The sequence below is a fragment of the Bos mutus genome, chromosome 17 (genome assembly GCF_027580195.1).
Source record: "Bos mutus isolate GX-2022 chromosome 17, NWIPB_WYAK_1.1, whole genome shotgun sequence".
Classification (NCBI taxonomy): Eukaryota; Metazoa; Chordata; class Mammalia; order Artiodactyla; family Bovidae; genus Bos; species Bos mutus.
Window position 1 is genome coordinate 7,609,894 of NC_091633.1, and position 72,089 is coordinate 7,681,982.

General features: G+C 44.7%; 1 protein-coding gene across 1 annotated transcript; it reads left to right on the forward strand.

The window, feature by feature from the left end:
• Window positions 1-8,817: 8,817 nt before the first annotated feature.
• Window positions 8,818-34,713, forward strand: PIWIL3 (piwi like RNA-mediated gene silencing 3). The gene is made up of 20 exons (XM_070385585.1): window positions 8,818-9,026; window positions 11,285-11,393; window positions 11,811-11,939; window positions 12,552-12,766; window positions 13,553-13,671; window positions 14,375-14,455; window positions 15,431-15,628; window positions 17,591-17,702; window positions 21,665-21,791; window positions 22,007-22,124; window positions 22,610-22,724; window positions 23,801-23,982; window positions 24,399-24,471; window positions 28,721-28,921; window positions 29,053-29,156; window positions 30,099-30,169; window positions 30,603-30,756; window positions 31,554-31,682; window positions 32,529-32,682; window positions 33,355-34,713. The coding sequence occupies exons 1-20, from the start codon at window positions 8,868-8,870 to the stop codon at window positions 33,469-33,471; spliced, it is 2,667 nt and encodes an 888-aa protein (XP_070241686.1). The 5' UTR covers window positions 8,818-8,867; the 3' UTR covers window positions 33,472-34,713.
• The last annotated feature ends 37,376 nt before the right edge of the window (window positions 34,714-72,089 follow it).

Consider the following 72,089-nt stretch of genomic DNA (forward strand, 5'->3'; position numbering starts at 1 on the left):
GGTGTCACTGGCTGTCTACTGGCAACAAGGGGGCTCTGCTTGGATGCACCTCTGGGTCCTGACTTAAGGGAGGGGCAATCGTGCCTGCAAACACAGGGGTACTGTTGGTCCCCAGTCACTGTGGGGGTGTTCTGGCGGGGGAGGGGGTGTTCCAGGTGTTCAGGTCCCTCTTCCCCCACAGCAGCTTGTGGTTCTCGGGGACCCACTCGCTTCTGCTGTAGTGTTGAGAGCTGCGAAGGGGCAGGTCGGCAAAAAAAAAAAACAAAAAAAACACAAAAGAAGAACCACTTACCAGGGGACTCACATCCCTGATACCTGGATGCACCTCTTTCATGGCTTATTTTTCAATGAGTCCACCTCCCATTATCTCATAGGAACTAGGGAGTTCTTAAGACTTTTTGGGCCGGAAGCATTCTCTCAACAACTAAATTTTGAAGTGCAAGAGACAGTCTGGGGAAGCTACATGGGCCTTAAAAGATCCAATTAATGTGATTTTGGGAGGCTTAAAGAGGTGACTCTGACCCTATGAAATCAGGAAAGCAAAATGTATGGAAATTAAACTCAGACTGCGCAATTATTCCTGGGAAGATGGTCTTACATTTGTACATGTGGGTGGTGTTGTACAAAAACAATTTTACTTTTATTTAGAAGAGGAATCCTATAGTGTATTGTGGAGGCCACAAATATCTACCTACAGGGGTAGTTAATTTAAGTAATTAATTAATTTAGGCTGTGCACTGTCCATGCGGTATCCTAGTTCCCTGACCAGGAATCGAACCTGTGCCCCCTAGAGTGGAAGCACAGAACTCCAGCCACGGGCACATATTTTAATTTTTTTTAATGTCCTAATGCCATGCAAGCACCTTGCTGTGGTTTGTCACAAACTCCTGATTCAAAAAGGCCTGTTTTCTTTAAACATAGATGGAAAAGAATCTGAAAAAAAAAAAACCAGATTACATATGTATGTATAACTCAATCACCATGCTATACACTTGAAACTAATATCATATTGTAAATAAACTATAATTTAAATTTTTAAAAATAAATATCTAAATAAATGCTAATAATCTATAATGAAAGAGGTTCTGAAAAAGTACATGTGTGTATATACTTATATTAAATCACTTTATCCCTGTGCTGTACTTTTACTGTACCGCTGGAACTCTAGAGAATTTCCAGGAATTTTTAATTTTGGTTACTAAGGACACAAAAAGCCACCACGAATCTACTCTCTCCATATTTCATAGAAGAAAAACCATCTTAACACCTAAAGGGTAGGAAGCATCTAAAAAAAAAAAAAAAAAAAATAGCCTTTCCCCAGGCAGGGACAGCTGGTGTTACAATTTCACTACAGAAATCTTCTGCCTCTAGCTTATGGAATCAAATCTTGTCTCTGATACTTCCTAGCTCTGTGACTTTGGGTAAGCAACTTTGCCTCTCTGTGACTCACTACCTCCTCCTGCGGGTCACTGAGAGGATCAAGTGATGAGAAGGCCTATGGAAAGGCCTTGTCTGTGCTTGTCGCTCGGTCTCAGTCGTTGCCTGACTTTTTGCAACCCCATGAACTGTAGCTCGCCAGGCTCCTCTGTCCATGGAATTCTCCAGGCAAAAATACTGGAGTAGGTAGCCATTCCTTTCTCCAGGGGATCTTCCTGATCCAATCGAACTTGGGTCTCCTGCATTGCAGCACATTCCATAATTGTAAGTGAAAGTTGCTCTGTCGTGTCCAACTCTTTGCGACCCAATACAGTCCCTGGAATTCTCAGGCCAGAACAATGGAGTGGGTAGCCTTTCCCTTCTCCAGGGGATCGTCCCAATCCAGGTATTGAACCCAAGTCTCCTGCACTGCTGGCAGATTCTTTATCAGCTGAGCCACAAGGGAAGCCCAAGAACACTGGAGTGGGTAGCCTATCCTTTCTCCAGCGGATGTTCCAGAGCCAGAAATAGAACCGGGATCTCCTGCGTTGCAGGCAGATTCTTTACCAACTGAGCTATCACTGAAGCCCCACGGAAGCCCACTCCATAATTATGCTGATGTAGATTTAGCGTCACCAATATTCACAAGAGACAACAGCGCCACCTCATGGCTGTCTACTCCAGGTGCAGACAGCTGCTTCGGTGGAGGCATCCACATGGGAAGAGAGTGGGAAGCTTGTGTAATGGCCAAGGTTGGGGGAGAAACAGGAAGAAATGCCATAAATATTCATAGAATTATAAAGTTGGATCCTCACTTTATGCCATATACAAAGATTAATTCAAAACTGATCAAATATGTAAACATATGAGCAAAATCTATAAAACTTGAACAAAACAGGGCAAAAGCTACATGACATTGGGTTTGGCAATGCTTTCTTTTTTTATGTATTTATTTATTTTTATTGAAATTTTTACTCATATTAGGGGTATAGCCGATTTACAAACAATGTTGTGACAGTTTCAGGTGAACAGCAAAGGGACTCAGTCATACCTGTACCTGGATCCATCCTCCCCCAGACTCCCCCCAACCCAGACTGCCACACAACATTAAACACAGTCTCCCATCAATAAAGTAGGTCCTCAAAGGTCAGCAGTGATTTCCTGGATGTGACACCAGAATCACCGGCGACAAAATAAAAATATGTAAGTGGATTGCATCAAAATTAAAAGTCATCAAAGGACACAATACACAGAGTTAAAAAAAAAACAGGCATCTGAGGGAATGAGAGAATATATTTGAAAATTATTCATAAGGGGTTGGGCTTCCCTGGTGGCTCAGTGGCAAAGAATCTGGCTGCCAATGCAGGAGACTCGAGTTCAACATTTGGGTTGGGAAGATTTCCTGGAGAAGGAAATGGCAACTCGGTTCAGGTATTCTTGCCTGGAGAACCCTTTGGACTGAGGAGCCTGGAGAATTACTGTCCATAGGGTTGCAAAGAGTTGGACACGACTTAGCGGCTAAACAACAACATGAGGAGTTAATATTCAGGATATACAGAAACAATGTAAGGATATATAAGGAACTCATAATCCAATAACAGAAAACTAACGTTACAATAAAAAACGTGCAAAGGAGTTGGATAGACATGATTTCCAAAGTATATACAAGTGGCCAACAAACGTGAAAAGATGCTCGGCGTTACTAATCGTTGGCAAACACAAACGGAGAACTACAAGCAGGTGCCACCTCACATCCATCGCAAGGGCTGCTATCAAAGAGACAAAGACAAGTGTTGGGGAGGGTGTGGAGGAATTGTTACCTTTGTACACAGTTGGTGGGAGTTTAAAATGCTGCAGCCACTAAGGAACACTGTGAAGTGAAGTCGCTCAGTCCGACTCTTTGCGACCCCAGGGACTGTAGCCTATCAGGCTCCTCCGTCCATGGGATTTTCCAGGCAAGGGTGCTGGAGTGGATTGCCATTTCCTTCTCCAGGGGATCTTCCCAATCCAGGAATCGAACCCGGGTCTCCTGCATTGCAGGCAGACGCTTTACCATCTGAGCCACCAGGGAAGCCCTAAGGAACACTGTGGTGGTTACCAAAAAACTTAGAATTACCAGCAACTACACTTTTAGGTGTATACCTAAAGGAATTCAAAGCAAGATCTCAAAGATATTTGTACACCCATTTTCATAGCAGCATCAATTACTACAGCTGATCCATGGAAGCACTTTATGTCTCCATCGGCAGAATAAATAAATGAGAATGCTGATATATGTATATTAGTTTTTCCAACATTCTCGGTCATAGCTTCTTTAAACTTATTGTTTTATTTTAGTATAGCTGACTTACAATGCATTAATTTGTGCTGTACAGCAAAGTGATTCAGTTATCCATACATATTCTTTTTGCTATTCTTTTCCATTATGGTTTATCACAGGATATTGAATATAGCTCCCTGGGCTGTACAGTAGGACCCTGTTGTTTTTCCTCTCTCTATTTAATAGTTTGCATCTGCTAATCCCAAACTTCCCGTCTGTCCTTCCCCCGCCTCCTTACCCCTTGGCAACCACAAGTCTTCTCTATTGCCTGTGAGTCTGTTTCTGTTATGTATAGATGGCTCAGTGGTAAGGAATCCACCTGCCAATGCAGGAGAGGCAGGAGACATGGGTTCGATCCCTGGGTCGGGAAGATCCCCTGGAGAAAGAAACGGCAACCCACTCCAGTATTCTTGCCTGGGAAATCCCATGGACAGAGGAGCCTGGCGGGCTACAGTCCATGGGGTCGCAAAAGAGTGGGACACAACTGAGCGACTGACACTTTCACTTTCTTTCGTGTCCTGTTTTAGATTTAACATATAAGTGATACCATGTCATATTTGTCTTTCTCTTTCTGATTTACTTCACATAGTATGGTAATCTCTAGGGCTGCCATCTATGGGGTCGCACAGAGTCGGACACGACTGAGGCGACTAGCAGCAGCAGGGCCATCCATGTAGCTGTAAATGGCATCATTCATTTTTTTGTGGCTGAGTAGCATTTCAGTGTATATCAGTTCAGTTCAGTTGCTCAATTGTGTCTTTGCGACCCCATGAATTGCAGCACGCCAGGCTCGTTGGAAAAGACTCTGATGCTGGGAGGGATTGGGGGCAGGAGGAGAAGGGGACGACAGAGGATGAGATGGCTGGATGGCATTACCGACTCGATGGACGTGAGTCTGAGTGAACTCCGGAAGTTGGTGATGGACAGGGAGGCCTGGAGTGTTGCGATTCATGGGGTCGCAAAGAGTCGGACACAACTGAGCGACTGATCTGATCTGAGGCCTCCCTGTCCATCACCAACTCCCGGAGTCCACCCAAACCCACATCCATCGAGTTGGTGATGCCATCCAGCCATCTCATCCTCTGTCATCCCTTTCTCCTCCTGCCCTCAATCCCTCCCAGCATCAGGGTCTTTTCCAATGAGTCAACTCTTCACATGAGGTGGCCAAAGTACTGGAGTTTCAGCCTCAGCATCAGTCCTTCCAATGAACACCCAGGACTGATCTCCTTTAGGATGGACTGGTTGGATCTCCTTGCAGTCCAAGGGACTGCAAGAGTCTTCTCCAACACCACAGTTCAAAAGCATCAATTCTTCGGCACTCAGCTTTCTTCACAGTCCAACTCTCACATCCATACATGACCACTGGAAAAACCATAGCCTTGACTAGATGGACCTTTGTTGGCAAAGTAATGTCTCTGCTTTTCAATATGCTGTCTAGGTTGGTCATAACTTTCCTTCCAAGGATTAAGCGGCTTTTAATTTCATGGCTGCAGTCACCATGTGCAGTGATCTCAGTGCATATATATATATATATCTCCATTTTCTTTATCCATTTAGCTGTCAGTGGACGTTTAGGCTGTTTCCATGTCATGCCTATTGTGAATGGTGCTGTTACGAACATAGGGTGCATGCATCTTTTTGAGTTATAGTTTTGTTGGGTCAGGCTTCATCTTGATGTCCAGCTCCAGTTGGTTGGTTCTGGAATTCTGGAGCTCTGTTTAAGAAAATCTGAGGCCACATCCAGGTCTGGCTGGGAAGAGTACAGTAATCAATTAGTAACGACTGCCCTGGCTTTCTCATCCCACTCCTCCAACAAAAGTCCATCCCGTTGGGCTAGGAGGCTTAGGGGCTGCTTCCAGCTCTGTCCCACTTGTTTCAGGAACTGGCAGATCCTAGTGTGGATCTAATTTGTATCTCAAGTCCCACGCTCCTTGGTATCTGTTTCTGATTGATCTTTAGTCTTCATGAATCTAAACTCCAGGAGTTCGTGATGGACAGGGAGGCCTGGCGTGCTGCAGTCCATGGGGTCGAACTGAACTGAACTGAATATTCTAGTTAAGGCTAAATGATTTCTTGGGACTTCCCTGGGAGTGCAGTGGTTAAGGCTCCGCACTTCCACTGCTGTGTCAATCTCAGCTTCGGTCTCCTTATTTTCCTTGTGGATGAAAATCCTTTACTGCCATATCAGTAAACAAAAGATGTTGCTACCATAGTCGCGGCAGCTGCCCTCTCCTGCCATGAGCCACGAGAGGACTCAGGATGGAAACAGATGGCTCATTGCCAAGCCCTCAGCCACTGCAGCCACCCCCATCTGTGCACCCAGATGGGGACTCAGGATGGGAAAGAACAGGATACCAGCCCTAGACAGCAAAGGTGCTTATCAAAGGAGTGATGTCAACAAGCCCAGACTCTTGCATCTTCCTATGCGTAGAAAAGAGCTAAATTCATTAACCTGAGATGCCTGGAAAAAGTGAAAGTGTTAGTTGCTCAGGCGTGTCCGACTCTTTTACAACCCCTTGGACTACAGCTCGCCAGGGTTCTCTGTCCATGGAATTTCCCAGGCAAGAATTTTGGAGTGAGTTGCCATTTCCTTCTCCAGGGGATCTTCCCGACCCAGGGATTGAACCCGAGTCTCCTGCATCCCCTACATTGGGGAGCTGATTCTTTACCACTGAGCCATGTGGGAAGCCTGAACACACGGATATTCCAGGGAAATCTTAGTGAGGACTCTGCAACTTTGGAGAACTAAATCAACATCTAGATTCAAAAGAACCTCAAATTAACAGGATGACAGAATTTGTTATAGTCTAGAACTCATTGCAAGGATTCTCAAGTTCATTTGAAAAAATATATTTAAAAGAACAGGCAGAAATTTTTGAGCACCTTTAGGCTTTTTTAATCTTTAGGATCATTTCAAGATACGGCAAACAAAATGTTGTTACTGGAGCACCCTGGACAGTGAAGAATTGAGTTTAGGTTTAGAGCTGAGTGTGCACACAGGTTTCTGTTGGATAACAATGAATTTCAAAGCAGTGAGTAAGGTGAGGGTTATTCAAGTGTCAGTAACTTTCTCGTAATTAAAATGGGTGTTCAGTGTGTACATCAAGGAATTAAATGCAGAACAATGCAACTATGAAAATATTAAAGAATTCACGATTAAAAAAAATGTGTTCCCTTGTGGCTCAGCTGGTAAAGAATCTGCCTGCAATGCAGGAGACCTGGGTTCAATCCCTGGGTTGGGAAGATCCCCTGGAGAAGGGAAAGGCTATCCACTCCAGTATTCTGGCCTGGAGAATTCCATAGACTGTATAGTCCATGGGGTCGCAAAGAGATGGACACGACTGAGTGACTTTCACTTTACTTTTACTTTTTTACTTTAAGTGGCAAAGCCAGAGAATGACAAAACCTGGAAACAATTGACACATATGCTCAGTCGTGTCCTATTCTGCAACCCCATGGACTGTAGCCTGCCAGACTGTCTATGGGATTTCCTAGGCAAGAATAGGAGTGGGTTGCTGTTTCCTCCTCTGGGGGGATCTTCCCAACCCAGGGACAGAACCTGCGTCTCCTGTGTTGCAGGCAGAATACGACAAATATCATCTGCAAAAACGACCTCCAATACTTGGCTTACAAATCACTGCAAATCCTCTTGTAGGGATGTGTGTGCCAGGAGACGATTAGGGAGGAGCCAATGTTAGAGTCCAAAGACAGTCACAGCAGCTACAACTTGGCTACATTGGCAACAGCAGGGATTTAGTTCAAGTATTAAGTGCTAAGGGCTTCCCAGGTGGCTCAGGGGTAAAGAATCCGCCTGCCAAGCAGGAGATGTGGGTTCAATCCCTGGATTGGGGATATTCTCTGAAGAAGGAAAGGGCAACCCACTCCAGTATTCTTGCATGGGAATCCCATGGACAGAGGATTGGGCTGTAATGGGCCAGGCTGCAGTCCATGGGGTTGTCACAGAAGAGTCAGACATGACTTAGCACCTTAACGACAACAACAATTACTGTGCCAAGGACATCAGTTTCTGGAGTTTCAAGTGCACCTCATTTGGTAAAATCACCTGGCGGGTTAATCGGTGAATGGCTGAGAGGCAGGATCAGGTGGGCCTGAGGGCAGGCAGAGCAGCCCCTCAACCCCTCCCACCAACACTGGGAGCATCGCTCAACTTCGCCAGGTGCGACTCAGAGTCGGCTGCACTTGGGCCGGGATGGAGGCGGCGCCGGAAGAGGCGGGGCAGCAGGGTTGAAATTGAAATTGGGGTGGGCCCTGCTGGCGGGGGCGGTGAGGTACATCCCGCAAGGCAGTCGGGCTTGTCCTCTCTCCAGTCCCACCTCTGCTTGGTGACTGCTTTGGGGGCACAGGACTGTGTCCTGAGGAGGGATAACTCTTTTGGAAAGGAGGTCTGCACCTCTAACCCCGCAGAAATTGGTGTTCAGACACCGTGGGGCTAGAGGAGAGGGACCCGAGGGCACACAACTGTGGGCGCATCACACACAGATCTTCCTAATCTCAGAGGAGGAAAGACGGAAGGTGAGCCGTGTGGGCCGAGTCCAGAGGACCAAGACCGGAGACGGGTGGAGTCGCGGTTTAAGGGTGTGTGTGGGTGTGTGTGTGTGGTAGCAGTTTGGGTATGTGTATGTTGTAGCAGTTTAAGGGTGTGTGTGTGTGTGGGGGTGGTAGCAGTTTAAGGGTGTGTGTGTGTATGTGTGGCAGCAGTTTAAGGGTGTGTGTGTGTTTGTGAGTGTGTTAAAGTCTAGGGGACATTGGGCTCCTCACTGTGCTCTGGGGATGCCTCGTAGGTGAGATCTCAGGACACACCTGAGTAGTCCCAGCAAGCACTTTGACCATAGTGTCTTGTGAATCCACGTGAGGAAAAAAATCACAATCAACAATCTTCTTAAACTCCAATGAGTATCTTCCCAGGTCCCCTGTCTTTTATTACGGGACACTCCTCTAACTAATTTAGCAGCAATCCCTTTTGTTGGTGTGGTTGGCAATCATGTGTAGTTAGTAACCTGATGCTTACAGTTAAAAAAAAAAAAATCCCAGGCAACAGTGCAGAGATGTCTAACATGACTGTGTTCTTTAAAGGCCTCTCCCCTTCAGGGCCATCGGATTCAGGACAGCAATGACTGGCAGGGCCAGAGTTCACGCCCGAGGCAGACGGCGGGATACACCACCCTCGGAGCCCGCTCAGCCCGAGGCAGCGAGGGGACACCCAATGCCTCCAGTGCCCAGGACAGACCCACCACTGAGCTTCGCTGACTTAGTGAGACGCGGCACAGCGGTGAGCTCCCTCACGTTGTTCTCTTTATGCAAAAGATGCTGCCTTTCCAGAAAAGAGGGAGATTGGTGGCTCAGCCGTACAGCTCCTCTCCTGCTATGGAGTTCGCTCCTGCTGAGAGAGAGCAGACAGAAACTCATGAGAAAAGTTGGACTCGATGGCTGGGCTGCCCGTGTGGGTAGGCTTTGTCTCCACTGCTTGCTTCCCTTTCTCGTGTGTATCTTCACAGGTGCACACAGGCTTTCTTCCAACCCTGAGTGGATGGAAAGGCACCCAGATCCCTTGGCCTCAGCCAGTGACTCCTCTTTGGGGAGTGACCTCAACGCGGGCGATTTTATTCAAGCGTGTGAACAGACTGAGTTGGACAGAATTTCCTGTTTTGTTTAAAACTTGGTATCCCTGCTGTTCCGAGGCATTTCGGTCTTCTCTTATCCCCTGTCCTCTTTGTGTGCTGAGGAGAGGCGGGGTGGGTCTGGCTTTTACAACCTCTGATTGAATCTGGGGCTGGCCCAGCAGTCCCATGACCCCAGTAGTCCCATTCTTTCTCCTCCAGGACTGTTGATCCCCTATCCTCTCCCCCTGCTGCCTGCTCTGTCCCTCCTCTGGCTCCTCCTCCGTCTTCATTTTCAGCCTCCAACATCAGCTTCTATGTCACTAAGACAAATACAGCACCCAAGCAGAACTTCAGCGCTGTCTTCACTGAATCTCCGCATCCTGGCCTTGGCCCCTTACCCGAGACCCCAGGGCACGGGCTCTGCTCCTGCCTGAGGTCCCTTAGCCAACTCTCCATCCCCTGAATCTCTCTTTCTTATCTCCTGAGTCCTAGGTCATTCCCATCTGCCTACAGCCGGCTGAGCTGACTCCCACCAACAATCCTCTCCTGGGTTCCGCTTTCCCCATAGTTAACTTTCTTTCTCTTCTCATCAGAGAAGTCTGGTGTCTACTCCGAACACCAGCCCTTATTTCCGCCTTGTCTCTTTGCTCCAGCCAGGGGTCTCCCCATCCCTCTGCTGAAAAGGCTCTGGTCAGGCCTTCCTAGTATCCTCTACTTTGTCACTTCTCCAGGTCAGTCCTCCGCGGTCTTGCCTATGGCTCATACTTGGAACCGTCGAGCCCTCTTCTCTCCTTGGCCATCTCCTTCTCGTGTGGTGGTCCTGTCACTGCACACCCTTGGCTCTCTGCTGACTTCATTAGCCACTGCTGTAAGCTTCCCTTGGCTGGGTTCTCCTCCCGTGCTGTTGAAATGCCCAGGACCTAATCCTTGGGCCTCTTCTCTGTGATCCGTGCGCTCACACCCTTGGTCATCTTATCCGTATCATGGCTGTAAGTGGGATCTGGCAAGTGGACAGGTTCCCATGTTTATGTCTCCAGCCAGACCCTTCTCCTACACAAAGGAACATCCCCGTGGATGTCTCACATTCTTGATTTGCCCTCCCAGACAATCCCTAACTACTTCACTTGGTGAAATCCCCTTCTTCCGGTTGTCGAGGCCGAAACCTTCGATGTGTCCTCTCTTGACCTCAAACCCTTCACAGAAACCACCAGGAAGTACTGCCGTCCCCTCTGGACTTGCAAAAAAAAAATCCAGTCTTTGATAATTTCTCACCCCCTCTCTATTTCTACCCCACCAGCGTCCCTGGCTGGACCCCACGAATGGCCTCCTAACTCATCTTGCTTTTGCCCTGGTCTCACCCTCAGCCTGTTCCCAGCATCGAACCAGATATCTTGGGTTCACGTTCAGCCCACGCCCTGTAAGGGCTCCTGTCTCCTCAGAGTCGGAGGCGAATCCCTTCAGTTGGCCGCCCTTCCACTGCCCCTCTGAGTCCTCCTGCTTCTCCTTCCCCAGTTCGTCTCGCTCTTCCCTGAGCTTTTCTTCCTTAGGAGGTTTGCTCTTTCTTCCACCTGAGGTTTGTGTAGTCTGTTAACTCGCTGCCTCCGAGTCTTTGTTGCAGGGTCAACTTCTCGCTGAGGCTCTGTCCCCCATGAGTCAAGGCAACCAGCCTCCTTCACACCCCACCTTTCCAGGATTTTTCATACTTGGCTTCCTCCTACTTTTTTTTAATTTCCCCAGCAATTATCATAGTCATGCTTTGTAAGTTAATTGTTGGTTTATTTTCTGTCACTGGAATATGAGCTTTTCAAGGATGTTCCTTTGCTTTATGCCCTGGTACATGCATTATGGTACATGGCAGGCATATGACAGCTTTTGGATGATAGTTGAACATATGGATAACATTACTCTATCTCCCCAAAACATGCAGGCTCAGCAGCCTCGTCAAATCCAGCCTAGACTCCAGTCATTGACAGGTGTTAGACACGTGGCTGAGGCTGGACCACCAGCAGGAGCAGAAGCAACGTCTCAGCCTTCAGGTAAAAAGAGGGAGGAAGAAAGATTCGGTGAAGGGCAGAGAATGTTTAGTACATGACGGGGTTAGTCGCTCAGTCATGTCTGACTCTTTGTGATCCCATGAACTATAACCCACCAGGCCCCTCTCTCCATGGGATCCTCCAGGCAAGAATATTAGACCAGGTTGCCATTTCCTTCTCCAGGGAATCTTCCTGACCCAGGGATCGAACCTGGGTCTCCTGCATTGGCAGGTGGATTCTTTACCACTGCGCCACCAGGGAAGCCCTCTTTTCTGGTGACCCATTGCTAAGTAATGTTTGGTTCCTTTGCTATCTTTTCTACCTCAAAAAAATCTTAGTAGCTGGGGTATAATATTGTCCTTTCTAGTTACATTTCCCTTTTTGTGTAAATTAACAACTGTTACGCTTGTTTGTACATAGAAGAACTTAAACCGGCATCTGAATCACAGGAATCCTTGCTGAGGAAGAAGAGGGATGTTGGTAGAGATTATCGAGACTTTGTGGTAAATACTCGGCAGAATTTGGTCCACGTTAGAGAGTCGACGAAGGGTATGCTGGCGATTAACAATACAATGTTATGGAGTTGTTTAAGTGTCTATGATGCTTTTATACCGTCATTTTAAGTGGAGGTACCCTCTCACCTTCTTACATTTTATAATAACATTCACTTTTGCAGAAATTAAGACTTACTTTAGAGTCCTGGAGGTACTCATTTTCCTCTCTTCCTTTTATAGACACTAAGATAGAATGACCCAGTTCTTTGGTTGTGCTGAGACATACTGATTAATAAACTGCACCCCCCCAAAAAATAAACATTATTACATATAGTGGCTCCCCTCCCCCAATCCCCAGCTTTTGGGACATTTGTGCTGCAGAGGTTTTCTTTTCATATTTCTGTTACATAATGAAATATATCTGTTAAATACCTGTATTTAAATACCTCTGTCCTTGAACTTCTTAAGTGTGGGCTTGCATAAGGACTTACCTAAACTCATGTGAGGGATTCTGGATGCCAGGGATATATAACTGCTTATGTCTTTTGCTGACCACCTCCCTTGTTGGATCTAACTCTGGCTCTCAGTATCGTGGTGTCCAGATCATCTGTTTGGGGTCTGATCAGCCGGACTATCTCATGACTGCCACGTGATTCCATTTTCCCAGGCACGCAAGGTAGCCCGGTAATGCTATTTTCGAATCATGTCCGGCTCAAGTCTTGCTCTCAGAGGCATTTATACAAGTACAACGTCATCTACACGCCAGACATAGAGGATGGACGCAAACGGGAAGCTTTACTCTCTGAACTTGAGAAGTTACTGGGAAACCGTTGTATATACGATGGAAACTCTTTGCTGTTACCTCACTCGCTAGGGGAAACGGTTAAGTAGTATTCTACGTCTTCCTACATTCTTCTGCTACATCTGTAGTAGTATTCTACATTGTTCTTCTTTCCCATTTTTCACTCTAGAATAGCCAAACTCTCACCATTCCTGCGCAAACAGTTTGTGGAGAAATCCTAAACACTCCTTGCCCACAGGACTTGTAACTAACCCACGTACCATGTTTAATTTTCACTGACACGCTCTAGTGTCTTATCTTACTGCTTAAACTGAGTTTATTTGATATAAAGGTAAAATAAAACTTTTACCTTTTCTGATGGCACAGTATGTTTCAAATGTTGATACTGAAGCTGGATAATGGCAACCCACTCCAGTATTCTTTCCTGGGAAACCCCATCGACAGAGGAGCCCTCGAGGGCTGGAGTCCGTGGGCTCGCAAAAGAGTCAGATAAAACTGAGCAACTGAACAGCAACAACAACAATTTTTAAAATTCCTTGTTCCCTCCTCTTTTTTTTAAGCAGGAAAAAAAAAAAAAACCATTAGGAGAAGAATTTACTGTTTTGTCCTATAAACTTCTCCGGTAAAGGGTCAACTAATTCATAGGAACTTGCTTAAATGAAAGTTTTGACTTGAACATTTAATTCTGACTCTTCTCTTTGGTCTTGCCCATCCCACTTTTTGCCTGCGTCTGCCTATCTGTGGGAGAGACTGATCCTTGCACTTGTGCTGTGCTGGGCAGCCAAGTGACAATTTGATCTGTCACATGGTGGAGCTTAGTTTCCTTGGAAGAACTAAAGGAATTTTTTTTTTTTTCTTCCTCTCAGAAAAAGGAAGTGGTCAGCAAGTTGAAAAATGAACCTGTGAAGATAACCTTTGAGCTCTCCAGAGAACTCCAGACCACTTCTCCAGACTGCCTCCGCTATTACAACATTCTCTTTAGAAAGTATGTAAGCGTGTTTCCTTCGGATTCAGTTGACGCACACTACTCTGTGTCAGCGACGCTGCACACAGCCAGTTGCTTCTAGCATTTTGAGTTCTTGACAAGTCCCACATTCTGAGAGGGTGAAGGATCTTCGAGATGAAATGACACTGCAGGTTTAGCAAGGCATGTGCAAATGCCATGGGTTTCTTCAATATTCCACTTCCCGCCCACCTCCACTTTCCCTTTCGGGGACCTATCTAGAAGAAGTAATAGACATCAACTATGCATATCCCTGCTTATTTCTTTCTAGAGAAAACATACTTGTTTTCTGTTCTAGACTCACTATAATGAACAATTAGTCAAAACTTGGAACACATAGACTACAAAAGATGTTTCGATTCATTTCTAGGAATGAAGGACATGCTGATGGCCTTTCCATGTTATACTGTTTTATATTACGAAAGAGAAAATTTGAGGTTAAATTAACTTCAGGATTCACCTCAGTAATGTATTAATAACTTACTTGTTATTAAGTTTTATGTTGTTAGTATAAAGAAAACCACGGACAGGTCGTTTCCCTCTCTAATGCACCCTTACGTGTGTTAACAAAGGCTTACTGATACTTCACTTTCAGCAAAAGCTACGCTTCCAAGTCTTACGTGTGTTAACGAATGCTTACTAATATTCACTGCACTTTCAACAAAGCCTATTCTTCCATTTCTAGAATGTTGGAGAAGATGGATTTGAACCAAATTGGTCGCAACTATTACAATAAAAATAAGAAGACTGAGTTCAACGAGTATAGGTATGTATGAAGTGATCTATGAAGTGCAAAGTTCCACATTCTGTAGACCTAATCATAGAAACTTTTGAGAAAGTTGCTCATCTGAACTGGTGTATGATTTCCAAGTGATCTTTTAAATACTCTCCAATGACTGTGAACAACTAAGTTACACCTGAATTTATAATTTAAACTTAAAAATTTATTTACCCTAAAAACTCCTAGCATGATAAGCATAAACTTTTAAGATGGTCAGTTATTGTATAAACTTTAGGAAATCAATCATCTGAAACTTGGATAATTTCTCTGAAATTACAGTCAATCCAACACTTGCCTCTATGTGCATCTATTACTTATTGGTATATGTGTGTATAATTTACATATTATAATCGTATGTATTCTCACATGAGTATGCTGCTGCTGCTAAGTCGCTTCAGTCGTGTCTGACTCTCTGCGACCCCATAGACGGCAGCCCACCAGGCTCCGCCGTCCCTGGGATTCTCCAGGCAAGAACACTGGAGTGGGTTGCCATTTCCTTCTCCAGTGCATGAAAGTGAAAAGTGAAAGTGAAGTCACTCAGTCGTATCCGACTCGTAGCGACCCCATGGACTGCAGCCTACCAGGCTCCTCCGTCCATGGGATTTTCCAGGCAAGAGTACTGGAGTGGGGTGCCATTGCCTTCTCCAGTGCATGAAAGTGAAAACGGAAAGTGAAGTCACTCAGTCATGTCCGACTCTTCACGACCCCATGGACCTATATATAATAGTTTAAGGCTGCAAGTGGTAATAAAAATGATTTAACAAAGACGTATTACTTCTAACTAGCACATCTGGTAAAAGTCTGTATTTGAAAGTCCTTCAAAAGATCAGTGATTATTAAAAATAAGAGACTAAAACTGACAGCAACAGTGTGCATTTTAGACGGCGAGTTTAGGTCCCCTACCGCTTGGCTTTATGTCCAGAGCTGGGATCTTGACACCCACACCTAACTTGTTTGCAGGTTGGAAATATGGCCTGGCTATGTTACTTCTATTCTTCCGTATGAAACTGGTCTTACTCTCTGTGCTGATGTGAGCCACAAACTGCTCCGAATGGAAACTGCTTATGACTTAATATCACACACTCGTGAAAAAGCCAGAGGAGAAGATGCCAAAGAGAAAATTCTTAGAAAATTAGTTGGGTCATCTGTTCTTACAAAGTAAGTCTGCTTTTTGAAAACCTATGCCATCACTTTTACTTTTTTTCATTAGAGATGTTCCTAGGATTTTAAAATGATTAAATGTTGACATTCAGAAGCAGAAATAGCATGAAAATGGTAAGAATCGTTAGATACTTTTTCTCACCGAGTTACACAGCATAGAAGTATGTAAGAACGTAAGAAGTCAATTGTAATACTGTGCAGTCCCTGCATGTCCTCCTGTTAATTCGGTCGTTGGCTCTGAATCCTTATTGCACATGAGGGTGTGTATGCTTCTTCCAAATTTATTTTCCTTTCTCTTTGTCTATAGCTATTTTTAAAAATTTGTGCTCAATTATAGTCTAGCAAATTTCCATTTGAAGGAAGTTTTTGTTTTTAATCTCCCTCTACACCAGAAATCTTAAGTTGATAAGAGGACATTTTGACTAAGTAAGTTTAAAACCAATCTTAAGAAGACCAGAGCTGGAAGACCGTACTTCCTAATTTCAAACCTTATTATGAAGCTACAGTAATCAAGACAGTGTGATGCTGGTGTAAGGATAGACATAAATGTCAGTGAAACAGAATAAGGAATCCATGCGTTTAACCCTCACTATTAAAGTCAGTTGACTTTTTGACAAGGGTATGGGGACAATTCAGTCAAGGAAAGAATAGTCTTCTTTTCAACACCTGTTGCTGGGGTAGCTGTATATTTACCTGCCTCTTCATCATAGGATATACAAAATCAATTCAAATTTACTAAAAAATTAACTCAAAATAGACCTAAATAAAAACTTTAAAAGAAAACATGAGTAAATGATTTGAGTTATGCAAAAACCTAATTAGAAAAGTCACCAAAAGCACAAGTGATGCCAAAAAAAAAACACCCAAATTGGACTTAACCAAATACAAAATGTCCTTAAAGAACACTGTCATGAAGGTGAACAGACAGCTGGCAGAATGGGGGAAATATCTGCAAATCTATGTGGTAAACAATTTGTGTCTAGAAGCGTAAAGAATATTTACAACTCAATATTGAAAGAAACTTGACTTTAAAAAATGAGCAAAGAGTCTGAATAGACATTTCTCCACCTAGAATATACAAATGGCCAATAATCACGTGAAAAGATGCTCAGCATCATTAGCTATCAGGGAAATGCAAATTCAAACCACAATGAAATGCTACTTCCTGTCTAACTAGGTTAGCTAAAATTGAAAAAGAAAGATGTTAACAAGTGTTGGCAAGGATGTGGAAGAATTGGAACCAACCATCATGCACTTGGTATGGCCTCGCTGAAGAGCCTGTCATTTCCTCAGTATGTGAAATATAGCATTACCATATGACCCAGCAGTTCTAGTCCTAGAGTAGAAATAAAACCATGTCCACCAAAATTGGTATATGAATATCTACCACACCACTATTCACAACAGACTGAGTGTAAACGACCCAAATGTTCATCACCTGGTAAATGGATAAACACAAGTGTGGTATGTCTATACAAGGGTATATTATTTGTCAGTAAAAAGGAAGGAAGTAGCAATACATGCTGCAGTGTGACTGAACCCTGAAGAAACCCAGTCAGGGTGTCTCATATAATTCAATTTATATGAAATGTGATGAGTAGGCCAACACATAGGGGCAGGAGGTAAGCTCGTAGTGGTTTAAGGTCTGGGTGGAACAAGGGGGTGACTTAGAGTTAAGTATAACTTATAGTAAAGTATAGTTAAGCTCATAGTTAAGGTGTTTCTTCTTTGGTTGATGAAAATATTCTAAATGTATCTAAAATGGATGCATGACTCTGTGAATATACTAAAAACCACTAGATTTCACACTTACATGAGTGAATTGCATGTTATATGAATTAATCTTAACAAAGCTGATATATCCTACAATTAGAGTAGGATTTTAAACCACTTCCTTTTTATATGGTTCCATGCACTAAAGTCAGGAATAATACCATATGTTCCATGATTATTCTGCAGGTATAACAACAGAACCTACAGAGTGGATGATATTATTTGGGAGATGTCTCCCAGCTCTACATTTACCAAATCAGATGGCAGTGAAATCTCCTTTGTAGACTACTACAAGGAGGTATGAAATTTTCTTTAAATGCATTCATCTTAAAAATTTTTCCTATTATATAGTTAAGTATAAGTCTCAAGTCTTATTTAGATGTACTGCTACTGCTACTGCTAAGTCACTTCAGTCGTGTCCGACTCTGTGTGACCCCAGAGATGGCAGCCCACCAGGCTCCCCCGACCCTGGGATTCTCCAGGCAAGAACACTGGGGTGGGTTGCCATTTCCTTCTCCAATGCATGAAAGTGAAAAGTGAAAGTGAAGTCGCTCAGTCATGTCCGACCCTCAGTGACCCCATGGACCGCAGCCTACCAGGCTCCTCCGTCCATGGGATTTTCCAGGCAGGATACTGGAGTGGGGTGCCATTGCCTTCTCCGATTTAGATGTACATTTGTATATATTTGTGTATAAGCTTGCTCCCTTTGGGTCTTTGTAGCTTGGCTCATAGCAATTATCCATGTATTCCAGTGCCTTGTCTTTGGGTAAAGTCACATAATTAGAATGGCTCCAAGATGGCCCTCCCGGTCAGTTTTAGATGTGGCTGTGGTGGTTTTAAATACGTAGATGAGCTGTTAGGTAGAAAATAAAATATAGTAGAACTTCAGAAATGAGAACGTTACGGAGGAGCTTCAGCCCTACACGACTTGGTCCAAAAAGAATGACCAACTGCAATCTGAAATGATTATCTGCCTGTTATGTGTTAACTCTCTTAATTCATGGGTTCCTCTATTTTTAATTTAAGTGCTCACAAAGACATAAACTGAGGCCAGTTGGTGAGGTTGGTTTTCTAGTTTTGGCTCATAAAAGAAAGATAATTAAAGGCATGGTAGATACATGTGACAAATGGAAAGAATTTATAAATGGATGATTTTTTAAAAGTTATAAATTGACACTTAAAGAGCCTGTATTATACTGGGACCCAAAGGTACTTGGAATTTGTATGTACATAGCCCTCTGACGTCCCTTCAAGGGTTGGTTATTATGACATCCTCATTTGTGTTTCACACTTATTGCTTGTTCATTTTGATCCCTAAAGCATTTAGTGAATGCCTATTATATATCTTGGGTATATATTAGTAAGACAATTGAGTTCTCACTCTCAAGGGACTTGCATTCATTCTCAGACAGAGAGGTGATGAAAGAAGAAAACTATTCTAATAGTTACAAGGGATATGGAGACAATTAAAATTGGGTGGCATTGTGGAGAGCGTCTGGTGGCTACTTGGTTTGCATATTCTTCAAAAACTCCTCGGAGAAGCTGATACCTAATGTCAGCAAGGAGCAAGCTGGGTGTGGATGAAGGAAAAGAGATGGTATAAAGACACTATTTTCAGGATGGGCATGGTGTATCCAGAGCCCAAACAAGGGTGCAGTGTTCTCGAGAGAACCTGGATGTTATCGTCCAGTCAACGTATGCAGATATTTGTAAGATATCTCGTCTAATGTACAGAGAATGGGCTGCTGCTGCTGCTAAGTCACTTCAGTCGTGTCCAACTCTGTGCAACCCCATAGACGGCAGCCCACTAGGCTCCCCTGTCCCTGGGATTCTCCAGGCAAGAACGCTGGAGTGGGTTGCCATTTCCTTCTCCAATGCATGAAAGTGAACAGTGAAAGTGAAGTCACTCAGTCGTGTCCAACTCTTCGTGACCCCATGGACTGCAGCCTACCAGGCTCCTCTGTCCATGGGATTTTCCAGGCAAGAGTACCGGAGTGGGGTGCCATTGCCTTCTCCAAGAGAATGGGCTGCGTGGGGGTAAAAATGGAGGAAGAGAAGCCCGTGAGAAGGTTATTAAGTCAGTTAACTTACATGGTGCTTGGTCTGGAGTACGGTGGGAGAAGTATGGAGAGGACATAGTGAAGGCTTGGATGTGATAAGCGGTGGAAAGGGATGACCGAAACGTAACCCTTTGGGCTTTATCTGAGGAAGTGAGTGGAGGGTGGCATTATTGACTGAAATGGGGGACTCTGTGGGAGGAGCTGGTTTGGAGACTGTTCTGGGATAAGATAGGCACTGATGGAGTTGCAAACTGAAATATCACTGAGTTCATTTTAAAAGGTTTGCTTCTGGCTTGAATACTTCTGGCTCTTAAAGGCTCGGAGATCCCATCTGTTACCACTTTGTGGCTCTACCATCTTAACAAGTGGACTCCAAGGTTTGGATGTTAGAAGAGAGCTAGAAGCAGCTTACTGGCTCTTAGGTCCCTTAGGCTGAAAGTTGTAGGCTGACGCGCTACTTCCAGTCATACTTGTGAAAATTCAGTCCTATAGCCTGAACCTAACTCAATGAACAGTTCTCTTCCATGCACAGATGTGGTGAGCTCAATATCATTTCTCTGCCAAATTAAAGCATGCTCTCTGGGCCTGTTGATAAGTTTGGAGTCACAGGGTGTACAGCCTGGAGTTTTCATTTTGGAAACAAGCTCCTTTTGAAGTTCCCAGAAGCTTAAACGCCAGTGAGTGAAAGTGAAAGTCGCTTGGTTGTGTCCGACTCTTTGCAACCCCATGGACTATACAGTCTATGGAATTCTCCAGGCCAGAATACTGGAGTGGGTAGCCTTTCCCTTCTCCAGGGGATCTTCCCAACGCAGGGATCAAACCCAGGTCTCCTGCACTGCAGGCAGATTCTGTACCAGCTGAGCCACAAGGGAAGCCCAAGAACACTGGAGTGGGTAGCCTATCCCTTCTCCAGCGGATCTTTCCGACCCAGGATCGAACTGGGGTCTCCTGCATTGCAGGTGGATGCTTTACCAACTGAGCTACCAAGGAAGCCTTTAAATGCCAGATGGTACCACAATTCATGTGGCTAACTCATTACTGATGAGGACCTTGCTAACAAGCAGCTTAAGAACAAAATCTATGAAGAACCTCCACTTTGGGTTGGGAATACAGGCACCCTGTTGTACAAGAATTTTCTGCCTTCAGGATAGGAACTTCTGTATGTGATGTCTTAGAAGATGCCTTTCCTTACTGGCCATGAAATTAAAAGACGCTTACTCCTTGGAAGGAAAGTTATGACCAACCTAGATAGCATATTCAAAAGCAGAGACATTACTTTGCCAACAAAGGTTCATCTAGTCAAGGCTATGGTTTTTCCTGTGGTCATGTATGGATGTGAGAGTTGGACTGTGAAGAAAGCTGAGTGCCAAAGAATTGATGCTTTTGAACTGTGGTGTTGGAGAAGACTCTTGAGAGTCCCTTGGACTGCAAGGAGAGCCAACCAGTCCATTCTAAAGAAGATCAGTTCTGGGTGTTCATTGGAAGGACTGATGCTGAAGCTGAAACTCCAGTACTTTGGCCACCTCATGCAAAGAGTTGACTCATTGGAAAAGACTCTGATGCTGGGAGGGATTGGGGGCAGGAGGAGAAGGGGATGACAGAGGATGAGATGGCTGGATAGCATCTCTGACTCGATGGACTTGAGTTTGAGTGAACTCTGGGAGCTGGTGATGGACAAGGAGGCCTGGAGTGTTGCGATTCATGGGGTCGCAAAGAGTCGGACACAACTGAGCTACTGAACTGAACTGAACTTCCTTACTGGAAGCAGGGCTAAGGATTTAGGGCTAATAAACAAGGAGGAATTCTGGGAATAGATGTATAACTGCCACTCTAAAAAGTGGCCAGGGCTTTTTTGTTCCCTGTTAGGATCCTCTTAAAAGTTCTCAGTGTGTTTTAGAAAGTTTCAAGGCATGACTGTGGTGAGAAATACATACTCCAAGAGCCTCTCACCAAAAAGGGTAGCACGATGATTCCATTGTTTGGTGGGTGTCCTGCTGTCCTTGGCCATCAGTGATCCCTGGGACATCAAATCAAGAGAACATTTAGAATATTTTTGGTGCTTTCTTGAACTTGGGGAAACTGTATCACCACACCTCTGGGCCTCCAATTGTGACCTGAAAATATACCTTTGCACCTATTTACGTGACATTACTGAGGTTTTGCTAACGGTCATGCCAGTGTTCGTTCTTCTGTTCAACAGCGGTATGGTACAGTGGTCACTACCTTAAATCAACCACTTTTGATCACCAAAGGCAAATGGAAAAAGAGCCGACAGGACACACCTCATCAGCCTATCATGCTGGTTCCTGAGCTGTGCCACCTGACAGGTACTGCGGATTTATCCCATCTTCGTAAAAGACACCCTTTCTTTAAAGTCACCAATATTACTTTACAGCCTTTTTAATAAGATTCCACATGACCCAGACCTGTGTTCTCTCTGATTTCCTCCTCCTTCCGGACACAATAGTTAAGTCTCTTCTAATACAAATCTATTCTTGCTCGTTCAGCATGTTATCGTTCAGATTTTTTTTTTTTTTTAAAGGCTTAACGGATGACATGCGTAAAGACTACAGAATGATGAGAGACTTGTCCACCCACACGAGGATGGATCCTGATAGAAGGCAGCATAAACTGCTCACATTTATGGATGCTTTAAGAAAGTAAGTGCTTGGGAATTCCATGGCGATCCAGTGGTTAGGACTCTGCTTTCACTGCTGAGGACGCAGGTTCAACCCCTGGTTGGAGAACTAAGATCCCACAAGCCGTGTGGAGTAAGTGCTACTTTTCTGTGTGGGAGTATGAAGTAAAGACCTGTGTGGGTCACTTGGCATCTCAGATTTCTTCAATTAAACAGTGATGATGGGGAAGAAAATTATATGTGGGAGGAGACGGGGGAGGGAAGGGCAACTATTTTTTTCTGTCATTGTGAGGGTGAGACTGAAATAGATTCTAAGTGCCCGCACAAATGTGAGAACAAAGACAGGACTGTTGCAGAGTTTAGGGAGTTTATTGGCGGCATCTTGACACAAAGGACAGGCAATGAGGATCTTTAGATGAGAGCAACACTGACTTGTGTTTTGCAAATGGATAATTATCTTTGCTTATTTTCTTGGGTTTGGTCATGTGGAAATGTCTTTTCTTTCAGAAATAATACTGTGCAGAAGGAGCTTCGAGACTGGAATTTGGAACTCGAGGAGGGGTTTTTGTCCTTTTCTGGAAGAACTCTGCAAGATGTAAGAATTCACCAAGGAAGAAGGATGGTAAGAGCTTCATAATTGTCATGTCAGAATTGGGTCAGATTACTAACAACCCAAAGAGGGACTAACTTGGTCGTGTCAATAACTCTTTCCAGACTACCTGTCCTTTCTCTATGAGAGGACAAGTCAGCATTCGATAAAAATGCATGTAACATGCTTGGCATATAGTAAACTCATATGTGTTATATATTATATCTTTGTTATTAATAGTATTGTGTACATTCTCTTGTGGCACAATAATCTATCAAATGTATCCTTAGAGAGTCACAATATCCTTAAAAGTCAAATATCTAAAATCAAAATAACCCAGAATTGCTCATGGTAGAACTCCAGTGTTACTAACCTATATCTTGAAAAATAGCTAATACATTAGATCAGCTGCTGAAGTCTACAATGGACAAAGATTTCCTTGAGATTGCTTTTTTAAGTCAATGTTTAATGCTCCCAGTAATCTCATCTCAGTTGTTTGTGATTTCATAGATCCATACACTTAAAAATTTTTTATTTGGCTGTACTGGATCTTAGTTGCAGCATGAAAAATCTAGTTCCCTGACCTGGAATCGAACCTGAGCCCCTGGCATTGGGAGCAGAGACTCTTAACCATTGGACCACCAGGGAAGCCCCAATCCATGCAGTTTGAATATTTGTCTCATGCAGTCTGGTGTTACCTGTTCTTATCCTTCAGCATTTTGAAAACACATCATAATGGCAGCAGAAAGCAAGTGGCTTGTTGATTTCTTGATATTAATGGACGTTTTTTAGAATATAATGTTTTGGAGCTTTCAAGGATCAACTAATGAATGAGAATTTCACGTTTAAAACTTGAACTCTGTCCAAGTTCTTATAACTCTGTCTTATGGGGTTGGGGGAAGCAGGGCGGGGGGCGATTACGTTTTTAGCAAACATGTTTGAAAGCATGTCAGATTTTATATTAGTTATAATAAACTTATCATGACTGAAGTTTAAAATGATAATGTTTCATAGGAAATACCACAGCATTTACAATGGAAAGGGTCTTAGATGGTGTCAGTTTTTCTTTTTTAATGAATTTTATACCATGGCTTGGAATTCTCTTCCAGTTTGACAACCATAAAGCAGACTGGTCAAAAAACACAAGGGAGGCACCATTACTTAGAGCGATGTCACTGGATCATTGGCTAATAGTCTATACTAAGGGAAATTATGAAACAGCCCTGACCTTGCAGCAGAATCTACAGAGAGTGACACCCAAAATGGGCATAACTGTGAGAAATGCAAAACTGTAAGTAGAGCAGAAATTATTTATGATTTCAAAACTGGTTGCTGGCAATCTGAACGTGGAAAGACTTCTGAAACTGTAGGACTCTGACTTGTTACCCAAACTCTAAAATGTATGTGAACAAAAAAGTAAAGTCTACTCCAGCCTGCATGTATTAAATCAGACTCTTGGGATCTGTAGATTTCTGGCTATTGGGCTTCATCTTGAAGACATGAGAATTAGCAAGTGGATGGGGTGGAGGGGGGAGATGGTAAAAACTAGTTTCCAGCCGTATTTCCAAAAAATGGAACTTGGTTTTGTCTTAAAAACTTTCAACTGAAATGCTTATCTTGTTTTGTATCATGTTTCATTGCTGTATAAAATCTTGTTACATGTAGCACTCTTCATTATTTTTGAAATATGAAATACTTATTTTCTAGGCTTGAAGCCGCTGATACAGTCCAATCTTACATAAGAACCTTAGAAAAACATGCTTCACAAAAAACACAGATGGTAAGTGTCTATGTGATGTGTGCCCCCTCCTTAGTGAGTGAGCTGCATTTGAATGTATTAATATCTTTGAATTGAGATGTTGCCATTGGTTTCCCAAATCAGCCAAAAAATAGAAATTTACCCCTGTAATGTAGCTCAATACAGACTTTGGGGTTTTAGCTACTACCTAATATCACTGTGTTATGCTCATTCTTTCAGGCTTGAGGACTTAGAATTTTTAAGTCTCAAACTGAAAAACACCGTAAAAATATTAGGTAGTATGGATTATGGTAGTCACGTGTGTACTATTTCTCTCTCCAGCTGTAACCTGCAAAGTCTGTGATCTGGTCTCTTCCAGTGTCCTTTCTTTTGTCTGGTATTTCTCTTGGGATTTTTCCTTTTCCCCATCCGATGTCTTAGACCAAGCTGTCAAAAGTGTTGTACCTAAATTACTAAAGTTACTTCTTTTTCCTTCCTTCTTTGGGTGCCTTGTTCAAACTCATCTCACATTCTTCCTTCATCATCCAAAATGCTCCTAAAAGGGATCTTTTGTTTCTTGATCACAAAACCAGAATATTCCTCTTATTGGCTTATCCATAGAGCCTAGCCTTCTCTCTCCTTTTAGCTTCTACCAGGGAACCTTTTAGGCTACGCTGAATGCTACCTTCTGTGAGCCACCATGCTAGCGGTAAAGAATGTGCCTGCTAATGCTGGAGATATAAGAGGCTCGGGTTCGATCCCTGGAGCGGGAAGATCCCCTTGAGTAGGAAATAGCAACCTACTATATTCTTGCTGGAGAACCCCATGGACAGAGCTACATTCCACAGAGTCACAGAGTCGGACACAACTGAAGCAACTTAGCACACATGCATGATGGCTACTTTCTGTGAGCCATTATCATACTCAAATGAAATGTCTTACTTTGGAAATCCCGTTCTTAAGTCTTGTGTGCTTGCTTCCTGTCACTGTGATTGAACACCATGCTTAATTCTTCTCTGGTGTTGTAGCCTTAAACCTTAAATGCTTAGCTAGGGCAGGGAAGCCTCTGGTGGGACTCAGCAAAGACTCACATGTTAGAATGGCATTGAAGAGGCCATGGTGGTGGGTCTGCATCCCAACTCATGACATGACTTTGTCCACTGAGCATCTGCCTGGAAAGTGAAAGACTGCCTTTCTAATTGTGGGCATGTCTTTTAAGAAAGTGTATCTGTATCTTCAATGGGAACGTGTCCCACTTTTACCCATTTATCCTGGCTTTGCTTTTTGGAACAATATCTCTTATTCAAGGTGCCCCTTAAACATTTTAAGGTATTTTTTGTTTCAGATGGTGGGGAGAACATGCCCATAATCATATACACTCCAAACAACTGGAATGACTGATGAAACAGCAACTGGAAATTATGTGCAAAATATCTTTAGGCATAATGGCACCCCACTCCAGTACTCTTGCCTGGAAAATCCCATGGACGGAGGAGCCTGGTAGGCTGCAGTCCATGGGGTTGCTAAGAGTCGGACACGACTGAGTGACTTCACTTTCCCTTTTCACTTTCATGCATTGGAGAAGGAAATGGCAACCCACTCCAGTGTTCTTGCCTGGAGAATCCCAGGGACAGAGGAGCCTAGTGGGCTGCCGTCTATGGGGTCGCACAGAGTCGGATACGACTGAAGCGACTTAGCAGCAGTAGCAGCAGCAGAAGTCTCCCTAGACCCATAACAAAGGGGAATTCATGTGTATAAGCAGGGGTGAAGCCATGTGGCTCACAAATTTCAAAGTCTGTGTGGCATTGGGTGGGTGGGGGGCCAGAACCAGTCTGTTTAAAGTAATCCACTGAATGTGATAGGAAGACATCAAGCCACATATTTATATCTAAAATTAAATGTTAACTTCCCAAATGTTAAAGTGAATTGGTGGTAATACTAGAAGAGTTCATAAGTACTCACATAGTTCGGGAATATTTTCCTTATGGCGTGTGCAGACAAAAGATTATAGATCACTATTTTAAACAGGTCATGATGAGGAAGCATAAGTGTTTGAATAATAAATTAATTACTATAAACGTGTGAGTTGGAGGAGTATGACAGATATACAGGAAATAAAAGCACATTTAAACTACAGATTTTTTTAAACTAGGAAGGAAAAGAAATCTATTGAGTTAATAATTTAAGGCAAAAAGAATAAAATAACCAGCTTATATTAATACATAATACTACCTATTCCTCAAAATCCAATATTGGCAGTAAAAATGCCAACTGTGAACACAGTGCCCATTGTTTTAAATAGAGGATCTTTTATAATTTTTCTGTTTTAAAAATGAGTACACATCAATCCAGTGTAAAAGCTCCACTATTTTCGTGAGATTTTAAAACCTTTTTGCTTTTCATATTTTCAGACTTATAGGAAAGTACAACTCTCTTTACAACCATCATTCAGGTTTCCCAATCAGTAAATTTTGTCACATTTCTATAAACATTCTTTTTCCCTCTCTATACCTACCTGTGTTGTGCTGTGCTCAGTCTCTTCAGTCGTGTCCGACTCTTTGTGACCCCATGGACTGTAGCCCACCAGGCTCCTCTGTCCCTGGGGGTTCTCCTGGCAAGAAGACAGGAGTGGATTTCCGTGCCTTCCTGCAGGGGATCTTCCCTCCCTGGGGATTCAACCTGCATCTCTAACGTCTCCTGCATTGGCAGGCAGGCTCTTTCCCAGTAGTGCCACCTGGGAAGCCCTCTATGTCTACCCACGTATGACCATTCTTTCCTCTTCATTACACATTACTATATGTGTATATACACCTGTGTGTCGCTGTTCACAGCAGCTGCAGGTGTGCACATGGGTTCCCAGGTGGCTCATCCACCTGCCAGCGCAGGAGATGAAGACGACGTGCATTCAGTCCCTGGGTCGGGAAGATCCCCTGGAGGAGGAAATGGCAACCCACCCCAGGATTCTTGTCTGGGAAATCCCATGGACAAAGGAGCCTGGTGGGCTATAGTCCATGGGGTTGCCAAGAGTCAGACACAACTGAATGGATAAGCACACAGGCACACAAACGTGTGTGTATGTGTTTTTCCTCAGCCATTTATCTGATCTACACACCTAATTCGAATTCCACCTTCATCCCCTTTTATGGCCAAATAAATTCTTTTGTTCATCCAGGGTCCCCTGAGGCACCTGACAGGCTCTTTTAGTCTTCTTTTAATCTGGGAAGTATCTTTAATCTGTCTTTGGGTTTTACGACCTTGACATCTTATATCTTTCCTAAAAATGAACTGGTTAGTATGGAGAATTATAGTATGGTTAATATTTCTCTTGATTAAATGGATTACGCAGGTAATTCCTTTAATAAAATCTCATACATACCCTTTCATGGGCCCTGTGGCTCAGCTGGTAAACAATCCGCCTGCAATGTGGGAGACCTGGGTTCAATCCTTGGGTTTGGAAGGTCCCCTGGCAAAGGGAAAGGCTACCCAGTCCAGTATTCTGGCCTGGAGAACTGGACTGTACAATCCATGGGTTGCAAAGAGTCAGACAGGACTGAGCCACTTTTACTTCACCCTTTCATTGAAAAAGAAAAACTTGCTAAATCTACAATGAGAAAAGAATTGCCCTAATCTGATAATGTCTGCCAAAAACTTCTATAAGTATCATTATGTTGAAAAGAATATATTGATGACTTTTTCCCATTAGTCAGAAACAAGTCAAGCAAGAACCTCTCTTCCTAACTGCTTAGTATCCTATTGAAGGTCCTGGCGAAAGTTTGGAACCTTGTAAATCAGGCAATTTCCATAACAACTCCCCGAATTTGTTTGCTGGTATTGGGGGGAGGGTAAAATGGGGATAATATTTCTAAGTAGACTGTTGAGATAAGTAACCAAATCAAGTAAAATGCTTGGTGAGTGCCCCACACATAGTGATCATCCATCAATGGTGACTGTCCTGATGATGCTTTAGTTCAGTCCATGTTCTTAACCCACTGTGTCGACTTCTTGATAAACTCCTGGAAATCAAATGACCAGCATAGAAGCGTCTGGCAGGTTTAAGGGACTGATGCGTATTTCCAAATAATACCTCACAGCCTGTCTCTTCCATACGTTCACACTAACAATTGTTGAATGAAGTGTGATTCTAGACCCTTCACGCTCATGGACTCAGGTATCTGTTTAAACAGGCTCTACTTTGTCAGTGATCCGACGCTACGTTCCTCGACACAGCATCCATTTCCCACGTCATCGTGTTCTCGCATCTTGGGGAGTTTCACGTTTGCTTCCTTTCAAGGTCCTTTGCCTGCTGCCCACTGACAACAAGGAAATTTACGATGGCATAAAAAGATACCTGTGCATCAATTACCCAATTCCAAGCCAGTGCGTGTTGAAACGGACCTTGGATAGACCTAAGACGCCAGTGACCATCGCTACAAAAATTGCTCTGCAGATGAACTGCAAGCTGGGAGGTGCCCTCTGGAAGGTGGACATAGGAGTACGTGGGGATTCTGTTGGCTTCTCTTGCTTTCATCCATCTTTGGCAGAATTTGTTAAGGTCCTATTTAAATTGTAAATTTGCTTTGTGTTCTGTTCTAACTCAATATTCTATCCTGTTTAAAACTTAAGTTGCAGAACGCAATGTTCATCGGTATCGATTGTTTCCACGATATTGAACGTCGACGGAAGTCAGTCGCGGGATTTGTGGCAAGCATCGATCCAGACCTGACGCGGTGAGTTAATCTTTGGGAGTGTTTAGTGGGGAGACCAGATGACAGAGGCGGCCCTCATGCACGTTGCCGGCAAGATCCATGGACAGGTTGTTCTTAGCAATGTGCTTTCCTGACCTTCTGGCAAAGTTAGGCTCCCAAAACATTCTGTGTGGAAGCTTCTGGCCATTCTCTTTTGCTGCATGACAACTGCGACAAATGTGGCCGCTTAAGACAATGCCCACGTGACCACGGGCTGTCCTGTGGGTCAGATGGTGGTGGTGGCAGGGCTCTCGGGGCCTTACAAGCATTTGCTACGTGTAAATCCTGAGAAGGCAGTGAAAATGTAGAGCCAGAATGCCTCACCCCATCCACCGAGTGCACATTCAGATGACGAGACAAACATAAGTCATGACCGTTTATCAGGCCATCCCAAGACTGAAGTGAACAAGAGTGTGGTAGGGTTAGACATGCGAGGCAAATCGGTGATTGTCCTTGATACGCTGAGCACTGGTTACAGTATCTATTGCTGTTTTGAAGAAAACTGTTCCCTCCAAGCAGATTCATACGGATGAACTGCTGTTTAATCGATTCATAAGGATGACTCCTGACCTATGAAATATGAGGAGGAGTCTGCGGAAAACCCAGGGTTTGTACCTGGTGGAATTCAACAGTAGGAGCCATATGTATTCAAAGCATGTATAATTTGTAGCTAATGTTAATGGCTGTTTCCATTCTATTTTACTGTTTGTATGCATTCAAAATGTTACAAAATGTCTAAGATATGGAAAGAGACCAATACTGGGATCACTGCAGGGGCATGAACACACGGATCTTTAGTTGGATCCTCAGCTACTGACAGTGAATTTGCCGAGGAGTGGGGGGGGCATGCGTAGATTAACTTCATTATTTTGATTCTGAATTAATCTTGTTTTCCAAACTAATGGTTTGTTTTTCTCCAAACAGGTGGTTCTCTCAGTGTATCATCCAGGAGTCAGGGCAGGAGCTTGTCAAGGGGCTGACAACCTGCTTGTATAGTCAGTGTCTGGTGGAGGTTGGAGGGCCTGAGTCTGTACTGGGTGGAGATTTTGTGCCCAGTCCCTCCCCCCGCATCCCCCTCCTCCCCCAACTCCCAGCCCAGGGACATCTGGCAATGAGTGAAGACACTTTTGGTTTTCACAGGGGGACAGAGGTGCTATTGGCATCTAGTCTAGTGGATAGAGGTTTGGGGAGGCTGTCAAATGTCTTACCATGCATGAGACGGCAATACTTTCTGCCTCTGACCTTCACAAAGAACTGTCTGGCTCAAAATGTCCATACTCTTGTTGAGTCTGGACTAGACGGAGGACTTTAGCAGTGTCCTGAAAGCCGCCACCATATTGACAGAAGAATCCAGAAGTTGTCAGAAATAGTGGCCACTTTATTCTAAAAGTCATGGTTCATTTATATGTGTTTCTGACTTCCTTTCAGCTGCCCTGAAGCTCTGGTCTGAACAAAATTCATCTCCGCCACGTTCTATCATTGTGTATCGAGATGGAGTGGGAGACGGACAGCTTCAAGCGCTCATAGATCAAGAAGTAAAACAGATGGAGTCCTACTTAGAGAACTCTTACAGAGGACAAAAGTAGGTATATACATCATGAAGTGCAGACTTTATAAGTCTTGCATTTTAGTTTGGGGGCGGGCAGGGGGTGGGGAGGAGTATCTGTAACCATTGTGGTTTGTGAATTGGAGAGCTGGACACAGCAGCCTTCAGTGGGTGGCTGGGGAGAGAACATACCTTTCTCCTAGAAGCCCTGAATAGCAGGTGGTTTTCCCACATGGGAACCCATGAATCTTTCTCTTTATCTAATCTCCTGCCAAACCTGGATGGAGGAGGGTTTGTTAACCTCTGGTATTTTTAGCATCCATGAATACAGCCTGTCCGTACTTTGTACTTATCCAGCTTCTCGATCCTGGAGTTCTGTACATCCCAGGGCTGGGGCTTTCTCACAGTTCTCTTCTCTGGCCTCATCTGCTTGTCAGTGAAGCCTGGTGGCCAGCATAGACAGTACAAATAATTCTGACCTCGGGAGGAAAGGACCCTTCCCCTAGGATCTGAGTGGCTATGAGTTGAGACCTCCTATACTGCCTGAATCAGGCTAGTGGAGCTAAGACAGTAAAACGGGTGGGCAGAAAGCTGCCTGCCGTCTGCTGCTGCTAAGTCGCTTCAGTCGTGTCCAACTCTGTGCGACCCCATAGACAGCAGCCCACTAGGCTCCTCTGTCCCTGGGATTCTCCAGGCAAGAATACTGGAGTGGGTTGCCATTTCCCATCTGCAGGCTCCCCTTAATGGCTCCTAAGTCTGGGCTGTTTTTGACATTCTGAATGCTTCTGAGATAACACACAGCAAGTAGTGACAAGTGATCATAATCTTTTAAGGGTCAGACTAACTTTCATCGTGGTGAAGAAACGAATAAATACCAGATTTTTTATTGAAAAGGATGGAGGGAGACTTAACAATCCATCTCCAGGAACAGTTATTGACCTAAAGGTGACTAGGACAGAATGGTAAGCCACCTTTCTTTATTTTAAAGGTTCCCTTTTATTTAAATAGTAAGAATTTTTCAAGGTTTGAATGATTTGGATGAGAAAGGAAGAATTGGCCTAAAGAGGGTTAAAAATGAGTTGCGTGTTAGATGGTAACTTTTTTTGTCTTCGTTTTGTTTCTCAGAATTTAAAAACCAAACAAATATACCGATCATTCTAAGATGACTCAGGTGTTAGGTAGAAATGTTAGAACTTCTGGTTCACTTTGAACTTCTCAAGAAATTATGCAAATAAGAAAGTTATGCAAAACACACAGCAAGAAATAAACAGGACATTCATACCAATAGGGAGAAACGAACACAATTTGAAGAAAGGCAGAAACACTGATTCTTCTAGTAGAAGGCAGGAAAGGACTGAAGAAAACAAAGCCAGTGGAGAATAAGATAAACGTGAAGCATAACATAAGGTGATATAAACATTCAACACGGACAGTAAACTGGTTAACCTTACCGCTTACATAATTTAGGGCGTTTGAATCTATTCTGGTGACTTGAAAGACAGATACTTCTATTTTTCCCTGAAGCACATTACCTCTGACCACGTCTAATGTGCTATTTTGAAGCCTCTAGGCATCAGCACATATGCTTTTGAGTTTAAATCCCATGAGTGTTATTAATCCTGTCAATGATTTCCCTGTCATTTGGAGATGTGCTCTTTAGCAAGTCATCACTCAACAGTTAGGCTTCTAAATATAAAGGAAGCTTGGTAGAATGGACTTCTATAAATTAATGTTACTTCAGAGACCAGGTTTGCTACATCATTTCTCTCCTAAAATAAGCGTGAGGCTGACACGTTCTATAATTCTAGGTATGATTTTTTCATTGTGAGTCAGTCTGTGCGGGAAGGTACTGGGACTGTTACTCCTACTCACTATAACGTCATCCATGACACGCTGTACTTGAGCCCGGATGCAGTCCAGGGTCTCACTTACAGACTCTGCCACATGTACTACAATTTTTCGGTAAGTTTTTTTTTTTTCTTCTTCAGTTTGGTAGTGTGTATCTGTTAATCTCAGACTCCTAATTTATCCCTCTCCCCTGCCCTTTCTCCTTTGGTCACCATGGATTTGTTTTCTGTGTCTGCGAGTCCATTTCTGCTAGGTAAATAAGTTAATTTGTACCCTGCTTTTTTAGATTCTACATATAAGTGATGCAGTATAATACTTGTTTCTGACTTACTTCAGGTAGCATGATAATCTCTAGGTTCATCCACGTTGCCACAAATGCCATCATTTCGTTCTTTACGGCTGAGTGAGTTTTCTATCGGAGAAACATACCACGACTTTGTCCATTCCTCTCTTGGCACACACTTAGGTTGCTTCTGTGCCTTGGCTCTTATGAAGAGTGCTGCTGGGGTGCATGCATGTTTCTGAGTTAAAACTTTCTTCTTTCCTGGATCTGCACCCAGGGGTGGGATTGCTGGATCATATGCTAACTCTATTTTTGGTTTTAAGGAACCTCCATACTGTTTTCCAGAGTGGCTGTGGTATTTTTTGATACTGATTTTCCTTCACATCTGTGAAACTGTACAAAATTGAATCTACCTTTTGAAACTTGGCTATCTATAATAAATGGAAACTTAGGGGAAGTAAACATAAAGGTTAAAAAAAATGGTTTTTTTCTTTCTCCTAAAGGGTATCATCCGAGTTCCTGCTCCTTGCCATTATGCCCATAAACTGGCTTACTTGGTGGGCCAGAGTCTTCATCAACAACCACACGAATCTCTGTCAAAATCTCTCTTTTACCTTTAACCTACAGAAGAAAGCACAATGGGATGCTGAAAAGCATAATTTATACATTTATCTTCTCATTTTGCATCTGTACATCTGAAATATTTTTTCCAGATGTATGATCAGAATTTAAAACCGTTCTTGACATGGACGAGCTTCAGAGATGTTAAGCTATTTTCAATAGGATCACTAACTTAAACATGAGGCTTCTCTTCTCCAGGTGGGAGAACTGACAATGAAGTTTTTGACTCACAATTTACCTCTCAAATCTGCTACAAACACTTTATGATTCAATGTGCCTGAAACCTCTACTCCAAGTAAAGCTGCTATAATTGTAAAGGTTGGGAATTAATCACATGAAGAATAAGTCTATGAACAAGTAAATTCTACTTGGAAAAATCATACCTATTTTTGAAACAACCTTTTCCTTAAGGACAGCAAAGATTTAACAGTGGCAAAATTAAATGGGAATTTGTGTTTCATATTTTGTAAGGAAGAAATAGCCTATATGTGAAACAGTTTATTCTTTGTACCCATGTAAGAATCAATTTTTTTTTTTTCTGGTGGAGCTGTAGTATGGATTTAAAAGTTGGAAGCTCAGGAACATAACATTTTGTCATTTTCCCACAAAGAAGGTAAATTAAGGGCTTTGTTAGCATTTGTTTAATTCATTCTCTTCTGCATGTTCTAAATGTGACATTATTGTGATAGCTGTACCATCATCAGAAGATAAGCTGTTTAAAGTTGTCATGTTTTTCCTGAAAGCAGACATTTTTTCTCTCTCCACTCAAACCTACCTTTAAATATACTTAAGAGACAGTAAGTGAAACTTTTATTTTCCTATACTTCTAAATGGAGTGGTATTTTTTTTTTTTTGAGGTGGGGTGGTTAGGGAGAATACACTGGCTTTGAATATATCCAAAAGGATATGCTTAAAGATAATATAATTGCTTTGATTATAGGTTATTCGTTTAGGTTTGAAACTGTCTTATACGAAAATGAAAACAAGTTATTTAAATATACTGCAGTCCAGGTAATGTCCTACCTAGCTATATTGCCAATAATGATAAATATAGGATATGGTCTCCATGATTAAAGATAACATATTCTCTTCTAAAACTAGAATTTGATTTATGATAATACATTTATGGTAGCAGGTTTCTAGAGATCTACAGAAATCACTTGGAAGGAACAAATACAAAGTAATAACTTTCTGAATGTTTCCTATAAATGCAATACAAATATCATTTATTTGTAACACTATAATTTCTAGACTCATACACTTAAAATGTGACTCAATAAAGGTATTCATGTTAAAATCATTGAATTCAATCTTGTTATTAAAAATATATGCTGGTCTTAGGCTTCTTAATCTACTGATTAGAAAAAAATTGTTGCTTTTCTAAGATTAATAGAAATATTGTGACCAGGACACTATCTGATTTTATTAGCCTACTGCTGCTGCTGCTAAGTCACTTCAGTCATGTCTGACTCTGTGCGACCCCATAAATGGCAGCCCACCAGGCTCCGCCGTTCCTGGAATTCTCCAGGCAAGAACACTGGAGTGGGTTGCCGTATAAAATCAGATGAAAGAAACTGGGTATCAAATATTTCTAGGGGAAAGCTGTATTATTCCAAAGGCTTATTTCTCCAATATATCACAGTACTACCTAAGTTTCATGTTACTGAGTAGGTGTTGGGCAGGCCAATTAAAGGTCTTTTAGGAATGAATTTGGCTTAAGTAGCAGTGTGTGTGTATGCTTAGCTGTGTTCAACTCTTTGAGATCCATGGACTGTAGCCCAACAGGCTTCTCTGTTCATAGGATTCTCCAGGCAAAAATACTGGAGTGGGTTGCTATTTCCTCCTCCAGGGGAGCTTCCCAACCCAGGGATTGAACCTGTGTTTCTTGCGCCTCCTGCAGGGCAAATTCTGTACCTGGGAAGCTGTAAGTAGCAATAACAATATATAATCTAAGAATAAATGAACCTCCTGACTCTGAGTGAGAAGTCTGATGCAGGCCTTACCAGGCTAAACTTAACATGTCAGCAGGGCTGTATTTGTTTTCTGCTCCAGGAGTCTTGTTTCCTCCACTTTATCTTCTATAGGTTGTCTGCACTCCTTACCTCCTGGCCCCACTTCCATCTTCAAAGCCTGCAATGTTCAGTGGAGTCATTCTCATATCGCACTGACACTGACTCTTCTGCCTCCCACATCCACTTTTAATGACCCTTGTGATGATGCTGGGACTGCTTGGATAATCCAGGATATTCTCCCTATTTTCATGTTAGCTGATTACGGGCCTGGCTTTGTCTACAACCTTGATTTTCCCAAACATATAAGGCAACATGTGGGTAGAATTTAAAGATTAGAATATGGACATCTTTAGACGGGCCACTGTCCTGCCAGAAACATTGTCCAGGGCTGAGACTGTCGGGAACAAGGGACATATGTGAATGTAGGCACTCCTTCCCCCATGGGTGCCTCAGAATGAGAGAGGCTTGGGGGAGTCCCTTGCTGGAGTCTCCAGGGGCACATCTCTTAAGCACCTGCTCCACGGCCTGCACCCCGCTCTCCTCATCCTCCTCCCTCTCAGTATATGTGGGGGCTGACCTGCTCTGGGTGCAAGATTTCTGGGGGACCCCCTTCTGTTCTGCTCTGTACCCTCACTCATCTGGTTGTTTCTGTGTCTTGTCTATTGTAAATACTGCTGCTATGGACATAATTTAAGTATGTTCAAAGAATCAAAAGAAATCATACTTTAAAAACTGAACAGCAGTATGGAAATTATATTCTTTGAAGTACAGAATAGCAATAAAGGAGATAAACTTATAAAAGAGAACCAAATGGAATATCTGGAGTTGAAAAGGATGGGTGTCACTGGAAATTTCACTGGAGGGGCTTCCATCACTTTCTCAGAGCTGCTGTAACAAATCGCTACAAACCACATGGCTTAAAACAACAGAAATTTGCTGCTTCACACTTCTGGGGGCTGGAAATCTGGAGTCAAGCTGTAGGCTGGGCTATGCTCCCTATGAAACAGTAGAAAATGAATTCCTTGCTTTCTAGCGTTTGGCATCTTCTGGAACTCCATGGCTTCCTTTGCCTTGCGGTTGCGTAGTTCTAATCTCTGCCTTCAACATCATGTGGTCTTCTCTGTGTCTGTGCATCCGTACTTGAGACCTTCTTTCCAAATAAGGAATTAATACCTAACTTGGGGTGGGGACACAAACCCAAAATAGGGCTGAACAGATTTCAATAGGACAAAGACAGAATCAGCAAATTTGAAGACATCAGGATAACTGAGTTCCAGTATGATGAAGTGTTTTTTTTTTTTTTTTAAAGAAAAAGGCAGGGGGATAGGGAAGATAAATGAACAGAGCCTAATTAGACCTGCGTACTATCACATGCATAAAGAGAGTTCCAAAAAGACACAAGAGAGAGAAAGGGAGGCCATGTGAAGTCCTAGCCAAAATCTCACCAAATTTAATGGAAAACACAATCACAATATTCAGGAAGTTTGATAAACATCAAGTTGAATAAGCTTGGTGGTTTAGTCACTAACTCGTATCCAACTCTTGTGACCTCATGGACTGTAGCCCGCCAGGCTCCTCTTCCTCGGTCCATAGGATTTTCCAAGCAAGAATACTGGTGTGGGTGGCCATTTCCTTTCCTTCTCCTTCTCCAGGGGATCTTCCCAACCCAGGGACTGAACCTGGGTCTCCTGTACTCCAGGCAAATTCTTTATGACTGAGTGGTCAGGGAAGCCCAAAATGAAAGTGAAACTTGCTTAGTTGTGTCCAACTCTTTGTGATCCCATGGACTGTATATACAGGAATTCTCCAGGCCAGAATACTGGAGTAGGTAGCCTTTCCCTTTTCCAGGGAATCTTCCCAACACAGAAATCGAACCCAGGTCTCCTGCATTGCAAGCGAATTCTTTACCAGCTGAGCCACAGGGGAAGCCCAAGAATACTGGAGTGGGTAGCCTATCCCTTCTCCAGCAGATGTTCCCAACCCAGGAATTCAACTGGGGTCCTCTGCATTGCAGGTGGATTCTTTACCAACTGAGCTATGAGGGAAGCCGTCATACGATGAGTAAGCTTGCATCATAATAAAATGATTCAAGGCCAAAGACAGAGTCATGAAAGCAACAACAAAGAAGTGGCAGATCGTGTGAAAACCTCCCACTAAGTGTAAGGGCCGATTTTTATTAGAATCGGTGGGATGGTGTATTAAAAGCATTGAAAGAAGGAATTCTCTGGCAGTCCAACGGTTAGGACTTGCACTTTCACTGGCCAAGGGCCTGGGGTTCAATCCCTGGTTGGGAAACCGAGATCCAGTAAGTCACATGTCGTGCAGTCAGAAAAACAAGACAAACAAAAAACAACTGCTAAAAGTCACTGCATGTCAACCGAGAATTCTCTAGTAGAAATGCCCTTCAGTACTGGAGACATTAAGACATTACCAATGAATAAAACCTGAGAGAATCCTTTGCTACTAAGAAATGTGGAGTCCTTTATGCTGAAAAGAGAACAGTGTAAATGTAAGTACGTAAGATGTATGTAGGATAAACAGATAAAGTGAAAGGGAAAGTCACTCAGTCATTTCCTGCCGGGAGCCAGCACAGGAGATCCCACCCATGACAAGGTCATGCGGAGGAGACCTGACAGGCAAGGCAGATCAGGACTCAAGGGACTCCCTGGACCTCCTCGAGCCTCGACTCCGAAACCAAAGTCTGTCTACTGTCTACTATATTATGCCTTTCACCAACTCTTCTGACATTAACAGGGGGCTATCCCCGACCACCTTTCTCTGAAGAAAATCAACTTAAGGCTCTAGTTAATAAGTCTCCTGGGCTTGAAAGGAGCATTTTAATTCTAACCCCTCTGTTACTATTTTAGCTTGCTCGGCAGGTTTATCCACACTCTTGCAACTAACACACATGATTGTTACAACACCCCAAGCATAACCTTTGAGCGATAAAAAAGCTTTATTAGAATAATACTGCATAGTTGAGCCAATGTTTGCTACTGAGTTTCCTTGTCCTTTATCCACTGTGCGCCTGAGAGTGCATTAGCTAGTATAGTTGGTATGCAAGAAAAACAAGCAGTAGCCTTGGCATTAGCAACATAAGACTCTTCAGTTAATAAGTTCTTTCTTTGTTGTAACCCACTGCACCTTTGCTCCATAAGAATGTAGCTCTGTTTCCTGAGGGGGACTGCAGACTGGAAAGATAAAGGGAAAGCAGGTTTTCTGGTTGACCAACCTTTATCAAGAAAGAGTTACAAAATGTTAACAGGCCACAGGGCCAGAAGATGATGTACGTAACATAAGACCCTTGTTTATGAAAAGCTATGCAAAAAATGTCCTGGTTTTGATAAAGGTAAAACTGATGGAATGTTGAGTTGACTCTGCATGACTTTGTATCTTTCACTTCTGGAAATGTGTAACTCAGGGTATAGAAGCCCCTTTTGAAAATAAATCTGCAGACCCGTTCCACCTAAGCTGGGTCTCCCCGTGTCATTCTTTCTTTCTCTCTCTCTCCTTTCTTTCAGGCTGATTCCCTGGAGCACATAGGCTCTCTGAGTTCACTTTTTTGCCCGGGCTTCTAAGACCCAATCGAGGAGGCGCTCTGCGTCTCCACTCCGGAGAGAAGGCGCTCTGTGTCTTCGCTCCATTGAGAGGGAGCCTGTGGCCTCCGTGAACAGAGCAAGTCCCATATCAGGGGCTTTATTGGCTTTCTGTGTAAACCAAGGAATATCAGCCTCTTTTTCTCTCCTTTATTTTCTCTCTCGCCGATGCCGTCCATCCTGAGGGTATCCCTGGATCCTGCTAGGGCTGGACCCTGGCAGTTTCCGACTCTTTGCAACCCCATGGACTATACATATACAGTCCATGGAATTCTTCAGGGCAGAATACTGGAGTGGGTAGCTTTTCCCTTCTCCGGAGGATCTTCCCAATCCAGGGATAGAACCCAGGTCTCTCGCATTGCAGGCAATTCTTTACCAGCTGAGCCACAAGGGAACAAGAATATTGGAGTGGGTAGCCTATCCCTTTTCCAGGGGATCCTCCTGCCCCAGGAATCGAACCGGGGTCTCCTGCATTGCAGGTGGATTCTCTACCAACTGAGCTATGAGGGAAGTCCATATAAACCATGTACTATTTTATTCTATCTGGTTAAAAAGGACACTACAAGAATATTTTAAGTCTATGTTCCTGAACACAAAAAGTATAAAGTGGATAATGAATATAACAATAACAGCATACAGGAGGGTAATGGAACAGATCCACAGATGAGTCAAGACTCTGTGAATCACTGAAATTAATCTGGTGTTAATCCAAATAAGAATTTTATAAATTAAGATGTTAGTTGTCCCCAGGGAAACCACTAAGGCTATAATCCAGACTCTATAGTAAAAGAAACACCATGGGAATTAAATTGATCCACTAGAAAATAACCACAGAAGAATAGGAATAACCACAGAGGAACAGGAGAACAAAAAGATGTAACTCGTACAGAAAACAGATGGCAAAATAACAGATTCCAATGCTACGTGATTAGTGATTAAACAAAACGTGTGTGGTTTGCATAGTTCAATTAATAGGCAGACCCTGGCAGAATGGATAAACAGCTCTGATCTTACTATGTGCTATCTAGAGCTGAGCTTTAAATTCAAGATACAAAGGGACTGAGAGCAAAGGATGAGAAAATGTGTACCAAGCAGATATTAACCAAAAGAAAATCTGACTGGCTTTACTATGTAAAACAAAGTTTGTGACAATTTTTTCTAGAGACAAATAAGGACATTTTATAGTGACAAAGGGTCCATTTTTCAAGGAGGAAACAGTTACATTTTTTGCACCAAACAAGATAGCTCCAAAATACATGGAGCAAACTGACAAGAGACTCCTTAATGATAATAGTTGGAAATGTCAATACTCAGCTGTCAGTAGTGGTGAGAATCTGTTATTTCTTGGGATCAACATTGTGGGGAGGGCAGAGTAGGGGCTGTGACCCATATTTTACGGTTCAGGAGACTGAAATTTACATAGATTGAGTAACTTGCCCAGAGTCACAACACTCATGAGTGATGGGTCTGAAGCAAGACAGGGAGATGATTCCCTGGGGATGGAGATCCCTGAACCCCTGGACATGAGATTGTGCCCTGGATACACAAACCAAGAGCTCTCCTCACTCCCTTCCCACATCCTCCTGCCTAAGGATGCTGCAGGGAGACAGCTGGTACCCAGAGGTGCCTGGCCCAAGAGAATGGCTCAAATCTCAGCCCAACTCCTGACTCAATCCCTGAGCCCAAATACACTGCCTTTCCCCCAAATTAAGACCCCCTGATGGACTGGGAGATCAGAACATGCATCTTGCCCCCTCCCCTCCCCCTCAGCACATGATTCTATCTGCTGCTGCTTTGCAATGAGACTTCCTGGTGGTCAGGTGACCACCCTGAATGACCAGTAGCCTGCTTGACTCTAATTGGCTCAGAACCCAGGACATTCTAAACCAACTGCCCACATGACAGTTGCACAGAGAATTCGCATCATCTTCAACTGACCTAACCTGGATGAGGAGCAGTGGCTACTCACTAGCTGGGAACGGGATCTCCTGGGCTGGTGGTGTTTTGAGGGCTTACTGAATGAAGTCTGTGGGCCCCAGTTCCTCACTGACTAAAACCTGACCAATGGTTGGAGCAGCGTGGACTAAGGCCTGGTTGGGGGCGGGCAGTGGCTGAACTGGTTCTGAGTGGGCACCATCTCTGCCCAGTCCTCGCTCTCCCAGATGCAGGCTCTGCTGTATAAACCACAGCCTTTCCTCCTGAATCTACTCACTGGTGTTATTTCCACAGCACCTTCAATGGAGTGGTTAGTGGGGGTGGCACACATGTGCCCCTACCTGTGGTTTGGCCAGAAGTGAATTCTGATGTATCTGAACCACGGCTGGGAATGGTGAGCAGACCATCTTGGCTGCACATGATATTCTTGTGCGTCCGGTGTCTGAATCCCTTGTGGTCCTTTTCTTTTGGTTAACCGGGCCACAACACTGGAAAATACGTTCAAAGCAGAACTATTGACATATTCCTGGGAGAAGACCATGGGGAAATACCGATTCATTCCCAGGCCCCACTTCTGTTCCCCTTGATTGCCAGCTGCCTAGGGGAGTCAGCTGAATCAAAGCTGGGTCTGGGGAGAGGAATGTTGCAGTGTGGTGTACAATTAATACACTCAAAATATCCAGCACCCATTGCACTGGAACATGACTTTATTCGGATGAGATAATATAGAAAGGGTGCACAGCACGGTGACTGAGGATGTGGGAACTGGTGACTGATGGTCTGGGTTCAAATACCAGGCGTCGCGTGAACCTGGGAAGGTTATGTGGACCCTCTTGTTCTCATTTCTTGTTCTGTGATAGGAAAGTGTTAGTAGGGTCTGCTGCTGCTGCTGCTGCTAAGTCACTTCAGTCGTGCCGGACTCTGTGTGACCCCATAGATGGCAGCCCACCAGGCTCCCCCATCCCTGAGATTCTCCAGGCAAGAACACTGGAGTGGGTTGCCATTTCCTTCTCCAATTCATGAAAGTGAAAAGTGAAAGGGAAGTCGCTCAGTCGTGTCTGACTCGTAGCGACCCCATGGATTGCAGCCCACCAGGCTCCTCCGTCCATGGGATTTTCCAGGCAAGAGTACTGGAGTGGGGTGCCATTGCCTTCTCCGTAGTAGGGTCTACTTACTGCTATTATGAGACTAATTTTAAGTGAATACAGTAAAGCCTGAAGAAAAATTATCACTAAGTGCTACAGAAGTATTCAAATATTACTAGCCCGAAAGAATAAGAAACACAGCAGTGGTTCCTCCAGAGAGGAATGACTATGAGTCAGGAGAGGTTAGTTTTCAGCCTTCACATGGGTTTGGTACTTTACAGCTCATGGGGAAAGTCTGTTATCTCCTGTGAACTCTACATCGCACTGTGGGGTGGGCAGCAAAGGGGCTGTAACCCACATGATGCAGGGGATTGAAATTGAGAGATTAAGTGACTTGATGTAACACTGATGAGTAATGAATCCTACACAGGAACGTACTGGCCACCTTGGGGCACAGATCCCTGAACACCTGAGACCGCCAGCTCGTGCCCTGGACCACTGACCCAAGAGTTCCTCTCACTCCTCTCCCACGCCCTCCTGCGCCTGCTCCAAGGTTGCTGCAGGGAGACAGCTGATGACCTGGAAGAGGTGCCTGAGACAGGAAAGTGGTACATATCTGACCCAGTCTCCTGACTTGACATTTAAACTCTGACCCCAAATTACACACTTTGTCCCAATCAAAGGGCCCCTCTGATCATTGGGGGTGTTCAATCTGTTTCTCTCTTCCCCCAGCATCTTCATCCTATAAACGCTTTCCTGGTGCTCTACCAAATACTCTGAATAGTCAGTAATCAGCATAACTCCCGAATAGCTTAGAACCCAGTACATTTCAAACCAAACATCCATAGGACAGATTAGCAAGGAATTAGCTTCATCTTAACTGACAACTCTTAATGAGGAATGAATATTCATTAGCTGGGAAAAGGTCTCCTGAGCTGGTGCCTTGGTGGCCTTAACAGATGAAGTCTAACAGGCCTCCAGGGGAACACTGACTAGAATCTGACCAGTCATTTGAGCAGCCTGGACTAAGGCCTGGTTGAGGGCAGGCAGCAGTTGAACTGGTTCTGAGTGAGCACCAAGCCCAGTGGTACCCAATGCTCCCTCTACCTGGATCCAGGCTCTGCTGTATAAACAGCCACTGGTGTTATTTCCACAGTACCTTCAATGGAGTGGTTAGTGGGGGTGGTACATGTGCACCCCTACCCTGCTGTGTGGCCAGATGGGGATCCTGAGGTGTCTGAACCACTTCTGGGAGTGGCCAACAGGTCATCTTGACCACACATGGTATTCATCTGCTTTCTGCATTTGAATTCCTTATACTCTTCCTTTTCTTCTTGTTACCCGAGTCATGATCATAGAAAACAGAACAAACATTGAGAGAAACTATTGCCACGTTGCTGGGAGAAGACGACGGACAAGTGTCAGTCCGTTCCCAGGCCCCACTTCTGCTTTCTTTGATCACCAGTTGTGTAGGGAGGTCAACTGAATCAAAGCTGGGCTTGGGGACAGGGACGTTGCAGTGTAGTGTGCACTTAAGACAGCCAGCAGGCTGACTGCATGGGGACGTGACTTTGTTTAGTGAGATAATATATTAATGGAAAGGGCGCACAGCACAGTGACTGGGAGCGTGGGGGCTGGTGCCTGCTGGTCTGGGTTCAAATCGTACCAGAAGCCGCGTGAACCTGGGAAGGTTACTTAACCTCTTTGTCCTCAGTCCCCTGTTCTGTGATACAGAAATGTTAATAGGACCCACTTAGTAGTATTACATGATGAAGCTTAATATAGAACGTCAGGTAGACCCTGAAGAAAAGTGACTGGTCCTTCACAGGTGCACATGGCAGGTGCTGTGATCCATACATTATGGTACATGGCATTAAAATGTCTAGATTTTAAGTGACTTCCCTGGAGTCTCGTCTCAAAGCTGATGACAGATGGGTGTGGGACAATGAATGTAGTTGGTTCCCCGGGGACAGAAATCTCTGAACCCCTAAATCCTCTAGATGGTGCCCTGGATCCCTGAGCCCAGGACTCCATTCCTTCCAGCCCCTCCCAGTCTCCTGCCCCACGGTTGCTCCAAGGACAAGAGGGGTCTTAGCAAACAGGAGGGTATATGCTCAGTCATGTCCGAGTCTTTGCAACCCTATGGACTGTACAGTCCATGGAATTCTCCAAGCCAGAATACTGGAGTGGGTAGCCGTTCCCTTCTCCAGAAGTTTTCAAATGCTAGATGTCTGGGACATAAGCAAGAAATGTAGAAGTACTGACTCTTGTGTGCCACGGGGCAGGGGATGGGGCAGGTTATGGGTGTGCTGCTTTTCAACTTGTGAACGTCTGTTATCATCTCCTGTGATCCCCACATCAGCCGTGGGGGCGAGGGGGAATCTCTCAGGGCAGGTGCTGCGATCCATATATACATGGCACTAAAATGTCTAGATTTTCAGTGACTTTCCCAGAGTCTCAAAGCTGATGACAGATGGATGTGGGACACGAATGTAGCTGGTTCCCTGGGGACAGAAGTCTCCGAACCCCTAATTCCTCTAGATGGTGCCCTGGACCCTGGAGCCCAGGACTCTGCTCCCTTTGGCCCCTCAATCCTCCTGCCCCACAGTTGCTCTGAGGACAAGAGGGGTCTTAGCCTACAGGAGGGCACATGCCTGACCCAGCTTGACCCTCCTTGACGTGTTGATCCCTGACCCCAAAGCCGTCCAATATTCTGGAAAGAAGTTCCTTGAAGGATCAGGGGGTCCCATCCCATGTGGGCCTCTTCCCCCAGCATCTTCACACATCAGCCACCTCAAAGGGAGCCCCTCCTGGTGGTCTGACCAGTGGTCGGCTTGTCTCAGAGCCCCACCTCTCCAAGCCAACTGCCCCACATGGCACGTCTCTAATGAAGCAGCTTGGCCTCCATTCAGCCCTGGATGTGCAGCTGGTGGTGCTTCATGAGGAGAGCAGCCTGCTGCACTGTGCTTGGTGGTTTAGTGGGTGAAGCTGGTATGCCCCACTGTCTCGCAACTACCGATGCGAGCACTTGTCTGAGCACCCTGGGTTTACAGCCTGGCCAGGGAGGGTCCGTGGCTGCACTGGGTCTGAGGGCTCACCCTCCCTGCTCATCCTTCCTCATCACAATCCAGCCCCTGCATCCTTCCTCATCACAATCCAGCCCCTGAAACTCCTCATCCATCCTTCGACCCTGCAGTGACACGGGAGTCTGTCTCCCAGAGGGAGAGAGGGACCCTCCATAGCCATAGCCTGGAGACCCCACCCCAAGACTGTCTCTGAGGATGACCCAGGCCCTCCTCATCCCTGCCACCGAAGGCTCATTCCTCTAACCTGATGGCATTGTCCCTTCACTCCCCCAGGCAGCACCCAAACACACCCAGTGGTCCTGGAAGTCCCAGCTTCCTTCCTTTCTAAATGCCTCCAGATTCAGATGGCTAATATTTAACTTCGGATTTTGGCATCAACATTCAGGACAGTTTGGCCTGTAATTTCCTTGTTCTCTAATGTCTATTGCTGGGTGAGACAGTGTTCTCCTGGTCGGATAAAGGCAGTGTCAGGTGTATTCTCTCTATATCTGTTCCCTGGAAGAGTGTGTTAGGACATGGGCATCAACTTCTACCTTAAATGTTTGGTAGAAATCAGAGGAAGCCACCTGGGCCTTAAGTCTGTTTTATGGAAAAACTTTTTTTGCATTTCTTGTTTTTTAACTGATGACAATTTATATAAGGTACCCAAATATTTGTTAAGCATTTATTCTCTTTAACTGAAATGTGACTCATATATAACACTAGCTTTTGGGTGTACAACATAATCATTCACTATCTGTATACACATTGTGAAATGCTCACCACAACGACGAGTTAACACCCATCATATGACATGCTTACAAGGAAAAAACTGTCTTTGATGACAGCTTTTAAGATCTGTTCTCCTAGGTAACTTTCAAATACACAATACAGGATCATTAACTACAGTCACCATGATGTGCTTTCTATGGCCATGATTTACTTAGTTTATAACTGGAAAAGTTCATATTTTCTGACCCCCTTCACCCATACTTATTCAACTCTCCCCATTGCCCACCTCTGGCAACCACTAATCTGTTCTCTGTACAATGAGCCTGTTGTTTTGTTTGCTTAGATTCCACATGTAAACGAGACTGTTACCATATTTCTCTGTCATACTTATTTCACTTAGCATAATGCCTTCGAGGTATATCCATGTTGTCACAAATGGCAAGATTTCATGTATTCCTTTTTTTTTAATGGCTGAATTATATGTGTATATGTGTCACATGTCTTTGTCACCCATCAATAGACCCTTAGGTTGCTTTCATATCTTGTCAGTGATGCTACAATGAACATGAGGGTGTATATGTCTTTTCCAGTTAGTATATCCAGAAGTAGAATTGCCGGGTCATATGGTAACTCTATTTTTTAATTTTTTGAGGAACTTCCATACTGTGTTCAATAGTGGCTGCACCAATTTATAACCCTACCAACAGTGCACATGAGTTCCCTTTCCTCTGCATTCTTGTCAATGCTTATTGTTTCTTGTCTCCTTGGTAATGGCCATTCTAATGGGTGTGAGGTGTGGTATCTCATTGTGGTTTTGCTAAGGTACCCAAACCATAAGTGCAGAGCTTTATGGTTTCTTGGAAATATAAGCCCATCTGTCCAACACCCAGTTCAGTATACCGGATATCCCCAGAATCCTGGCAGCCCTCTGAAGAAGGGAAGTAGAGGAGTCACTAACTTATCTGGTTATAAGAATGAAATCAGTTATCCGTGCATACTGCAAGCACAATGATTTACACACAGTTAGCTCAAAATTAGTGTGGCGGCACACCTGGAAAGAAGTGGAGGGAGCTGGAGGGCTGGGAGAATCCAATGCCTTTGGACTTCTGCTGTGGACGTCTGAGGTCAGGGTTAGGAAGTTGTGAGAGGAGCTTGTCAGAAGCACCTGGGTTTTTACAGAGGAAAACACGGCTACTTCCCAGAGTGGGAAGCTTCCCTGGTGGCTCAGACAGTAAAGTGCCTGCCTGCAATGAGGGAGACCCATGTTCGATCCCTGGGTCGGGAAGATCCCCTGGAGAAGGAAATGGCAACCCACTCCAGTACTCTTGCCTGGAAAATTCTATAGACTGAGGAGCCTGGTTAGGCTACAGTCCATGATGTTGCAAAGAGTCCGACAGTGACTTCAGTTCCCAGAGTGGAGCACCCATTGCAATCCACTGAGCCCTCCCTTTGTTGAGGGTGCTTTTTCTATACTTGTGTGTTATTTTACATACAAATGTTTAAAAAATAAACCCAGCAGGAGCTCAACTTTGTTTCATATTAAACATATAAAACTAATGCTGAACCCATACAGATTGTATTAGGGAAGAAAAGTCTCACTAAACAGCTAACTCAAGAGGCGTAGGGAGGTGGCCCTCCTTCCTTCACCTCATGTGTCTCATTTAAGCTTCCAGACACTGGAAGCTCCATCCCCTCTGAGTCTCAGGATGAGTCCTCCGGGTCCTTCGCAGGTGTCCCACCAGAACCTGCCACACACATGCAGTGGAGAGGTGGGTGGGCTCCCTGGTCCGTGTGCGGGACGCAGGGGGCTAGTCAGACCTGGGCCCTGGCTCCCCCAGGGGTCACATCCCCAGGGCACCCCTGTTTGTTGCTCTTTACTAAACGTGGTGTCTAGTAGTGGAGAGATGTTCTGAAGGGGTGATTTAACCTGGGCGTTTGGCCAGGCAGTGTTCAAGTGACTGGTCCTATGAAACAGTGTAAGTGATGCAGAGGAACGGGGAGGCTCTGGGGCTCCAGGATGAAAGGAAACGCTGGGTCCCTCCGTCTGGGCGCTCTGAGAGCAGGAGGTCTGATGACACAGGCGGACGTGGTAAATAACCCTGTCCCTCCAGCCCTACTCAGCCGACTCATCGGGAGACCCACACAGTGGAAAGTTGATTCTTAACTTACGTTTTCCTCCCCAGTAATCTTTTTCTTAACATTCCCCACCAGTCTTGCTTGCCTCTGGTTTTCAATTTTTAAAAAAGATTATGCAGTGGTAAAAAAAGACAAAAAACCAATAAGGTTTATGGCCTAAATGCTCCAATGTGAAAAGGTCACAGAAAAACACTGCTACTTAAAATAGAATGAAATATGGGTTTCTTTACTTATGAATTTGGAAATTAAAGAAACGTAAGCAATTTGCATTCTGCCCCCTTACCCTATCTCAAATGAGAATGGCATTGAGTTTGCTTCAATTTTTTGTTTTGTTTTTACATACATGTGACAAATCTGTCGAAGCTCAGCCTGAAAAATGGTGCTTTGAGGGGACTTGGGCCCCTCACAGGGCTCTGCAGAGGCTGGGTGGGGGTGGGAGGCACCCAGGGCCTGGCTCCCTCCAAGCCGGGTGTGGATCCTGGGGGTAGTCTTGATGCCAGGACTACTAAGCACAGACAGGGTTCAAAGCTGGCCCAGAGGAGCTGCCCTGCTTGCCTGAGAAGGGACCCCAGGTGGCTCTGTCTCTGTCTTCATCATTTTCCCAGGAGGCCTGAAGGAGGGGGCAGGGTCAGGGTCATCCCATGCTATCTCATCGTATCCAGTTTCAGCGGACCTAGCATTCAACTGCTGAGTGGGGGATACGACCCCTGTTGGCATTAGTGGGGTTTGGAGGAGGAGAGTCGGGTCCCGTACTACCAAGATAGCCAATAAACCCTGGGAGACTCTTCCAAACATGTATGATGTGAACAATGCAGCCTGGAGTTGGGCACGGGCGGCTTTGCAGGAACCTACAGCCCTCCAAATGCAGGAGCCCCTGGAGGGTGTGGCCCAGCAACCTTAAAAGTTTCTGTGGAGTGGGTTGTCGTGTCCAGGAAGATGTTTTCAGGGCACCCTTCATTTGTCTGCATGGACTTCGACCATCCTCTTGTGTCTCCTTTGTGTGAAATACTGGCTACCCAGGGCACTCCTTGGCTTTGCTGGCTCTTCTAAAAGTGCCAAAAAGAAGGAGGCAGTGGAGCCCAGGTGCCTTCTGTGCCTTTCCCTCTGCAGTTTGCTTGTTTCCCACTCCCATTTCCTCTTCCGCTTTATCTCTTTCCTTCATCCTAGCCGACTAGGAGAGAGCTTCTTGACAGCAAGAGAAGACAACGGCACATGTCAGAGGCACCCACGGCAGAACTGTATACCCATGGGTGGGTGGTGGTGGGAGGGGGCAGGGCAAAGCCAGGCTCCACTGGGGTGGGAGGTGGGAGTGGGGTAGCTCCAGCTGGGTGGGCCCAGTCTTTCTGACTCCCAGCCCTGCCTCCTGCCCAAGGAGAGGGGGGCAGTCTGGGTTGCTCAGCACGATTGAGTTGATGCAGACAGGGTGGTGGGTGGTGGGGCAGAATCAAGAGCCAGGGTAATGCTAAGGAAATGGAGGAGGGGGGCTGCAGGGGAGACTGTACATATTTTATAGACGATCCCATGACCTCAGGTACCTGGATAAGACCAGGTCCTCCTGGATGAGAATCAATAAAAAGAGGGAAGGGGGAGGGGACAGGGAAGAGCTACCTAGAAAAGCGTCATGGATTCGAAAAAGAGAGAAAATGAAAAGGTAAAAAGAGTAATAAGTAAATTACATGCAGACTGTTGCCCACCCATTCAGAGTCTTCGCTGTCAGCAAAGTAGTGTTCTGGTGCTCAAGGGCAGCAGTGGTGTTAAGGGGGGAGGGTGGGCACAGGAAAGGAGAGCTGAAAATCCACAGTCAGGTTCAGCAATCGGGGCCCTGATGCTCCCGGGATTATGTAGCCCCGTTTCGGGGCCCCTTTCTGTCCCCATCTATCCCAGGACTTCGATGGCTTCACCTCTGCAATGAGGGGTCTAGAATCTCTAAGGCCCCCTTTTCAGCCCTCCAACTCTGTAACCAAGACCAGGTGCCCTGTCTGTGTCACCAGCGCTGCCAACAGGCAGCCACGTTTGCACGGGGTTTCTGGTCACGACACTGCCTTCCTCCTGGCTCCCTCATGCCTTTCCTTCCTCCTCTGCCTCAAGGTCCTTTTCCTCAACAACCTCCACCAGCCATACTGTTCTCCAACGTATGGGAACATTGGAGGCATGATTATGAGTATCCTGCCACCCTCCCCAGTCAATCAATGGACTGATGAACCAATCCACCCAAACACAGGGAGCACTTGTCACAGATGAGGGGGTGTGTGATGGGCCCCCTGGGAGAGAACAGAGGCCAATTCCATGGATGACTCACATGTCCTGTGCCTGGGGCGACAACCTTAGTTACTTGGGACATACTTAGTCCTCACAACAACCCTGTAAGTTTTCTAGCCCCTTACAGGGGATGAACACAAATTAAAGGTAAACTAACTTGTCCAAATTCTCTTGGTCTGCAAGCGATGCAACAGGGGTTGTCCTCAGCAGGTGTTGGTCACATAAATCCCCAGTCCTGGCCAGGGTTAGTCCTGGAGCCTTGGAAGGACGGGACTGGGAGGCAGGGACCTGGGCCTGCCTGGGGGAAGGTGGCAGGGCAGGCCGGGCTGGGGTGCAGTGGGGCAGGAGCAGGCGCGGTCTGGCGGGAGCAGGGGCTTCTGAGAAGAGCCATGACCCCTGGCCCCACTGCCCAGAGGCGCTGTCCTGGGGCAGGTCACTCCCAGGGGACCGGGTCAGCAGGACTGTGAGGACAGGGGTGTGCAGCCGGCCCCGCAGTCGTTCACAGCATCCTGGAGGATTCCTGCTGGCTGTGGAGGGGCTCGAGGGGGCGGCTGGCCCCGGGATTTGGGATGTGGGGGAGGAGTGGAGGCTAGAAAGGTGCTCCAGGGTGTGCTCCCCCTCAGCTCTGTGGGAGGACCTGGGAGCCTGTGGAGGGAGCTGGGGGGACGTCCTCTCTAACTTCCCCACCCCTGGGAGCAGCGCCCTCAAACCGGGAGGAAACCTGAGGGCAGGAAACCCAAGCCCCCCAGAGGAGGGGCTGCCCTGAGACCTGCACGTGCAGAGGGAGAGTGCATCTGCTTCTCCCCCAGCACCCGGATCGCACAGGAGGGGCTGTGTCTCCAGGTTCCAGTGTTGGTGAGGGAGTCGCGTCCCACCAGATGGCCTCATCCCAGCTCAACCCCCAAACCCCGACCAGTAATGCTTGTGCTTTATTCCCAAGAGATGCCAAGCAAACGTAAGCAAAGGCTATGGTGTCTGGCAGTGTCAAAGGCAGCAAGACTTGGTGTCTTGGAAATGATTATCTTCAATAACAAAGCAGGAAAAGGTGATTACAAACACCCTTGAGGCCTGTAGACATAATAACCTCTTCCTATTAAGTTGCTGAAATATGGAAAACACCAAACAAGCCCCTCCGTGGTTTCCTTTTCTTTCTGATTTTACACCCTTCTTTCTCAGTTGAGACTTATTCCCTACATGGAGACTCGGCCTCTACCTTTGCTCCTTGAGTCATACATGTGCTCCACAAGCCATTCTTTAGAGAGACCAACTGGAGCAATAGAGTTATTAGAGAGAGTGGCTCACTCATTCCTCCTACTCCAGCTGGGGCCATGCTGGCTCACTCAGCATCACTTTCCTCTTTTTTCTGGGTTCTCAGCCTTTCCTGGGCTTCCAAGAGCCAGAGCCCTTCTCCAAGATGACAGTTGCAAGTTTTCAGATGAGAGACAGAGAGAGGATCCCTCCTCTACTTCTCACGCCCCCCATTCCCACCAGACAAGCACCACACTCACCTGCAAATTATCAACCTGAAATTCCACCTGTGATGGATATGCTTTGAATTAGATGAGTTCAACCAGCAGACCCTGGGCCCAGATCAGAGCCGCTGCGGAAGACACAGTGTTCCTTGAGGATGGAAACATTCTTCTTGCCTTGTTGAATACAGCGGTTGCTAGTACATAACTTCTAAGGCACCTGAGACGTGGCTGGTGTGATGGATGGACTGAATGTTCATTTTATTTATAATTACCTAGTTATAAATAGACAAATCTGGCTAGGGAGCACCCACATTGGATGATGGTGCAGCTCTAGAATCCAAAGATGAAGACACGGTCTCCCCTCCTCTGGGGGTTCCTTGAAAGTGTAGTTTGCTGATCTGATCTGACCATGCGTTTGCAAGTCCTTCCGAGACTCACACACACATGCCAGGCACTAAAAGAGGCTCTGGGGGCAGAGACAGGAAGAAGGTCAACCCCCAGCTCCCAGTTAGGGGTCCCACCTGGCAGCAGAGGTGAAGAGTGAGGTGTGGGGCACGCCTGTGCTAGACAATTTCAGAGAAACAGTTGATGCCTTCTTGGTCACAGAGAAGGATATTGAGGACCACTTGGACTCTGGGATCATGCTGCATGTCTCTGTTGAGGTCGCCCAGCACTTTGGGCCTGCTCCCCACTGCCCCCTCCACTTCCACTGCACCTGGAATGTTCTACAGTTGTGGGGCCACGCGCTGTGAGCCCTCTTCAGTTTAAGTGCTTTTCTGGGTCAGACAATCCTCAGCTGATATTGTCTAGAGGAGGAGTAGCGGTCAGGCAACCTCTAGAAGCTGATGAAAAGTAAACACTAGTCCGTCTCAGAATGAGAGAGAAGAGGTCTCTGAGCCTCCTCTCTCTGCCGGGACCCTGCAGTCCACTCCTGCTGATCCACGTCAGACCTGACTCCTTGTCTCTGCCTCTCACCAGCTGCTCTGGTGAAGTGTTTGGTCACACGTCAGCTGATGGAGAATACCACAAAACCTGCAAAAGAGGCAGGAAGTTCCTCTCTGCAGACAGTGAGGCAGATGCCCCTGCCGTTCTCACTGCAACCTTATGCCACCATCTCCCCTCCTCCCCACCTGGAAGGAGCACAGACTGAAGACTTTGGAACCCACCACCCCCCTCTTTTTTCCCATGGCCTGGCTACACTTTGTATCTTCCTTCTGTCCCTCTATGTCTTTCCCCTCTTAAGGTGCTGCCTAAGGTTTTTGGATGCCTCCTATGGAACCTACTGGGCAACTGCTCTTGGAATCTCGGTGGAGCCTTTATAATTGGTGCACGGCCAGGGTCTCACCAAGAACCACTAGGAATCTGTGATCTAGAGATAAAGGGTTTCTTGCTTCTAGGCAGGGGGGATAGTGATCTTTGTAAATATAGCAGTCTCTTTTTATTTTGTGGGTAAAAATTTCAACACCCCTGCAGGACAATTAAATTCTATTAAGATGTCATACATTTCACACAGGAGCCATGAAACAAAAGGATCCTCAAGTCAGGCTTTTCCTCATTTTATATTTGCATGGAGTTTAAACCACTCCCTTGACTTGTCACTTGCTAAAGCTTCCAAAGGAGCCGCAGACCCGATCTCCTCTGGCAGGTGGGACAGCGACGTGCGTGAGTGGCAAGGCTCCTGTCCCGCTGCTGAGTTCCCCTTCCCCCTCCCAAGGAAAGGAGCCCAGAGCCCACCCTGATGCTCTCAGTCCATGAGGGTCTCTGGACCGTGTTTTGCACCCAGCACACAGAAACCAGGGGTGGCATGAGTGATGGGAGACTTGATTTCCACACCAGAATGTCATTTCCTATTCTTGGCAACATTTTCTGAAGGGAAATAGTAGACCTTAGTTGGTGAAAGTTGGAGTTAAAAGTCTCCCCCCCAATTTATCCCTGGAGGGTCCTCCTTTCTCAGATTCCTCCAGAACTGGGTATGATGCATGGGTTCACCTTGGGCTTTTGCAAAAGTAAGGAAGGCTTGCCCCAGAGCCCTGGCTGAGATGGTGAAGATTAATTCTGAGGCTTTATATTATATATATATATATATATATATATATATATATATATATGTTAAAAAAACACTTTGGAAATGGGGAGAGAGACAGGAAGGATGCACCCTTGAGAAGGCATCCCTTTAATGTTAGAGTATCTGGGGGAACAAGGGCTGGGGTTACCAGAGTCTCAGGCCTGGTGAGCAGACGCACAAGGGGGATTGGCACCAAGGATTAAAGTCATAATTTATAAACCAGGTTCACAGCAGAAGTTTAGAGTCTGTCCCAAGGAAGCAGAAGCCCCAGAGAAAGTATACAGGACTGAGAACTGAAGGGCTACAGGACCTAGGTCCCTGTTTGCTGGCAGAACAACTCAGCAGAATTCCCTATCGTCGCCCCCACCCCTGCCCCCACATCTCATCTCCTTTTTCTCTGAAGTCAAATGCAGTTATAGATTCTTGTATCTGATTAACCAAAATACCAAGAGAGGAACAGAAAAGCCAGCTCAGAGTGGAGATTTGTCCTTGAAACAAAGTGCTTATTGTCCCAGTCATGGGGATTGTGAGATGCAGCTCTGTCCATTTAGAACTCGGTGAATGTTTTCCGGGATGGCAGTGGTCATTTTTCCTGGTTTACTGAGGTGTGCTTAGCATACAACATACTGCACATACTGAAAGTTTACAACGTGATAAATCTGGACATACATACCCTAGTATAATAAAGATGGTGTCTGGCCTCTGTCCCTGATTACTGGTACAAAGGTTCAAAACTGCCTGGAACTTCCTGTGTGCTAAAATAGCCTTTGTTATGCCAAAGTGGCGGCTCACTGTGGATCCCTGAATGGCTGGAGGATGGGAGTGAAAGGCCAGCTGCAGGATTAGATGGTTTTAACTTCAGGCCAAACTGACCTCCAGGCAGAGGGAAGTGGGCTGGAGTTTGACTTCACTTGGCCAATGACTTGATTAATGATGCCCACATAATTTGGCACATTTAGTCATGTCCGACTCTTTGAGACTCCACGGACTGTAGCCCTCCAGGCTTCTCTGTCTGTCCATGGGATTCTTCAGACAAGAACGCTGGAAGTGGGTTGCCATTCCCTTCTCCAGGGGATCTTCTCCATCCAGGGATTGAACCCGGATCACACCAATAAAATCTCTGGACACCTGGGGTCAGCGGAACTTCGAAGATGGTGAACACATAGACGTGGCAGTAGGTGGATGTGTTAGGACTCCACGGGAAGGGGCGTAAAAGCTCTGCATCCAGAACCCTCTTAGAACTTACCTGTGTGTGTCCTTCCTAATAAAAGTGAAAGTGTAAAGAGAGTTCTTCCCTTAATTCTAGGAATTATTTCACAGGAATTATTGTACCCCAGGGGTTGTGGGTTAGGGTTAGGCTATAGTCCACGGGGTTGCAAAGGGTCAGACATGATTGAGCGACTTTTTACTTTACTTTTACTAGGGGTTGTGGGAACCCCTAAATATATAGCTAGTCCATCAGAAGTGTGGGTGGCTATGTTGCAGGAAGGGGGACCCCTTCCAGGGCCCGAAACTCGGTTCTTGTCTAACACTCAGAAATGAATTGTCCGAGGAGACACATCTGCTGACAAAGCAAGAGATTTTATTGGGAAAGGGCACCCGGGTGGAGAGTAGTAGGATAAGGGAACCCAGGAGAACTGCTCTGCCGCATGGCTCGCAGTCTCGGGTTTTATGGTGATGGAATTAGTTTCCGGGTGGTCTTTGGCCAATCACTCTAATTCAGAGTCTTTCCTGGTGGTGCACACATCACTCAGCCAAGATGGATGCTAGCGAGAGGGATTCTGGGAAGTGGACGGACGCGCGGTGTCTCCTTTCAACCTTTCCCGAACTCTTCCGGTTGGTGGTGGCTTATTAGTTCCGTATTCCTTATCAGGATCTCCTGTCATAAAACAACTTATGCAAATGGTTACTATGGTGCCTGGCCAGGGTGGGCGGTTTCAATCAGTGTGCTTCCCCTAACAGCTGCTGCTGCTGCTGCTAAGTCGCTTCAGTCGTGTCCGACTCTGTGCGACCCCATAGACAGCAGCCCACCAGGCTTCCCCGTCCTTGGGATTCTCCAGGCAAGAACACTGGAGTGGGTTGCCATTTCCCTCTCCAATGCATGAGAGTGAAAAGTGAAAGTGAAGTCCCCCAGTTGTGTCCGACTCTTCGTGACCCCATGGACTGTAGCTTACCAGGCTCCTCCATCCATGGGATTTTCCAGGCAAGAGTACCGGAGTGGGGTGCCATTGCCTACTCCACCCCTAACAGCTAGGAATCCCCAAATTGCATATGGTTTCTGATGGAGGGACCGTCTTGTCGGGGACTCTGTCCCCCACTGTGGGGTCTGATGCTAACTCCAGGTAGTGTGGTGAACATCAGATTCGTATTACTGTATGCCCAGAAAAGGGAGGAAACAGCATTTTGTGTCAAAAGTGAGGGATCTACTACAAGGCCTGACTCACTGAGACATGCGGTTTGGGAAGAGAAAGGATGAGAGGGTGGGTGAGGCAGTGAGGATCCTTTGATCCTTGGACGGCCACTAGGTCATTCACAGTATGAAGTAGCAGCTGTGCTGCCATCTCCTACTCAAAAGTAAACAACAGAGTTTAGAGATGATATACCCAGCTCCTGGGGTTTGAGCCTCAGTGGATGTATAGGAATTGTAGAATAATAAGAAAACAGTTAAGTATGCAGTCCCTGGGGTTACTGTTACCTGTGATAGCTAAAACTGAATTGAAAGAAAGTGCTGGGGTCAGGTCTTGGAGCTGACGAAGCTCAGCTGTGGGACGGGAGAGTTGACCTCTGGTCATCAAAAAGGTCAGCCTGGTGAGGAAGATGGCAACACCAAGAACCCACTGACACCAGGGGGTGTAGTCTGAAGTGGTTTCCTTCTTGGGTTGTTTTTATCAGCTTCCTGAAAAGCCTGTGCTGCAATGGAACGTGCGAGGGCTAATGTGGGGGATGCATCTTTGGCAGACACTGGTTTTATGGCAATCGCGACTTTAATCCTTACTCAGGGCATGGTAAGTACTGTGATTAAAGGTGAGGAAGATGGCAGCACCAAGAACCCACTGACACCAGGGGTGGGGATGGTTTCTTTTGGTTGTTTTTATCAGCTTCCTGAAAAGCCTGCTGAAATGGAACGTGCGAGGGCTAATGTGGGGGATGCATCTTTGGCAGACACTGGTTTTATGGCAATTGCGACTTTAATCCTTACTCAGGGCATGGTAAGTGCTGTGATTAAAGCACCCCTTTTGCATCAGCATGCCGTGTAACCTAACTGCTGTCAAATCAAACAACAGCCCAAAATGACTTGTTAGATTTTTCTGTTTCCCCTTATGAGTCTTAAAGATGCTAATTAAGAAATAGACTTAAAAAATGGCAAAAAGCAGAAAGGAAAATCAAGGCACAAATCCCTGCAGAAAGGAAATCTCTGCACGGTGTTTGAGAATGGGATGAATAGAGCAGGCATTAAAGGGATCTAAACAAAAGTCTTAATGGAACACTATCACAGAATGAGTGGACCAAGGGGACATGGGTTCTCAAACATGCCTTTCCACTCTATTTAACCCAGTGTGGAGTAATTTTAAAAGCCAGGAGGCAAAGATTACAATGAGAACCCACCTGGGGGTCAGCTGGGATGACAGTGGAGTGAGCAGACTTACCTAGTTACCTAGATAAAGACTGACAAAGGGGCCAGTGTATCTTGGCTCAAGCCTCCGCTCAGGGACCCAAAGCCTTATGCTATGTCAGTGGGTGGAATGACTGGGAGGGAGGGAGGGAAGTTTTTCGGGCTCCTTGACAAACGAACTTCATGTACTATGCAGCACCCAAACCTGTGAGAGAGACAGGATCTCATGAAGCCTATAATTAAACTGAGAAAATAATAGAACTGCATGAATTAATAGGATTAAGACAGAAGGTCTGGATGAAAACTGGAATGTTTTATGCAGCTCTGTGTGAAGTGGCCATGTCTGTTTTACCTGAATATATTATGGTGATGGACACTGGGTCTGACTAGAGAATGTTTACCCTGCTTGGCATTATAAAAAAGGGCACATAAATACACCCTTCAAGCAATCCTAACTGCTATATGGGAAGCAGTAAAACGTCAAAGGCTACAGAGTATAAAATAGAAGTTGAAGTGTTGGTACAGATACAATAGACCCATGTAGAGTATAGACACTGGGGTTTATGGCAAAACCCTGTGATTCCCTCCCAGTGACCACTGCTGGGATCACTGACCAGAAAATTTCCACATGAGGAACAATTATTCTCTTGTTCTCAGACATTAATTGACTCTGCCCTACAACTGAAGGACATTAAATAACCTTGAAACCCAAAATACCATAGTATTTCGGGTGATGGAAAAGGGACACTCTAACAGAAGGAAATGCCCAGATGAGTTTCCTAATAAAATAGCAATGGTTAGCATAGGAATATGCTGTTAGGGAGCCGCACAGACTTGCGCATCGTGTCCGTGGGCAAGTGCACTCATTGTCCCCAGACTGACTCTGGAATCACGTGAGGAGCCACTGATTCTATTGCCACTTGGGACAGTGCCCTATAAATAGCTCTTGATTAACCAACAAAGATCAGATTAACTTTCGGATGACAGTTCCAAGGTGAACAGTTTCCTATTTGGAAAACTATCACTCTGATCAAAGAAGTTAAATTAGCTCCATGGGGCTATATTTTGCATCTGTTTGCTCCTATGTTGGGGTTTTTCACTGAGGCATGGGTGGTGACCAATAGCTTGGCCATGTGGTCAAGGCCAGAAGGCAATGGAAAACTGGCCTGCTGGAAGGATGCCCAGATGGGGCATGCTGCTGCTGCTGCTGCTGCTGCTGCTGCTGCTGCTGCTGCTGCTAAGTTGCTTCAGTCGTGTCCGACTCTGTGTGACCCCATAGACAGCAGCCCACCAGGCTCCCCTGTCCCTGGGATTCTCCAGGCAAGAACACTGGAGTGGGTTGCCATTTCCTTCTCCAATGCATGAAAGTGAAAATTGAAAGTGAAGTCGCTCAGTCATCTCCGACTCTTAGCGACCCCATGGACTGCAGCCCATCAGGCTCCTCCGTCCATGGGATTTTCCAGACAAGAGTACTGGAGTGGGGTGCCATTGCCTTCTCCGAGATGGGGCCTGGCCCTATGTAAATCAGGATGGAAATCTGAAGATTGACTTAAAGTAGGATATGTCAATGCCCTTCAGAAAAACCATTCTTCAGATCTGTAAGATGACTGGAACTGATGAGTGGCTATGCTAATGTGTTGGTTTGAGGGGGCCTCCTTGGTCCATGGACTGTAAAAAAATGGGCTGAATCTGCACAGACTCCTTTTGTACCCTCAGACACAAAATGCCAAGAACTGTTCTGTCTGTCCACAGGGGAGACACAAACTGCTGATAGATTCCTGGGGTAGATTCTCCTGGGGTAGATTCCCCAGGAGGAAAGTTGGCAAGTAGATTAGACTAGACTAATGTTGGGGCCCCAGGGGGCTTATAGCTAAGTCCTGGCAGGAAAAGACACTGACTGTGGACTGAAATGTATGCACCAGGCAGTAGATACCAATGCCCAGATCAGGTGGTTAGCCTCAGAATGATGTCACAGTATACCTAATGCAAATACCCATGAAGCAATGGCGATGGGACATTTTACAGAAAGATGACACTTGCAATTTTGCTCTGTAAAAGGAATATAGGGGAAAGACACACAAATATACACGCACAGTCGCACCACACAAACTCACACATGGACACACCCCACTCCCAGGACACAAATCTGTACTGTATAAAGGGACTACAACAGTTTATAGGAACACGGTCAAATGTCTTTACCTTGAAAATTCACCTATGTTCTCCTGTCTAGTTAGATACCCAAGGGATCAGAAACGGCCAGATGATTAAAGGAAACAACTGAAACGACTAGAAGGGAAAATACAGACATTAACATTTAAAACTCCTTTAACGAGCTACAGCAGAAGATTAGAGATAGGTCAAGAAAGAAATATAGAAACGAAAATTAGGTCTGGCGTATTTTTCCCAATTCAGTATACAAAGAAATGGGATGTTCAAATAAAGAGGTTAAACAATATGAAACACAGAAGGGGGGAAGCTTTGCTCATCTTCCAATTTTATTCCAAGGAGAAAATGGAGACAATGGGAGAAAGAAAACACTGGAAGTAATTACAGCTGAGCATTTCCTGGATTTGACAAAAATTATCAGCCTCAGACAGGCAGATGAAAACCCTAGCATGTGAATAAAAAATTTTATTCACTTTAAAAATCCATGTAGAGCTACATTCAGGTGTGTCTCAAGAAAAACAAAGGGAGTGATGAGAAAGGGCTGTTCTTACCCCATAAAAACAACCAGCGAAAGTAGATCTAAAAGGAACTGAAACACCTTCGTGTGCTAAGATTCACAAGGTCTGTGTAGAACTATAGGCCTGAATGTGTATTCAAGTAACAGCGAAAAGAGTAAAGATGATTCTTCAAGACAAAACTGAGGTAGTTAAAGGGACAATGATCTTAGAATCAAAGTCTGAGATGTTGGGATGTTCAGTGAAGACTGGTGAACAGAAATGAAGTACTCACCAAATGAAATAACACTATTTTCCAAATTTGGAGTTAAAAAAGTTAGAAGTGAACTACCAGACAAAAGCAATGCATGAGGTGAGAAAGACAGCAATCAGATTTGAAGACTTCTCCTCTTGTTCAGAGTGACATAAGCACAAATAGAAAAAAAAAGTAGAAATAAATACAAATATATAAAAATATAGTAGAAATAAATGAATATAAAAATACTCTTATACTAAATTTAAATGGGCTTGATATGAGAGTTTAAAAGCTTTTATCCAGATTAGATAAATCATGTAAGACACATCTACATATAAGTACACATATGTATTTTTTATTACAAAATTTGGAAGTTATACTAAGCAAACACTAGTGAGAGAGAAAGATTAATGAGGCCACATTAATAAATAGAAAACTAAATATGTTTGGAGACCCAAAAGGATTGTTTTGTCTTTAAAAGGTCAATGTGTGTGAAGTTGCGCAGTCATGTCTGACTTTTTGCGACTCCGTGGACTGTAGCCCGCCAGGCTCCTCTCTCCATGGGATTCTCCAGGCAAGAATACTGGAGTGGATTGCCATTTCCTTCTCCAGGGGATCTTCCCAACCCAGGGATCAAACCCGGGTCTCCTGCATTGCAGGCAGATGCTTTATCTTCTGAGCCACCAGGGAAGCCCATTTGACCTTAAAAGGTCAATACCTGATAATAAATTGTATAATTAAGAGGAAAGAATCGTTAATTCTCTACTTCCACATAGACCAGCTGTGTAACCCTGGACAAATCACTTTCCTTCTCTGGGCTTCATTTTCCAGACACATTCCTTGGGGGTGATGCCAGCACCCATAGCTTCAGGGTGGTGAGAGTGAAGGGACATGGTGAGCATCCTATGCAAGTGATGCTTTGGGGGGCTCGTGTGATGGAGCGTGAGCTCTCTGGGGGCGGGGACGGCTCCTAACTCTCCCACCCACCCTCTGGCCCCACTCAGTGCCAGGCACACAGTAGGTCCTCACACGCTCAAAGGAATGGAATCTTGTTTCAGCTGTTTGAGATGCAGCCCCAGAGAGCCAGCACTGGCTCCTGAGCACCCTCCCCTCCCAGGCCAACTCTCCTGTGTTTTTCCATCTCATTTCCGATGAGCTGGAGTCGGAGCACCAGCTCTGCCCCTGCTTTGTGCTGAGCCTGGTGGAGGCAGGGTGGTGGCTGCTCCTCCAGGGTGCACCTCCCAGTGGGCACTGGGAAGGAGGGCAAGACGAAGCCCCTCCAGAGTTCGCCCTGCTTTCCCAGGGGCCCAAGCTCCTCAGACAGGAAAGTGGGGGGCTTCAAGCCCAGCACCCCTACTCCTGGCTGTGTGCCTGTGGACACATCACCCCACCTCTCTGAGCCTCTCTTCCTGTACAATGCGGCTGCTGCTGCTGCTGGCAAGCCCCCTAGGGTTGCTGGGATGCAGGTGAAGCGTGGAGCACACGGCTGGCACGTCACAGGTGCACTGGCACAGCTGTCTCTCATTTTTTATAGTACAGCTCTTGTCTTCCATAGATGGAAAAGCTGAGACCCAGAGAGGACCAGTGTCTTGTCCAAGGTCACAGAGACTATTATCTTGCTGGTTTCAGCTGTGGCTTTAGGTATTTTCCCTGCACAACCCCAAATATCAGCAGGGCTGGGCCTCTGGGTAGACAGACAGGTCTGGGGTCCCCTGGGCTGAGGGGATGGAGAGGGGGTGGAGTGGAGGAGAGCACCAACAGGAGTAAGAGGGCATTACTTGTTTACTCAATAAATCCTGGAAGAGCTATGAAAGCGGTATTATTGTCATCCTCATTTTACAGATGAGGAAACTGAGGCTCAGCGAGGTGAGGTCACTTGCTCAAATCACACAGTGGTGAGATGAAGAGTCTTGACCGCAGGCTCAGATGTATTGACTGAATAAACAAAGAGGCAGTGGATGGCCCAGGGACACACTGTGAGTTATGTGCTTTGGGGGCAGTTTCAGCCTGCCTCCCCAACCCACTTGGGGAGGTGGTGGGCTACAGTGCCAGCATCTTCTGAGCTTCTGCCTCTTTAGAAACTCTCAGAGCTCCAGAAGAGGAAAGCCCTCACCTCATCCCACTCCCCCCGCCCACCCCTGGTTAGCAGAAGCCTCGCCTGCACAAGTTCAGCTCCAAGGGGCAGCCACAGGGCCGCCTTTAGAACTGCAGGGGGTCACACCCACAAAGACACCTGCCCCAACACCCTCCTCCTCCCCGGGACTGCATCCGCTCCAGCCAGGGGCCTGGTCTCACTCACTGTGTATGTTGTCTCCTCCAAGCCTGGCACCCCCACCCGCACCCTTCAGCCTCCACTAGCCCTCCGGTCTTCAGGAGGAGGGCTCTGGCTGTGGACACTGTGTGTCTGCTGGCCTCCAGGGACACTGTTTCCAGTGCACCCCCAAGGAGAGACAGGGAAAGGTGTCTTAGTTTTTGATTCCACAAGGGAGGAAGGCCAGTACCAAAGTCTCATTGGCAGAATCCCCACCTGAAAAGACTCTCACAGTAATATAATCCTCCCAGGAGGTGCCGTGACCCCATTTTATTGAAATGAAAACCGAGTCATTAGTGAGTAGACTGGAGTTTCACAAATGGAACCTGCCCTTTGTCTTATCAATAACTGGGCCCTGCTTCATGGGGCTGGGGATGTCTGAAGGGGCTGCACCCTGATGGTGTAGTGGAAAGAGACTGAATTCTGGCTCCATAATGTCAGGAAAATCCCATTTGTTCAGTCTGTAATATGGGAGGATAAAAACCATATCCTCCCACTGCTGTGCAACAAACCATCCCAACGTGTAATGATAGGGTCCTGAGTAACAAAAATAGCAGCAGACAGCTATTTGTTCATACTTGGAAACCAAAATATGTTACGTTAACAATTCTCCTTTTATAGATGAGGTTCAGAGAAGTTAAATAACTTACCCAGGGTCACACAGCTAATTAGTGGAAGAGCTAGAATTTGCACCCAGGGCTATCTGACTCCAAAGCTCATGTTCATGGCTGCTATCCTTGTCAAGGTTTGCCAGCACATGTTATTTATTCAGTTCTAAGTTTACATGCTTAACGAGGACCAGCAGTGGGACAACCAGGATGCCAGGCGTGTTGTCTGGCTACGTGGAGCAGCTGAAGGGCATGTCCCTGCTAGTTAGGGCCTGAGAAAACGTGGTCCACTTGAGAAGGGAATAGCAAAACCCCTTCAGTATTCTTGCCTTGAGAATCCCGTGAACAAAATGAAAAGGGAAAAAGATGTTATGACACTGTAAGGTGAGCCCCTAGGTCGGTAGGTGTTCAATAGGCTACTGAGGAAGAGCGGAGAAGCAGCTCCATAAGGAATGAAGAGGCTGGGCTAAAGCAGAAATGTCGCTCAGTTGTGGATGTGTGAAAGTCCAGTGCTTGTAAAGAACAATGTTGCATAGGAACCTGGAATGTTAGGTCCATGAATCAAGGTCAATTGGACGTGGTCAAGCAGGAGGTGGCGAGAGTACATGTCAACATTTTAGGGATTGGTGAACATTAATAGGGATTAGTAATTTATAGTGCTTACTGTGGGTTGCAAGCCCTGTTTCTTCCTTCTGACCCTTCCCCTTCATTGTTCTCAGTGAAAATGTCTGGCCACATTTCAAAGAAGCCAGTTGACTGGTTTGCTTCTCATCTGTATCTCAGGGTCAAGGTTGATCCAGGCACAAAGTAGAAACCAGAGATAAGTTAGTCTGAATAAGCCACCCACACACGCCTGCAAAGACCAACTCAATAATCTCAACTTCCACTCTCTCCAGGCTGTAATGAAGTGCCCCAACTCCCCTCTGGCAGGGCAAGGGCATGGGGGTGTCCTGAGAAGGGAGTCAGGACTTTCATCCCTGCTGGGTGATGAGGAAGCCCTCTACTCTTCAGTGCTGGTGGAGTCTGGAAAGAGCCTGGACTTCCAACCCCACCCAGCTGTCAAGAGGTGGCTACCCTCTCCCTGCTGGGGTGATGTCAGAGGAGGCTTTGACTACTGCTCAGTGTTACTGAGGCCACTCTCCCTACCTGTGATGTCAGTGAGGTCACATGGGGAGCACTAATGAGGCATTCATACCCCTCCCTCCCACCAAGGTAGCACTGGAGCCCTGGTCAGGAGCTGGAACTTCACGTTCCTGTCCCATCCAGACCAGCAGAGGGGAACCTCAGCCCTTCAGGGTTAATGGAGGCCAATTGGAAGACCTAGATTTCACACTCACCTGGCAGTCATGAGGCAAGACCTTCTCCTTGAGCAGGGTCATAAAATCCAGCTTAAACAGAACATTTAAATAAGATCCAGAGTCTCATAAAACTCAAAATGTCCAGGTTTCAATAGATAATGAGTCATCACATCAAGAGAACTAGGATGATCTCAAATGAACAATGACAATCAGTAGATGCCAACACTGATGTGACAGAGATTTTGAATTATTTGACAAGGATTTTAAGGCAGCCATCATATATACTTGAAATCAATGAAAAAAATAGAAAATTTTGGCAAAGAAAGAGAAGATATAATGAAGAACCAAATGAAAAGTTTAGAACTGAAAAATACAATAATGAAATATTAAAAGGAATTAATGGACAGGTTTAAGACCAGAATATAGGAGACACAGGGAAGTATCAATGACTCTGAAGACAGAACAATTAACCTGTCTACAGTCGAATGGTCTACCACTGAGCTATACCAACAGAAATAACCTCATCTGAACAACAGAAAGACAGCAGACTGAACAAAAATAAACACAGTCTCATTACCAGAGTCCCAGAAGAAAAAAAAAAAGGCAGGGATGAAATACTTGAAAAAATATTGGCCAAAAAGTTCTCAAATTTGACAAAAGTCACAGGCCTATAGATTTAAGAAGTCGAGTGAACTTCAAACTGAACAAACCTAAGAACTACACACTAAGCCACAGTGTGGTCAGATTTTTGAGAGCCAATGACAGAGAGAAGAATTTGGAAAACAGTGGAAGAGAAATAACATGCTATCAGAGAAAAACAATCTAAGCGTAACAGAATTTCTCAGCAAAAATCATTTGAGCCAGAAGAAAGTGGCACACCATTTCTTGAGTACTCAATTCAGTTGTCGCTCAGTTGTGTCTGACTTTTTGCGACCCCATGAACCGCAGCATGCCAGGACTCCCTGTCCATCACCAACTCCCGGAGTTTACTCAAACTCATGTCCATTGAGTCAGTGATGCCATCCAACCATTTCATCCTCTGTCGTCCCCTTCTCCTCCTGCCTTCAATCTTTCCCAACATCAGGGTTTTTTCAAATGAGTCAGCTCTTCACATCAGTTCAGTTCAGTACAGTCACTCAGTCGTGTCCGACTCTGAGACCCCATGAATCGCAGCACGCCAGGCCTCCCTGTCAGGTAGCCAAAATATTGGAGTTGCAGCTTCAACATCAGTCCTTCCAATGAACACCCAGGACTGATTTCCTTTAGGATGGACTGGTTGGATCTCCTTGCAGTCCAAGGGATTCTCAAGAATCTTCTCCAACACCACAGTTCAAAAGCATCAATTCTTCAAAGCTAAGAATTGTCAACCCAGAATCCTCCATCTTGTGAAAATATCCCTTAGGAATGGATAGGAAATAGAAACATTCTCAGATGACAGAAAAGAATAAAAGTGCTTTTATTCACCAAACACTTGTCTATAGAGGAAAATCCCAAGGAATCAAAATAAAACAAACCCCACAAAACAAACAAAACCCCAACAACCCAGAAAATAAAACTCTTGAATAAATGATTTTAGCAGTTTGCAAGAGATGGCAAAAACTTATAGGAATCAATTACATTTCAATATACTATTAAAAATCCAGAAATAACAAATGAAATCACTGTATCAATAAAGCAGTAATTAGGAGGCGGAGATCAGTTTATCTGGCACATAAGAACAGCTTGTGAGCTGACAGCGGACTCACAGTGGAATGACGCTGAGTTACACTTTTACAATTGCTTATACAGTGAAAGTACAGAAGCTATTTACTCTTTACAAAGACTGGTTACAGCATTGAGGTTTTTCAAACGACAGGGGATTAGAAAGTTGTTATCTTATTCCAATTTTGAAAAACAGTTTGTTTTATTATTTTCAGAGGCATTTACAAGAAACAATCCAAGCTGAGTTTTGGTTACACAGCAGGATAAGCTAAGTTTCAGTTAAGTGGCTTAACAGGTTTTGTCTACGCAAGAGAATTTTCAAGTCTGGTCTCCACTTGGTATTTAATTTTAATAACAGCAATGAACATATGGACAAAATAAAAAATAACACAACAGCTGAAAAGAAGAGAAATTCTTAGGTGTATTTCTAATATAATATACTCAGGACTTGCATGCTGAAAACCCACATAACACAGAAAGAAATCAAAGATGTAGACAAATGAAGTGGTATTACTGTGGTCATGAATTCAAATGCTACTTCAAGAGTCAACCTGGTAAAACATCAATTTCCTATGGTTCATTTATAGGTTTAATGTAATTCCTATCAAAACCCAGAAAGATTTTTATAGTTACAAATGATATCATTACAATATTTATATGGAAAAGCAAAGCAACAGGAATTGCTAAAACAAAATTTTTTTACAGAAGAAAATTGGAGGAATCAGTCACCTGACTTCACAACTTATTTTATAGGTTTATAGTAATCAAGATTTTGTGGAATTGACAGAACAGATGCAGAGATTAATAGAAAATGACAGATAACTTAGAAATAGATATATACCAGTATTCCCAGCTGATTTTTGATGAAGGGCCAAAAGCAATTAATAGATGAAAGATGTTCCTTTTCTAGAAATGATGCTGGAGCAACTGGACATCAAAAGACAAAAAAAAAAAAGACAAAAACAAAACAAAACAAAACTATAACCTACGTGTCACATGTTATACAAAAAGTAATAAAAAATGTATTACAGGGATTTCCCTGTGCAGGGGGCCTGGGTTCAATCCTTGGTCAGGGAACTAGATCTCATATGCCACAGTGAAGACATGGCACAGATAAAAAAAAAATAGATCACAGATATAAAACTATAAAACTTTTGGAGAAAAAAATCACGAAGAAAATCATCAAGATCTGAGGATAGGCAGAGGCATAATCCTTAGAAGGAAAAACTGATAAACTGAACTTCATCAAAATTAAAATATATTGATCTGTGAATGACCTTGTTAAGAGGAAGAAATCAACTGTAGATTGAGAGAAAACTTAGCAACAAACATGCAACAAAGCAACACTGTGTAAATATGTAAAGAATTCTCTAAGGCATATCAAACATTACATCGAAGAACAGACAAGTACAGATTCTTTTAAAGCACAGATATTTCTAATTAAAAATCTTACATTTTAGGTCATAAAGTCTCAGGAGATTTCAAAGACTCAGCATCATACAAACACATTATCTGTGTATAAAATGACTCTTAAAACTCAACAATAAAAAAAACCCAGGGAGGAGGGAGGAGGGTTCAGGATGGATTTTCTTTTATAAAAAAAAAAAAAAAAAACAATTTTAAAGATGGTAGATGACATAAAGAGTCATTTTATCAAAGAAGAATTTACAGAGAAGAAGAGTTTTCCACATTCATTGGCCATCAGGGATGAAAACCACAATGAGATACCATTATTTATTTATCAGAATGGCTAAAAAAAGTAGTGAGAACACCAACTTTTGGTGAGGTGGGAGAGGATGTGAATCATCCATAGATTGCTGGTAGAATATAAGATGGTATATTTTATTTCCAATCCAGGAAACAGTTTGGCAACTTCTTACTGGTAAAATAAACAAGCCCTGGCAATTGAGCATCTCTTCCCCACCCACCCAGAGACATGAAGATTTATGCTTACATAGCAACCTTGTACATGGATGTTTATAGCAGCTTTACTCATAATAGCTAAAACTAGAAAGAACTGAGATGTCCTTCAGTGGGTGAAAGGCTAAACTAACTGGAGAACACCCATACTATGCAACAGTAGTCAGCCATAAAAGACTATTTATGTACCTGACATCCTAGATGAATCTTCAGAGAATTATGTGAGTGAAAAGCACACATCTCAAAAGGACTGTATGGTATATTTACACAACATTCTTTTTCTTTGGCAATGCACTTTAAAAACTTTTATTCAGCAACCATAGAATTATACACAGATTATGAACAGAGAAAAACAAAATAGATATGTGATGCTCATCTTTTTCACACATTTATTCCTTGGTGGCTCAGTGGTAAAGAATCTACCTGCCAATGCATGAGATGCGAGTTTCATTGCTAGGTGGGGAAGATCCCCTGAAGAAGTATTCTTGCCTGGGAAATCCCAAGGACAGAGGAGCCTGGCAGGCTACAGTCCATGGAGTCGCAAAATAGTTGGACATTACTTAGCAACTTAAACAAAAACAACCATTTAATAGTTAAATCTAGAAGTAAAGTGTACACAACATTCTTGCAACTACAGAGATGGAGAATACAGGAGTGTAACCCAGGGGTTAAGGAAAAGCTGCATGGAGAACGGAAGTGATGTGGGAATAAAATGGATATGACGGACCCTTGTGGTCATGGATCAACTCTTTGTCTTGACTGGATCGATGTCAATACCCAGGTTGTGACATTGTAAATAAACTACTGTTTCTCAGGATGTTACCATTAAGGGAAATTGGATCAAGAATGCATGGGATCCCTTTGTGTTAATTCTCACAACCGTGTGGGAATTGACAGTCATCTCAAAATAAAGTTTATTCATTAAAAAAAAATGAGGCATCTCATTCGCAGCGGGATCATTAGGTACTTTTCCAGCCCCATATTTTCCAGAAAGAAGCACCCCCATCGTGGTAAAGGGGTTCCCAAGTGGCGCTAATGGTAGAGAACCCACATGCCAACGCAGGACACATTAGAGGCGAGGGTTCGATCCCTGGGTCGGGAATATTCCCTGGAGGGCTTAGCAACCCACTCAGTATTCTTGCCTGGGGAAATCAATCCCATGGACAGAGGAGCCTGGTGGGCTACAGCTACAGTCCATGGGGTCACGACTGAAGCAATGCAGCATGCACCGCTGTAAGACTCCAGGTTTATGCAGGTAGGGTTAATTTTAATATTCTCCAAGCTCTGTCCACTTCTATTACTCAACGAGGGGTCCTGCTTACTCAGATTACTCTACCGGGGTGTAGTCTCTCATTCATTTCGTATTATTTGTTAATGCATCCAAAGGACTGACTCACCTTCCAGGTTCCAAGACAGCTGAGGAGATTTCAGGCGATTATGCACAGAAAGTACTCAGCATAGTGCCCAGCACAAATAAGTAGTGCTTAATGTTAGTTTTAAATGGCACAGTCTGGCTGGGGAAAACGTTCTGGGTCCCCGCTCTAGCCCTGCCTTCCCGCTTGACACACCTGGGTGCCTCAGCGTGACTACGGGGAGCTCAAAATGGCGCCCGCGGTGGCTGAGGCATTGGGCGTCTCTCCTGGGTGTGGGCAGGGCTTGCCCCAGCCAGGAGCCCTGGTTGGACATAGCGCCAGTGGGGGCGGGCCTCGATGGGGGCGTGGTCTGCGTTGCCCGACCTTTTTGGTACAGGTGCTCAGCTCCGAGGAAGCTGAGTTCAGTACAGTCGCTAAGTCGTGTCGGACTCTTTGCGACCTCATGGACTGCCACACACCAGGCCTCCCTGTCCATTACCAACTCCCAGAGTTTACTCAAACTCATGTCCATAGTTGGTGATGCAGTCCAACCGTCTCATCTTCTGTGGTCCCCTTCTCCTCCCACCTTCAATCTTTCCCAGCATCAGGGTCTTTTCCAATGAGTCGGTTCTTCGCATCAGGTGGCCAAAGTATTGGAGCTTCAGCTTCAGCATCAGTCTTTCCAATGAATATTCAGGACTGATTTCCTTTAGGATGGACTGGTTGGATCTCCTTGCAGTCCAAGGGACTCTCAAGAGTTTTCTCCAATAGTGCAGTTCAAAAGCATCAATTCTTCGGTGCTCAGCTTTCTTTAAAGTCCAACTCTCACATCCATACATGACTACTGGAAAAACCATAGCTTTGACTAGACGGATCTTTGTTGGCGAAGTAATGTCTCTGCTTTTAAATATGCTGTCTAGGTTGGTCATAACTTTTCTTCCAAGGAGCAAGCGTCTTTAAGTTCATGGCTGCAGTCACCAACTGCATTGATTTTGGAGCCCCCCAAAACAAAGTCTGTTACTGTTTCCACTGTTTTCCCATCTATTTGCCATGAAGTGATGGGACCAGGTGCCATGATCTTAGTTTTCTGAATGTTGAGTTTTAAGCCAGCTTAAGCCTCTCCTCTTTCACCACTTTAAGTAGCCGCGTCTTGGCTGAGGATGCCCCAGGCACTTTAAAAGCACGATGCCTCAGGCACCTTGGAAGCGCTAAGGAGAGTGTTTTGTGGTAAGTGGTAGTCCTGTGAACTGAGGGTTGAAATAAACGAGTGTAAAGGACAGTTAGACACCTTTTTGACAAGTGCAGAATGTCTTTGCTTTGGGTTTTGAATGCCTGTGGAAAGTTTTATATTAAAGGCCTGATGGATTTTATTTTTCTAAATTTTCAAAAAACTTTTTCTTGACATACAGTTGATGTACAATATTACATAAGTGACAGGTGTCCAGTGTAGTAATTTGCAACTTTTTTTTTTACAAGGTTTTTACTCCATCTATAGTTACTCTAGAATATTGGCTGTATTTCCTATCTTGTGCAATATATCCTTGTAGCTTATTTTTATACATCATAGCTTGTACCTATTCCCTACCCCTATCTTGTCCCTCTCCCCACTGGTAACCACCAATTTGTTCTCTATGACTCTCCTTTTTTGGTTGCTATATTCATTAGTTTGTTGTATATTTAAAATTTCAAAATTTAAGTGATATCATATTCAATTCAGTTCAGTCGCTCAATTGTATCCAGCTGTTTGCTACATATGTTTGTCTTTCTCTGGCTGACATATTTCACCCAGCACAATCCCTCCAAATCCATCTATGTCACTGCAAGTGGCAAAAGGTCCTTCTTTTTATGGCTTAGTAGTATTCCACTGCACATGCATGCCACACTTTCATCCATTCATCTGTTGGCGGACACTTAGCTGCACCCATATCCTGGCAATGGTAAACAATGCTGCTACGAACAGTGCAGGTCATGCACCTTCCAAGCCTTATAAATTTTAGATACCAGCGAAATATCATTGCACACAGTTCTGAATTTTTCATGATTATTGGTTACTTTGCCTGTGGGTTGTGCTGATTTGAATTTGTCTACTATATATAGTTTAGAATTATATTCAGGGTCAAAAAGGACAGTAGTCTTTTAAAAATACTTTTGGATTCTTATGAGTTTTGTCCTTACGCATCTGTCACTTCCTGGAATCCACTCCTGCCAGGAGGAGGAGAGGCATTCCAATGCCTATGACATGGAATCTGAGTTTTTAAATTTCAGTCTAGAAATTTGGATGATTCATGGCTGCAAAACATTTATTTCTTGTTATTTTGTTTTTTCAAAAATTGGTGCTTTCTAAAGAGGTGTTGTTAACTGAGCTGTTTTAATTTGATGTTATTTTGGACATATAAATTTGGGTCCAATTTCATATTCAGGGTGTAGATTCATGTAATCAAAACTTTTACAGTTATTTTCAATTTGATAACCTCCCTGTGTTACCTTCTCCCTGAGTTACAATTTTTCTCTGACACTTTTGAATGTTTTATTAAACTT

What these genes read in the sequence shown, in the direction of transcription:
- PIWIL3 (XM_070385585.1), top strand. Translation starts at nt 8,868, where the DNA reads ATGACTGGCAGGGCCAGAGTTCACGCCCGAGGCAGACGGCGGGATACA. An exon ending in CGTTAGAGAGTCGACGAAGG is followed by an intron (nt 11,940 to 12,551) that starts GTATGCTGGCGA and finishes CCATTTTCCCAG; the next exon opens with GCACGCAAGGTAGCCCGGTA. An exon ending in CTCACTCGCTAGGGGAAACG is followed by an intron (nt 12,767 to 13,552) that starts GTTAAGTAGTAT and finishes TCTTCCTCTCAG; the next exon opens with AAAAAGGAAGTGGTCAGCAA.